Source organism: Rhamphochromis longiceps, linkage group LG3 (genome assembly GCF_057381845.1).
Source record: "Rhamphochromis longiceps isolate RC_006_pf linkage group LG3, R_longiceps_female_GT1.1, whole genome shotgun sequence".
NCBI classification, from domain to species: domain Eukaryota; kingdom Metazoa; phylum Chordata; class Actinopteri; order Cichliformes; family Cichlidae; genus Rhamphochromis; species Rhamphochromis longiceps.
The window spans coordinates 28,611,022-28,673,152 of NC_140559.1; the positions used below are offsets into that span (position 1 = coordinate 28,611,022).

The following is a 62,131-nucleotide window of genomic DNA, read 5'->3' on the forward strand; positions in this document are numbered from 1 at the left end:
TTTTTTGGACATCCTGATAATAATGACTTACAGTAGTCCAGCCTAGAAGTAATAAATGCATGAACTGGTTTTTCAGCGTCACTCTGAGACAGGATATTTCTAACTTTAGAGATGTTGCGCAAATGGAAGAACGCAGTCTTACACATTTGTTTAATATGTGCGTTGAAGGACATATCCTGGTCAAAAATGACTCCAAGGTTCCCACAGTGTTACTGGAGGTAACATAAAGGTAATGTAAAGGATCTCTTGTATACAATTGAAAATGAACTGGAAATTTTGAAGATGTGGTTTGATATCAATAAATTGTCCCTTAATTTCAAGGAGATTGAATTCACGCTTTTTGTGAGTAGAAAAGAATATGAATGAATATTTCTACATAATTTACTTCAACTTCTGCTAGCAACACTACTGAGGTGACTATAGGTCAGGAGGTGGAGCAGGTCATCTACTCCATCTTAGCCTTCAGCTCCTGTCAAGTTAAACCGATTTTAAAACAAATGAAAATAGCCACCGGTGTATAAGGACCTCGGCCCAATAGCCAGAAATCCACCCAGGCAAAGCAGCAGTTCGGCAATCTCTAAATTAAAGCAGGACATCACTTACACTGAACAGCTGACCTCAGCAGGAATATCCCTCCCACCCTGCTTCATATCTAGGGTTAGGGTCACACCCTAATAAGTAACGGCAAGTGATGGCTGGAGTCTACTACAAGCTTCTCCGCAGGAATAATGTACAGGACTCCAGCAAAATCAAGGCGATGGTATTTTCCGCTGTTTGGCATCTCAAATGCCTGGCTTGTTCACAAGAGGGACTGTGCCCTACTGAATGTGAAACCGCTCCCTGTCAAAAGGTTTTGTCTAGCAGTTTCCATCAAAGGTTGGTCGACCATCATCTTCTTCTCCACCTCAAATGTTGCCTCAGCAGAAACATTTCACCCCAAGACCTTCACATCCACAACAAGATGTGCGTTATGACAACTTGGGACACCTGCCACTTCACTCTGACAACCGAGGCCGGTGTAACCTCTGTCCAAAGGGAGTGTCAAGGTGAAATTGTCAGAAGTGCAAAGTGTTTCTGTGAAGAATGCCCACCAGCAGTGCTTTGTTGCATATCACCAGAAATAAAGGAAATCTAACGCCTCTAAATCTCAGTGGCAGTGGGTTCTGTAGCACTACAACTCTCTTTTATATGTTCAGTGTACTCTGCTGCGAAGTTGCAGAAGTTTATAACAGTTTTATTAAACTTTAAAAAAATATATTTTTTGTATTCTGAGTTTTGCCATGAATGAAAATCTCTACTGTTTGGTAGAGGACTATGTTTAAAAAACTATAGAGTTGGTTAAAAAAATATCTAAACTTTGTTGCTGTTGTTCTAAAGGAAAAAACAATGCAAAGAATTATTTCTTAAATTGCAGTTTTCTTGGTGTGAACCTCATAGGCTTAATGCTTGAAGTGGTTACTCTCTAAGGATGTAAGCTGTACGGAGTACTGCACATGTAGCTTTGAATGATTCTTAATGAGGTATTGCTCATAGACTGTTTGTTTTTTTTTTACCTTAGTATTTAATAAAAACTCAGTAAAATAAATAAATAAATAAACAAACAAACACACACAGAGTCAGTTCTAAAATTATTGATCAGTGAAAACATTAAACATAACTTTGAACTTAAGCTGCCAAATGGCTGTAATCGGTTTCAGCATGTAAATACAGTTGTGGCAAGAGACAGAAAACACGCTGCTGTTTGCACATATTCAGTCCAGTTTATTGAAGAACACCTCAGGCTGTCAGGTTGAAACAGTCGGTCGTGGTTTTGTAACATAAACACTGGACCTCCTCTCAGCGTCCCCGCTCTATCTGCTATTCCCAAACAGAGAGGCTCAAGTTTCTCTGTGACTGCAGCTGCCAGTTAAAGCTGACGTCACAGCCCAATTTAACAGCATTATGCTAGTAATTAGAATCAAACATGTTATAAAGGAGCGCCTTTGAGGACAAATATGCATCATGAGAACTGCTGATAATGAATGAAAAAATCTTTAGGAAAATTTATCTGAGGAGAATTTTTTTATTTTAGTCTGGCTCCAGTCCCATCTGCTATCATGAAGAAGGCGGGTGTTTAACCTATGCTGCAGCGAGACACCGGGTGGCGATATAGACTGGCTTCATTCTTTGGGAGCTATTAGGTCATCTACGGTTTTTTACAGTCACTGGTGCACATGAAGAGAATTTCATCTGAGTCGGTTGTAGAGGAAAGCCGGACTGTAGCCACCCTACAAAAAGAGCAAACTCTCACAAAAACATGATGACACTACACAACAAAGCATGCACTTATGGTGACTCTTGTGTTTAAATATGTTTTTGTACCTTATCGTACCATAAGTAGTGCAGAGACAACCCCCCCCGCCCAGTTCCTTAGAGAAGAGGGGGAGGGGGGGGCAGATCACACACGGAGGCACTGGTGAATGGGATTTACAAGACTTTATTTACAAAAGAGTGTAATAGCGATGGCTTGACCGTCAACTGTGAATCATGGTGTGACGTGACCTGTGAGAGATGTGTGATTTACTTGAAAGCAAGTAGAAAACATGAACTGTAAAAAATAACATAAGGCACTAGAATAACTATGGACACAGGGATTCTGTGAGGTGAGGGAAAAGGGAGTTTTCAGGCCAGGGAACGAAACCAGAAGTTTCTGAATAACCTGCAATGAGAGGAGACAAAGTTCATAAGGTGTTTCTGTGAAGAACGGTTGTGAATGAATCATGAACTATAACTGTACTTATTGGCACAGGAGGGGTTAGTGGCCCGGGTGAGAGGATGAGGGTTCCAGCTAGTGATCATCTACAGGTTGCAGTGTTGCCAACTCCTCAGTAAGGAAAATCGCTTTTGGCTGTCCGAAAAGTCGCTAAAAAAAACATCACGGCCTAATTTTCATAATTGATCATGCTAATGTAATTGTAAACTACGTTGTTGGAGAGAGAAATAACATCGTGGAAGTACATAGAGTAAAAGACGTCCTAAATGTAGTTTAGAACTACAACTTAAATTCCTTTCTAATGTCACAATTCCAAACCTTATCCGGGCCTAGACCGGCAAAGGTAACCCGAAATCGGCACTTTGGTGGCGTTACTTTGTGTGTGAGAGTGGGTGTTTAAACATAGTTTTAAACCTTGTGATCCACAAAACAGCATAAAACTAAATGAACTGACTGTGTTAGTCAGTGCGGGAGCAGCGGCTTTGCTCATGCGCGATTCATTTGCCTTTTGGACGCGTAGGGGTGAAAATTTCCTGCCCTGATAGCAGCTTGGGGAGGACTATCCGTCATAAGTAAGTCTCCAATAATACCAGAAAAGGTCGCTTGAAAAAAAAAGAAGAAAAAAAAAAAAGGGGGGGGGGGGGGGGGGGAGTGTCTGAAAACCAAGTAAGAAAAAGCTAAGTTTGCAGTAGTGATCGATCCTAAAATATGGATTCCTCCGATACCAATCATTTATGTTCTAGAATCGATTCTCGCATTAAAATATGGATATTTTAGTAATTTAGGGTAAATTTGTAGTTTATCATTAACAGGAACACAGTGGAAAGAAACTATAACATTCGGATTGTCTACATGCAAAGGAACTACTTCCTCTTCTGCCTTTCATAGTTATGTGCGAAATACGGCTGTATAAATGTCTTGCAGCCGCTGGTGTGCGCACTCACAACAATGGTTGAGCGTAGTTGGACGTATTTTACCTCCACAAACAGCAGACGTCCAAATTCATGGGCTGCATCCTCCTGAGGCCGCATTTGTAGACCGATTACGTCACAGCGACGCGCAGAAGGCTGTCCAAATTCGTAGGCTCCTCAGAATGCAGCCGACAAATGCGTCCTCCTTTTCCCCGAATTTGAAGGATGGGTCGGGTGTGTCCTTCGTGGCCTACCATATCCCAGAATTCATAGCGCGGCCCAGCCAAACTCCAGTTTCCAACAATAGCGGCCGCTACTAAGTTTTAAAATTACTCATACTAATCTTTCTGGTTCACAAAATAAACTTTTAACATATTTTCAGTACCTTTGTAAACATCAAATATCTGCTCGGTTTATCAAGATATCGCATATTTGCAAAAGTGCTTTGACGTTTTCGGAGGCTTCTGCTACCCAGAAGCCTAGCTCGATAGCTAGCCGGGAGCTCGAGGGTTACTGATGCGGCCGAGAATGGCACATCATTTTCAGATCACCGCGGACTTTCGCTGCTCGGGTTAAACGTAATATATAAGTCACTTAGACAACCTAAAAATGTTATTGTTGGGCTTTTTTTCAGTGTTTTGTTTGTTCGTGAGTAAATCGGTTTGGCTGAGATTAAAGTTATTTGATTAGATTAGATAAAATAAAACGTTATTAATCCCCCGACTGGGTTCCTCCTTGGTTTTTACACAGCTGACTAAACGTCAAACAGAAAACTGATTAAACAGAAGTATGAGACAGTCGAGAATTTACGCCAGTGTCCTGTTATATTTTAGATAGCAAGGAGCAGACGGCTGAGTTTATTAAACTCCACCGAGACAGCGATAACGCTAATCAGAAGGCTAGACCGTCCAATTTCACGGCCGTTTACTTCAGGCCTACCCAACCTTCTGAGGACCCGGCCCACGTAGACCGCGAAGGCCGGGTCCTCAGGAGGATGCAGCCCATGAATTTGGACACGGCCTCTGTAATTAGGCGCCATTCTTCTTATTTTACGGCGCTGTTGCTCAATCGGGGGACGCTCTCTGTTGAGGAGAAAAGCATGAATTTCTTTGTATACGGATTATCCATTGTTTAAATGTCCCGGGCAGTCGAAAAGGAGGCAGAGCTGTTGAGAAATGCTAGGAGCTAACTGGGCGCTAACCGCATCATTCAAATATATTGAATGTCGCAATGTTGGCAAAGAGAGGAAGTGACGTAAGATTTGCGCATGCGGGGTACCGATCGGGTTTCCGGTACGGATCGGGTAGTGACACTCACTCACTCACCCCCTCCCTCCTGGCTCACAGCTTCTTATTCTTCTTGGTTGGCAACCAATGTTAAGGCGCATTACCGCCCCCTGGCGCACATTTCAGTGGACATTTAGATGAGAAAATATATATTTAACACATTTAAGGAGAATACTAATAAAAAAAAATAAACATAATAAATGTTTATTAAGCAATTTTGATAGGAAATTGCTTAATTTTAGAAATGTTTTTGCTCTTTTTTGCTCTATAAAATAGTTGGGTTTTTTTTTTTTTTAGAATCATTCATCTTAGCAGTAGGATATACATGAAAAGAGAAACAAATTAAGTTTGAGTGAAAATGTACTTTTTTTTTTTAACTCTCTGGTCAACTGACTCAGTGAATCAAATGACTCAAAAATCCGATTCACTTTGGTGAGTGACTCATTAAAACTCGATTCAGTAAAAAGAATCAAATTTACCATCACTACTGTAGTGTAGTTCACACCTGAACATAGTCCTTGTTCTAAGCCAGGCTCTTCCTTCCTGGCTCTGCTCTTCTCATTGAATCAAAGTAAGAAACTCCACGAGGACAGACTGCAGTTTTCTCATCTTTGCTCAGATCCAAAATCCAAACAAATCAAATCCACTGCAGGCTGTAACTGTCAGATTAACAGAATCCAGACTGTCCTTTAAACTCTGAAAACCTTGACAAATGATCACAAGTCATTATGTTGTTATCATGTTTTGCTGGGCGACCTTTAGAGTGAATTGTTGTTGTTTTTTTCACAACAGTCCTCTCACATTCAAACTCTAAGCTTAATTCTATGAGTCAGGCCAAGCACAAGCCATGTTTGTACAGTCCTTGCCTTCCACTTTGACCCAACAGTTTTTGCATGAAATGTAACTAGTGTTACATTTCAGACAGACAGAGTCAGGAAATCATTGTTTTAAATCCCTGAATTACAAAAGGGATCAACATTCTTTCCCAGTTCAGCTACTAAAGTTTCAACAAATCTGTTCTTTATCAATTATAATAAATTATTTGTAGACGTTTTGTTATCTGCAGCAACAACCTGATGTTTTTATGCTGTAAATGTTCTCTTTGAATAGTAAAAAAAATCCATATGTGATTTATTTTGCCTGCATTTTGCGTTTCACCGTGCAGACAGTGATCCTGCAGAGACATTAGTTATGGATGACATCGTCACTAAAGAGAAGCTTACAGTAAAAGACGCTGCTCTTCTTTTAGATGATAAATCTGTTTTCAGACGACTGTTTCCAGCTGCTGCTCTCTAACTGGTCCACACAGCAGCTCAGACCTGACATATTCGAATTTCCCAGAGGAACCCACCCGAGGGATTAATAAAGTTCTATCTTATCTTATCTTATCTTATCTTATCTTATTCACTGTAAACACACTGGTTTATATTCTGTTTGTTCTCCTCATGATGTTACCCTCATACAACCACACTTTGATGAGTGTTCAAAGGAAACAGGAAACACTGTAAAGTCCTGTTGTGCTGCTCAGAGAGTCACGGTCATCAGGCTGGAGCAGCTGAGCCAATCCTGTGATAAGCAGCTGCTGGTTAACCAACCAGAGAAAGTGGAGTTAGATCCAGTTTACACATCTGCTCAGTGAGGTTTGTTTGAGTCCAGCTCAAATTATTCAGCTTCAGTTCAAGATTATTCATGAAGCACCAGAAAACAACAACCATCTGAAGGCTCTTTTATAAAAAAAAAACATTATAAACAGAAAATCCCTGAAAACTGCATGAAATGAGTCAACAGGTCAGAAAGTTTCTGATGAAAACAGATTTATTGTTACAGAAAGAAAACGAAACAAGATTCCTGCTCATAGAAATAAATATATTACATACAGTGTGCAATAATAAAGTAAAAAAGTGTGCAGTGCTTAAAGCTAAATATAATAAACATTAGAAGCTTCTGTGATATAAACATGAGTGTTTTATGTGTTTAAAGTGAAGCAGCAGGTAGTTTGATATTAGCTCAGCAGGAGGTCGAGAGCAGGAAGTAGCAGCTACAGCTCACAGTATAAAGACAAGTTTAGTCTGATAAACTAAACTACTTATGAAGACTTCAGCTGGTGTTCATGGAGGTCGATGAGCGAGTGAGGAGCTAAAGGCTCAACTTTAACTTTGGGACAGTTTTCTACTTCTTAAAAACTATTAAACTACGTAAACAAAGGAGGCAAAAGCGTGGCTGCAGGGCAGGTCCACTAGCTCGGCTAAAGAAACAGCCATTTAAGCCACCGCTTCCGAGTATTTTCCTCTCCAACGTCAGGTCCATAACCAACAAAATCGACGAACTGAGATTACAAATTGCAGTCAATAAGTGTGTACGGGACAGCAGCATAATATTACTCACAGAGACTTGGCTGCAGCCATCAATTCCGGACTCGGCTATTGAGCTAGCAGGCCGCACGGTTCACCGTCACGACAGGAACGGCCACTCCGGTAAGATCAAAGGAGGGGGTTTATGCATCTACACCAATGACAGCTGGTGCAAAAACACAAAGACTGTAGACAGCCACTGTTCCCCGGATTTGGAATACTTGACTGTGAAGTGCAGACCCGTCTACATACCTCGCGAGTTTACTGTTGTCATGGTAACGGCCGTGTATGTACCACCCGATGCTAATGCTAACTCTGCCATGGAGGAGCTGCACAAGACAATAAGCAACCAGCAGAACTCCCATCCAAACGCAGTGCACATTATAGCTGGGGACTTCAACCATGCTGATTTAAGGTCAGTATTCCCCAGATTTGAACAGCATATTAAATGTGCAACGAGGGGGAAAAACACATTGGATAAAGCCTACAGCAACATCCAAAAAGGCTACAGAGCAACCCCTCTACCACATCTAGGTTTGTCAGACCACATGTCCATGCTGTTGATCCCTGCATACACTCCCATTAGGAGAAGAGCCCCCCCAGTCACAAAAACTGTGAAAACCTGGCCAGAAGGTGCATCACATCAGCTGCAGGACTGTTTTGAAAACACGGACTGGAGCGTGTTCGAACATCAGGACCTTGAAGAGCACACAACATCAGTGCTCTCATATATTAACTTCTGTGTCAACAGTGTCACTGTGGACAAACGTCTCCGGGTGTATTCCAACCAGAAACCCTGGATGACTAAAGAGGTCCAGGTCCTGCTGAAGCAACGTGACGCCGCTTTTAGATCCGGTGATGGTATGCAGTACAGTTCAGCCAGATCTGAGTTGAAAAGAGGCATCAGAGAGGCCAAGGCAGCGTACAAGAGAAGGATCGAAGACCACTTCACCACCAACAACTCACGACAGGTATGGCAGGGAGTTCAGCACTTAACCAACTACAAACCTGGTAATACCACGTTGACTGAGGGTAACGCGGAGCTTGCAGAGGAGCTGAACCACTTCTTCGCACGCTTTGAGGTGAAGGGACCAGAGGCAGCAGCAGCAAAAACATCGGACAGCAGCAGCCCAAGCCTCATAGTGCAGGAATATGAGGTGAGGCGCACACTGAGGGCAGTGAACCCCAGGAAGGCCACCGGACCAGATGGGGTAACCGCAAAGGTCCTAAAAGAGTGTGCAGACCAGCTGGCTGGGGTCTTCACTAAGATCTTCAACACTTCACTGTCCCAGTCCTGCATCCCGCCGTGCCTAAAGTCAGCCACAATTGTCCCACTGCCAAAGCGTACTAACATTAGCAGCCTCAACGACTACCGACCAGTTGCTCTAACACCTGTTATAATGAAGTGCTTTGAGAAACTGGTCCGACGTCACATCATGTCCTGCCTGCCACCCACACTCGACCCGCTCCAGTTTGCATACAGAGCTAACAGATCAACTGAAGATGCCATTGCTACAACGCTCCACACCACCATCTCTCACCTGGAAGTGCAGGGCCGTTACGCCAGGCTGCTCTTTGTTGACTTTAGCTCTGCTTTCAATACGATACTCCCGGACAGACTAATAGATAAACTGCTGGAAATTGGACTTCCTTCCACCACCTGCCGCTGGATCAGAGACTTCCTCTCAGACCGTGTACAGAGAGTTAGAGTGGGGCCTCATCTTTCCTCAGCCCTCAGCCTCAACACCGGCTCTCCACAAGGCTGTGTACTGAGTCCCCTACTGTACACTCTGTACACACATGACTGTGTTAGTTCCCACCCAGACAACACAGTCATCAAGTTTGCAGATGATACCACTGTGGTGGGGCTCATCTCAGGGGGAGATGAGACTGCATACAGAGCTGAAGTTCAGAGGCTGTCAGATTGGTGTGCAGACAACAACCTGGACCTCAATACCACCAAAACAAAAGAACTGGTAGTTGACTTCAGAAGGAGGAAGTCCGAGCTGCAGCCTGTCAGCATCAACGGGGAGTGCGTGGAAAGGGTCTCCAGTTTCAAGTTTCTGGGTGTGCACATAGACACAGACCTCCAATGGAGCTCTAACACCTCTGCGGTCTTAAAGAAGGCCCAACAGCGTCTCCGCTTTCTGAGAATCCTCAGAAAAATGGACCTGAAGAAGGAGCTGCTGACCGTCTTCTACCGCTGCTCCATTGAAAGTGTGCTGACATATTGCATCGGTGTGTGGTTCTCCAGCTGCACCACAGCACACAGAAAGGCACTCCAGAGGGTCATCAACATGGCCCAAAAAATCATTGGACATCCTCTTCCCTCCCTGAAGGACCTGTACAGCACTCGCTGTCTCAAGAGGGCACGCAGCATCCTACGGGACTGCACACACCCAGGACACCGGGTGTTTAAGCTGCTGCCGTCTGGCAGGAGGTTCAGGCTGCTGAGGTCCCGAACAAATAGACTCAAGGACAGCTTTTACAACAGGGCAATAGCCCTGATCAATGTAAATAGCTGACCTGACTGGATACCTCCCTGGACTTTTTAGGGGGAGGTAACAATGTTTAAAACGATAACAATAATATTTATATTTATAACAAGGTGCAATAATAATTAATGTGCAATAATAACAGTGTGCAATACACATACACTTATTCTTCTTTTTTATACTAAGTTAATATACTGTGTTGTGTTGTTTGTTACGTTGTGATGTGTCATATCGTGTCGTGTTGTGTTATATGTAGTGCCGACGTAGGACAGTTTTTCCAATTTCATTGTACTACTGTACTATGTATGACTGTGCAATGACAATAAAGAGTTATCTTATCTTATCTATCTTATCTTATTATTATTGGTCATTCAAGATGGCGCCGTGGATGGCAGCCTTGGTACTGCGCTCTCTCGCACTTTTCTTGTTTCTGTTTATTATGTACATTCTGTAGTATTCATTCCACCTCATTTCATTTCTGTATTTTATGTATATAAGTTTAGATGAGTTATTTATAGTTGGTTTACACAGCTTTGTGTATGTATGTGTATGCATGTGTAGTGTATATATAGACGCACATAGTGTGTGTGTGTGTGTGTGTGTGCGTGTGTGTGTGTGTGTGTGTGTGTGTGTGATTTACATTGCTGTGCTTGAGAGCCACCATCTACCAGAACCAAATTCCTTGTATGTGTCTGCATACTTGGCCAATAAACACTATTCTGATTCTGATTCTGATTATTAAAACTATTATTATAACCTGAATGCTCAGTGTCACCTTGGAGAAGCTGGAAGAGAAGCAAGAGACTCAGATGAGGAAAAAAAGAAGCTCTAACACATTTCAAACAGGCTGCTGTTCAGCTCGAGGAGGCTGGTAGGAATCCTTATTCTGTTGTTGTTTATGTTTTCTGTAGATCAAAAAACCAACAACAGCAGCAACAAGAAGCACAGCGCAAATAGACAGACCGACTATCAGTCCAACAGATCCATCCTCCTTCCCTCCATCCTCTGTGTGTGTCTGACCTGCAGGTGAGAAACAGGTGTGAGGTGTCAGCTGTCAGGTAGGTGATGAGTGAAGAACAGAACAGAATCCATTTCCTCTTCAAACTGCTGTCAGACATTATCTACTGCACTCTGATCACATCACTCAGACCAGCTGCTTTCTACAAAGTCTCATCAACAACATCTTTAGAAACAAACATCAACAACCAGGAAGCAGCTTCACCTCTTTTCACCACTCACCTGGAGAAACATTTAACCTGATGGTGGTGATTGGCTTAGTCTTCAGATGAGCTCTCTTCCTGTGGTTTGCTCCTCTCACGAAGACACGACACTCATATGTTCCACTATCAGCAGTCGTCACATTCTTCAGAATCAAAGACACGTCTCCATCCTTCATCTGTCTGTCCTGCAGATCCACCCGGTTCTTAAAAGAAGGATGCTGGTTGTCTGGAACAAACTGCTCATCCCGGTACAGGAGGACATAATCTGGCTCCAGATCAGCTCTGCTCCACTCTAGAACAACAATGATGTTGTTGTTTGGAGCTCGACATGTCAGAGTGACGTTCTGTCCAGACTCAGCTGTGATCGTCTTCTGGTCTGAAAGAGGAAACAACACAGAGCAGAGAGGTTAAAGGTCAAAGTTTAAACTCTTGACTGGTACAGCAGCCAATCAGGAAGATGATCAGAGACTACTGTGCTCTGGTTGATGATGGTTGAACCTTAAACCTGAGCCACAGTTCCCTCACTGCTCTTTTCGAGCAGCAGACTCACTCTGTGTTTACTAATTAGAGCCAAAAATAATTCACTTTAATCACATTTATAAGAGTGTAGGCAGAGAGTTGCTTACCATAACTATACAAACTGATTAATTACATTTAAGACACGTCCTTAATGCTAATATGTGTCCACTATTTTCACCTGAGGGGAATTTTATCCACATTAGAGCTGCAAACTTCTGGGAATAACAAATCTATATCTATATATCTATATCTATATCAACAACTAGCATTCACAGTCTGCTGGAGCTGTGAGTGTGTGGAAAAAGATAAATGTACTTACAGTCATTATAAAATGACTGTAAGTGCCTTCAGAATCATGTGACAACCCCTTGGCTTTGCTGTTCCACTTGAACGACGTATTGTTGTTGCCGTTAGCAATTAGCCTATAGTTCATTCAAAAGGCGCGATGGGTGCTTCGACATACGAAAGACCCCCAGGAACGTATTAATTTTGTAAGTCGGGGTACTATAAAGGTGGACAGCTTCTTTGACTTATTGCTACTCCTGCATCAAGCACAGCTATAGGAACTTACATGTATTAAAGACGATTTGAAAATAAGTTATTACACTTTAAATAAGTAAATGTCACAAAAAAAAAATCACAATTTAACTTTATCTCATCAGTGAGTCTCATTGGCCCAACAGCACATACGCACAAACCTGTCTTTATTATCATCATTATCAAGATTATTGGTACTATTTTTGTTACCTCTTGGTCATTCTTTACAATTCTCACATAATATGTGTGTGAGATAAATACGGGAAAAGTTGCTATGTCAACATCCCATGAAATATTCCTGCTCACCAACAACTATTCAGTACTTCCCTCTGTCCCTCCTTCTATCAGCAGACCAAAAAGTGCTATAAGGGGGGAACATGGTGTAAATGAGCTTTTTAATTATTTTGAATTTAATAATCTAAATTGTATATATATAAGTGACAATGAAAGCAATTCAGTTCCCAGTAGTAGACACAGTGATACCTGCTGGTCTCACCTGCATATTCAGCCGGTGAAAAGCAGACGAGCAGAATCCAGCAGAATATCACAGATTTGCAAGTATCCATCTCAGGTTGTCCTGCAGATCCCAAATTCAGAGTGTTACATAGTTTAAAAGAGAAGCTGAGTCGACTGAAAATACACAAGATGTTTATGTTACCAAAGCTTCTGATATGATCCACAAACATAAACTAAGATTTACAAATGTGTATGTCTAACAGTGAATAGTGATTATTTACCCTCCAAAATGTTTATGTTCAGCAAATGTGTGAAGGAATTACCTGATATGACAGGATATCACATGTTAGATGAGAGCACAAAGTGCTAACAGTAGCATAAATGTGGGCATGTGACGTGATCTCTATGGGGCACCGTTTGTAAAGTGAAACATCCCGAAATTAACGGCAACATTTTTCCACATTTAACTGAAAGCCCTACAAAAACATTTTTTCGGGGCAGTTTTTACAACATTTCATATTTAAAACACAATTTTAAATGTTAAATCTAAATATTAAATGTTAAATCTAAATATTATATTTAAATCTAAATGCTAAATCTTAAATCTAAATGTCATATTTAAATTTAAATATTAAATGTAAATGTTACAGGAAACTAAATATTTAGCTAACATGAAGATTTATTGTACGGATCAACGGAAATACCAAAATAAAAGCTTTACTAAATCCCCCGGTGCAAAAGTGTGCTGGTAGTGGTCAGATTGTGTCTGCTCTCCCCTGATGGTCACTTCTCACCGTCATGAGCTGCTTCACTTCTGCACATCCAGCGATTTGGCTGAAAACATCGGAGGGTCCGTTCTCTTTCAAACACTCGTTTCGGTGTCTCACTATGGGAACGCTCTAGGTCAGCTAGGTCATACTAGCTCACCATAGCTACCCAACCGAGAGAAGAAAAAAGATCAGCGTCAGCTGTCCAGCCATTCCAAGCTAGCTACACCAAACTTCCTTAATATGGCAGACTGCAAACCGCTGCCCAGAATTTGCCCCTGCGGTTGCAAAATCTCAGGTTCAGATACACATGACGCTTGTGTGATGTGCCTCGGGCTGCAACACGCCCAAGTGGCTATTTCCACACTGGGTTCATGTGAACACACCCTAAAAAGCCTTTGCTGAAGGTTAGCCCGTCAGGCTAGCCTGTCAAAGAAGGACCCAAAGCTATCTCAAATCAGCCCACCAATGAGGCACCCTGAGTCAGCCACACCAGGCACCAGCTGTGGGGATGAGATGGATATTGTCCTCCCACTGGTGGACGATGCCGAGATCAGCTGCGAAGCTATGTTATCGGATTCCATTCAGGTTCATGACGAGCTACTCAGGGAAACCTCTGAGGGAGCGTCGGAACATCTCATCTCAGACGAGGATGACAACGTTTTCTTTGCCCCCTCTGTTTGGAATTCTGCGACACAAGGGCCCGACTGTGATAACCCCGGCACATAGTCCCGCGGCATAGAGTTATTTGATGTTGCAAAATGGGCAGCTGAAAAGCTGGCAATCCCATGGCCCACTGTGACAATGGAGAACTCCACATCACGATACGAGGGTAAAAGGCTCCCCAAAGCACAGCGCACTACTAAGCAGGTACTACCGCTTTTCCCTGAATGCGTGGACGAGGTCACATGCTGCTGGGCAAAGCAGCAGCATGTGACGGGGTTTCGTCACCCAACCCCGTGCAGGGAGCAGCGGCGTTTGACTGCGCTGGAATGAAAGAGAAGGGCATCTACCAAATTCCCACAGTGGAGAATCTGGTTGCATCTCATCTCCACCCAAACTAGAAACTTTCCATGTCATCTGGTCCATCCCTTCGCCCCTTCGCTCCTGCTAGCCTACTTGGCGGAGCTCCAGGACCAGACTGCTGCAAACTCGGATGCTAGCAAGCCGTGGGAAGAGCTGGCCGTCGTTACGGACCAGTGTCTCCACCTCACTAGAGCAGCAGTACAAGCGGCGGGCAGAGCTCTCAGCATCATTGTCCTACAGGAGAGGGCAAGATGGTTGAACTGGCATTCTGGATGAAAGCATTGACCCCGCTGGCCTTTTTGGGACCGTCTCTTTCATAGGAATAACTCTAAACTCCACCTTGTACAGAGTGACTCTCTCTGTGGACAGAATTTAAAAAATGCACACATGCCGGCATTTTTCAGGTGGGAAGATATCTCCCATTCAGAAGACTCCTGCAGATGCTGGGATTAATGGCGTCTTCACTAGCGGTCATTCCACTTGGCAGACTGCATATGAGGGAGTTTCAGCCATGGGTAGCATCACTGAGACTGAATCGAAAGCACCATATTCACCGCCATATCAGAGTCACAGCAGACTGTGCTGTGGCACTCCACTGTTGGAGAAACAGTTCACTCCACTGTTGGAGAAATCCCAGATTTCTCACTCAGGGGGTGTCACTGGGGGCTGTCACAGCCAGAAAGGTGGTGACCACGCACGCGAGTCTCACGGGCTGGGGTGCCACAGCGGCAACTGGGGGTGCTCACATAAACTGGCTAGAATTGCTAGTAGCATTTCTAGCACTGAGACACTTTCTTCCCATTAAAGAAACTGCCATGTTCTGATCAGAACAGACAACACCACTGTTGTGGCGTACATCAACAGACAGAGCGGGATACGGTCCCTTCCTTTGCACATGCTGGCTCGCAGACTGATCATGTGGAGCAGGCAGCATCACTCTGTTGTCATTGAGCGATATTCACATTCCAGGAGCTCTGAACTTGAGAGCAGACTTAATGTCCAAGGGGAACCGCAGTACGGGGACTGGACCCTGCACCCACATGTGGTGACCCAAATCTGGACCCGCTTTGGCCAGTCACAGGTCAACCTGTTTGCCTCAATGGAGAACGCTCAGTGTCCACTGTATTTCTCCCCGAGGGACCAGGAGGCTCTGCTAGAGGTAGATGCATTAGCTCACAATTGGCCACATGCTCTGCTTTATGCGTTTCCTCCACTGGCCTTAATTTCTCCCACTCTAACCAGAGTGACGAGGTCCCATTGGTTAGCGGAGATTATGCCCCTCTTGTGGAGCGAACTTTGGCTTCTCCCTATCTGACGAGACCTAGTCTCCCAGGCCAGGGTATGAATCTGAGTATGGCAGGACTCCCCTTCTGGTGGATGATGCCAAGGTCAGCTGTGAAGCTATGTTATCTATGCAGCTAAATCACTGGACATGCTTGTAGGCAAGAAGTGAAGCAGCTCATGGTGGTGACAAGTGACGGGGAGAGCAGACACAACCTGACCACGTTTAACATTTAGATTTAAAATTTAATATTTAGATTTCACATTTAAAATTGTGTTTTAAATATGAAAAGTTACAAATACTTTACTAAATGTTGTAAAAATGACTAAAAAAAACATTTTTTGTAGGTTTTTGAGCTAAATGTGGAAAACATTTTCAGTTAATTTCAGCATATCTCACTTTACAAACAGCGCCCCATAGATCTCTGCGTCTTGGGCAGTTAAAAATAGTACACATATTTTTAGACATGTGTGCTCACAGGAAGCAAAATGAGGATCAGACTTGTGAAACAGACAGTAAATTGTGTGTAAATTACTTAGAAATCAGTACAATGGTTTTGCTTGTGGTCAAATTGATTTGAATTTTGAAACACTGCATAGATTGAAACACATATTTATGAGTCAGAAGTTACACATCTGAGGTAAAGTCTGTAGTGAGTTCAGCACACCCAGAGTATCTTACCCCAACACTGTTGTTCAGAATAAGCAGTCACACAAAGCTCAGTTTGTTAAGTTTAACCAGGGTTTACTGAGTAAGTAAAGTTAAAATATATGTTGTGTATTTTATACAAAATCAGCAGCGTGAGAGAAAAAGCTAAACTACAGTATTGTTGATCTCCAATCTGATTAAGTTACCGTGGTGATTTACCCCAGCAGTACAGAGACCCTGAAGTTACCTGGATCAGATGAAATCCTGGTTGGTAGCACAGCCTCAGGACTCACTGATCCTCCTGCTGGATGGTGATCAGGTGGAGATTGTAAAAACATAACTGTTAACAGACGCATTTTAACGTTGTTCACATGTAAACAAACACTTTAATCAGACTGCCTTTGCAAAGTGAGAACTATGGGTCAATGAAATAATTTAATGCATGTTGTTCTTTTGTTTGTTTCTTTAAATGGGTATAATCTAGTTAAGACATGTGAACAGACAACCCACAAAAACACACACAGACACACACTAGTATTAGCAGAGCCTGTTCTTTAAGAAAGAAAAACTTGTGAGCTTCTAAATTCTTCTCATTTGTTGTCATGTTTGTTGTGTGCTGGTCTGATACAATTTCCTAAAACTACACAGGTCATTTACTTTACATTCAGAATGAAAGTGTGCACTCGTGTAATGAAAACAAAATTCATTAAATCATTATTGTCATCTCCAATCTTTTCCTTGTGCAGTAATACAAGGAACGATTCGCTGTCAGCTCAGTTTAATCTCAAGTGTTTGAAAGATTAGTGTCTGATGACACTTTGCTTACAGACAGGATTTTAATCACTATTTTAAAGGCTGTGGGCTGCAGCTATTGCTCGAACACTGTGTGCATGCAACAGGCCTCAGTGTCTGACAGCATTAGCATTGTTAGTTACCTTAAACAGGCTGAATCCACCGCTGCACTGTGAGGATAAGGGCTCTGTGTCGCTCCAGTGTCACTTCTTATTCTTTACAAGGATAAATAACAAGTGATGGGCAGGAACAAGACGCACACAGCAAAAAGGAACCAGAGACTTTATGACAGGTTTCTGCTGGAATGGCCAGTGACTCAGCAGAACCAGTAAAATGAAAGTAAACTGCAAAGACAGAAGGAGTAAAGAAATTTTCATTGCAAAGATAAAAAAAAATATGATCCCAAATTTGATTTTGAATCATTTCACTTATTTCCTTTTTAAAACGACATTAAAGAAGATTTAGTACATCACAAAAAAAAATCTGAATTAATTTTTTAATGGTGTTTTTTGTGAGTTATTGTTTCCATCCTCCATGCAAAAGTGCTTAGCAGGTTTTTTGAATATGTGGCCAGAGAGAGATCTCTGTTTTAGTGAGTCATAATTAATAAATGTGCAGATAAAACAACAAATCTGTTTGTACTCAAAGATGTAATTAGAAAGGACTGTAAAGACTTACAAAGGGTGTTACATTTCTTGTGAACTGGGCATCTTAACAGCTGCAGGGCTTGAGGAGAACACACCACACACACACACACACACACACACACACACACACACACACACACACATAGCCTCTGCTACAGGAATCCCCCTCTTGTGTCTTTCGGTCAAAAGACAAAACTGACGTAAGCATTCAAGTAAACATTAATGTCACCATGGAAACTGCATGCCACTCTTGCAAAACTCTGCAAGCTTCTCATGAAGCAAGAGAAAAAACACATGCACACAGACATGCACACACACACACGGCGGGTCTTGCTATCTTCGTGGGGACATCTCATTGACATAATGCATTCCCTAGCCACTTGCCCTAACTTTGACATTTAAAAATGAATGCCTAAACCTAACCACAGGACACGTACAGACATGCCTGAGCCTCCTTGGTAACAATACAAGTTAGTATTGATGTTTATAACATGTTTATGACAGAAGTCTGAGGTTGGGGGAGGATACATTCAATTCGATTCAATTCAATCATATATATCGCCAATTTCTAGTACCAGCTGACCCCAGATCAAACACATAATAATAATAACGTAACATGTAAAAATATGAGGCTTTTCATTTGAAAGCAGTGCTCCACATTTCACATTTTTTCAGTGTGAGGTTGTTTCAAACTGTAGACACAGATCTGTCTGTTTAAATGCTGAATAAGAAGAAACTGTGTGACAAACCTGGCTAAAGAAGGATCCACTATCAAATATGCAATCATTTTTCACATAGTTTTCAGCTGCCAATCAGAGGCAACAAATCACTCAAACATGTTTAAATAGCAAACTAAACAGAGAAAATTCACTCACTCAAACAATCATCAGGGTGGAGTCCACAGCTGTGCTGCAGCTGTAGTGCTCACACCTAAACATAGTCCATGTTCTCAGCCAAGCTCCTTCTTCCTGCCTTCCTCAGCTCCTCTTCCTGGCTCTGCTCTGCTCTTCCTGAATGAAAGTGAGAGGACAGACTGCAGGTTTCTCATCTTTGCTCAGAAACCCAGGAAACACAGCAAGCAGGCTTTAACTGTGAGATTTACAGAATCCATACAGTTCTTTAAACTCTGGCGACCTTTACAGTGAACGATGGTTTGTTTTTGTTTGTTTGTTTTTTCACCACAGTCCTCTCAAATTTAAACTTTAAGCTTAATTCCTTGAGTCAGTAAAGTCAGTCAGTAAAAGTCAGTAAAAATCAGTAAAAATCCATAAATAAAAAAGGGTTAAACAAAATTCAGCAACTAAATAAAGTTGAAGCAAATCTTATTACAAATCTGTAATAAATTAAATTAAATTAAAATTAAATTAAATCTGTGAGTACTGTAAAAATAAACTTCTATAATTAATGTGATTTATTTTTGTGTTGTTGATACTTGTGAGGTTATGTCAGTGACAGGACTGCACTGTCTGCACCGATGTCCTCTGTGTGTGTTTCAGACAGGGGAGACGTCACTTATGGATGACATCATCATCGAACACAAGATAACAGTCAAAGACTACAGAGGTACAGCTGTTGATCTTTTAGTACAAAGATGAAAAATCTGTTAATCAGAATTGAACTTTTCCTTTACTATGAACAGGAAAAGAAAGGAAAAGAAGTTAAAACAAACAAACTCAAGTTCAAAGTGAGAGAGTAGGAAAAAAAGTGCGCACACATCCTCATTCTAGTAAAATGTGAGCTTATCCACAGCCGGGTCAGTGGGGCAGCAGCCTAAAAACAGACCAGACCTCCCTCTCCCAGGCCGCCTCCTCCAGCCTTTCCAAGGGAACAGGAGTTTCCAGCCAGCTGAGACATATAATCTCTTCAGTGTTTCCTGGTTCTGCTCTGGGGACTCCTCTTCTTTCTTCATCAGGGTTCAGAGTGAGTGCAGCAGTATTTAGATTTCACTCCGAGCCAAGTTGTGGTTAAAACGTATCAGAAACAACGCTGGTCGTCTCTGCAGATGCTGTGTGATCTGATACTTGTCATGTACTGCTCATGCAGCAGCAGAAAATGTGTCCAAAGTTCAACATTTATGTGACCCAAAACAGAAAGTTGTGTTATAACTGTGATGCGTTCACTGACATGTCCTTATTCTTTCACTTTGCTGTATATAAAGAGAACAGAGAGGCTCTGCTCAGCCCAGCAGTCGTCCACCAGTCCAACAACAGGAATCCAGCTGCTGCTCTCTAACTGGTTCTCACATTTATATTTAAATTCTATATATTTATATTCTGTTTGTTCTCCTCACAAAGGAGATGAACATGAAATGAAATCTCATACAACCACTGAGGGCCAGAAAGTTCAAATGGAGAGATATTCTTCTTTCTTTAATAAAGAAGCAGAAGAAGAAGATGGTGCCATAAAAAATTAATTTATCTTTCATACTTAATAGAAAATTCTTCACCAGGCCTTTCAGAATAAAAACGTGAACAATGGTAAATGATGGTGTGTTTTTGTTTTTCACAACAATCCTCTCAAATTCAAAGTCTAAGCTTAATTCCTTGAGTCAGGCAGAAGCCATGTTTGTACAGTCTTTGGCTTTTCTGCTAGTGTAGAGAAATTAAACTAGTGTTTGACAGAAAGATTCAGGAAATCATTGTTGAAAATCCATGAATAAAAAAGGGTTAAACAAAATTCAGCTACTAGATAAAGTTGAAGAAAATCTTATTACAAATCTGTAATAAATTATTTGTAGACATTTTGGTGTTTGCAGCAACATGTTTGCTCTGTGACTGTTCTCTTTGAGTACTGTAAAAATAAACTTCTATAATTAAGTTGATTCTGTTCATCTGGACGTGGTGTTTTCAGTGGGAGAAACGTTTTGTCACTCATCCAAGTGACTTCTTCAGTCTCAGCTGACTGCAGGTTTCCCCAAATCTTATAAACAGTACATAAACAGTACATTTGCATAATGACTGAAACTAGAATCACTGAAGGAACAATGGGCAGGGAGGTCTTTTTCTTCATCATAATTGTGCAAATTCTCATGACCATTGATCAGTCATTGTGCGTGTGTGTCAAATCACTACCGATTGGCATGCAGACATGATGAAGTGGATCCAGTGAAGTTGAAAACCTTTTTATATCCCTGACATTCCGCTCCGAAAAGGAAGAAGATGACTCACATAAACCAGAATCTGTTGAAAATTTAACTTTTTAGAGAATTCAATCAGAAACAGGATCATATGGATAAGTTCAGAGTTACAACACAGATCACAGAGGAGTTTTGCAGAAGCATGATCCTGTTGCTTCTGCAGAAGGGAGAACCGGGTGCTGGTGGTGTAGTGGGGGATATTTTAATGGCACACTTTGGACCCCATACTGAGGATTGTTTAAACACCACAGCCTGCTTGAAGTATTCTAACTGACTGTGTGCATCACTTTATAACCACAGTGTCGGCTGAGGCTGATTCCTGCAGGATAAAGTGCCATGTAACTAATGTAATTTCTTGAACGTGACAACAATCCATCCATCCATCTAGCAAGGTATACCTAATAAAGTGGCCGCCGAATATATGCACTGTGTGTAAATGGGAAGATCAGTCACTTCATGATAGCAACCAGCAGATGGCAGCAGTGGAGCATTAGTTTTCCCAATGCATGACAGTTTTCATGTGACCTTTGACCTTTAATGTTACAGTAGAACAAACAGACTGTAAGTTTCCTTCTGAGACCCGAGCTTCTGGTAAGGATGTACTTTACATATCTGGAAGCTGGAAGTATGTCTCAGGTCCTAAAATGCATCTGGAGGACAGCTGATAGAGGATGCAGAGGTTAAACAGCTGTGGCCACAGCTGGAATATAGAAACCGCAGAGGACTCCTTTAACAGCTCGCCCTCTTTATTCAGTTTATTTCAGTTCTTTAAGATGATCAAACCTTCTGCCCTTCATTGTTTCTGTGTGTGATATCTTAAGAAGATGTGATGTCTGTCACATTATCACCATTTTGAAAAGCAGTGCCAACACCTAGAAAGCAGACAGATGTGTAACTACAGATCTTCCTTATTGAACTTTTGCATAAGGTTGATTTGATTTTCAATCTGCAGGAGAATTTGAAACCTTATTTTTTGCATAAAGTCAGCAAACTTTTTAAATGTTTTTATTATAAGATGATGCACAATGATTTTATGTTCCATGACCTTTGACATAAAAGTTATCTAGATGGTTTCTGAGTGCTTCTATTTGTTTGTCGTGCACATTTACTGTAAACATTCATGCTTTGTAGGAGGGTTTATATAAAATTGAAAGCATGTGACAGCGTGCTTTATGAGCATAGTTTGGACACAGGAGGACATTTTTGACCTCAAGAGTTGCAGACTTGGTTTAGTCTGATGCTTTATTATAAGAGGACATCATGGAGCATGTGAGGAATGATTAGAGAAGTGAAATCATGGACTGGTGTGACACTAAAACAAGCATCTCACAAATTTGAACCAGGACACCCTGATGAGAAGTGGCTACTGGACAAGAAGACATTGGTGTGCAAGAGATGAAAACAGGGTGTTGTTAGAACGCTACTACACAAGTAACCCCAGCAGAAGGAGGTACATGGACAGGATGAGGGACCTATGGAGTCTTCGATACCCAACATCCACATGGATGGTGAAACAACCAGTAGCTCAGTGTTCCAACATTCGAAAGAAGGAACTGCTCGCACAGCTAGAGATTGATGAGGTACAACACAAATGCTACGGCAAGGGGGAGCCAGGACGCCAGGTCAGGGGGGACATATCATCACCCCCACCCGAGATTGGGTACAAAGCCCCAAGTGCAGTAGAAGAAGGATCGTTGAGTGCGAGAGGAACTGAGCTTGAAACCTGGATCCAGTGTAGCTGGTTACCAAATCTACATGAAGTACCCTCAGAAGATCTACTAGATGATGTGAATGCAGCACGGACGTTACCTACCACCACCAATAAACACAGCTGAGGTTTTTACAGTAAAAAATAACTTTTCCCCAGTAGGTTTTTATGTTTTGTTTTGTTTTTTTAGATCAGTTGTGTTAATAAAGAATGTTAATAAAAAATAGTTTGCTAAAAAAATAATGATAACAAAGAAGGTAAAGCACAGTTTGAAAGCTGTAAAAGTAAAGTTAAAGAGAAATGTCAGACCAGTGGGAACCATGTACAGTCTATAACAACAGAAGCAGATCAGGTTAGTATTGTGTAACAGAGTGTGAAACTTAAGTTAGACTAGTGTTTGTAAATGAACCGCCTCATGTTGTGTAGCTTTCTGCATTGTATGTTTATTTATCATATAAGCTAAACAGTTCACCTTTTTTATTTAAGTGAAATGTTTAATTATGAGTGTTAAAGAAAACAATAAAGTTTTTTTTTATATAAAGTAGGCAGCAAGTATATTTCATGTATTTTAACCATGTATATGATACATAATAATGGATTGGATTTATATAGCGCTTTTCAAGGCACCCAAAGCGCTTTACAATGCCATTATTCATTCACTCTCACATTCACACACTGGTGGAGGCAAGCTACAGCTGCCCTATGCAGATGTTACATTCTGTAATATGTGTAAAGAAATGACTTTGATTTTGCTACCCTGAGAAGATTTCTCTAGATCAGCTGTTGCCTCGACTCCTCCCTCTGCTGGTGACAGCTGAGTTATGAACAGAAAAATCTTGTCTTCACAACTTAATTGCACCAAACTGTTTGTGTGTGAGTACATCTAAAAACTAACATCTGCTTTGCCACATGACAGCAGAGGTTTGGTGACAGGAGACCTGCATCCTCTCTGTGAGCAGCCAACAGCACTCAGCTGTCATATGAAATTAATAAGATTTTGATATCAAACTCACCTGCACAGGTAAACCCCACGAAGGACAAAGACTCAAAAGTCCAAGGTTCCCTAGAGTGAAAAAGAAAGCAGCACAGGTCATACAGATGTCAGAGTGCGCTTTGAGAGATGTTGCTTTGGCACAGATCCAGTTTCTGCCATAGGTGGTGCAGGTTGTTGCTGTCCTGTCAGAGCAAGAAGGTTCTAGGTTCAAATCCTGCTGGGCTTCTTTTTTTCTGTGTGGAGTTTGCACTCAGCTACTCTGGAGTGGAAGATTCTAGGTTGGTCGTGTATGTGAGGGAGATGAAGTGCCCAGAATAAGCTGCTTTATGAATGTGCGGTTAATTAAAAGCACTTTGAGGGGTTTGTAGCACAGCATGAATGTAAGTACATGACCTGCCTATTGATGTGTGTAGTTTGTGCTCACAGGTACAATGTAACAAAATCTACATCCCACCTTATACTAATAGCACCACACTGATACATTGTAGACACAGTATAAAACATGGACGCCTGCATTCTCTCTGAAGGCCACCAGATGGCGATAGTTGGGGGAAAAAAACTCACTTTAAAAGCAGAAGCAAAGATGATTTCACACAAACTCACTTTTGACTGATTCCAGCTCAGATTATTCAGTTTCATTTCAGATTTACTCATGAAGCAACAGGAAGCAACATTCAGGTTAAGAAAATTTATTTACAGAACAAAAACAGACTGTACAGGTGAGAAAGGGCCTTGATGCATGTTCAATCATCCAGGTAAGTAAATCTCCAAAAGTTGACTCTGTTCACCTGGACGTGGTGTTTTCAGTGGGAGAAACGTTTCGTCACTCATCCAAGTGACTGCAGGTTTCCCCAACCTTATAAACAGGACATTTACAAGCTACGTCCAGACGAACAGAACCAACGTTTTGGAATACAGGTTAGAAAATATTTTTTATAAAAGAGAATTCATGTATACAAAAACCAACTCATTTTTTCATCAATAATAACGTAAAACAATAAAATCTGTACCAGGAATAATTTTAAAAGTGTATAAATAAACAGAAATAAATAAAAGCTCCGTGTAATTTAATATATACAAATATATATTATAGATGTCTCGTCTATTTAAACTACAGAAACAGTCTGAGGCTTCAGCTCAGCAGGAGCAGAGGTCACGAGCTAACAGCTACACATACAGTAGAAACAGGACACGTCTGAAATTCAAGAAAACTAAAGAAAAAGAAGGAAAAGTACGACATTAGTTCAATCTTCTTTTGGAATGAATCCATCTTTAAAACTGTTCAACACAACGTGATGAAATCGTTCACAAAGATGCTGAACAACAAATCCAGGATGTCCTCGTCTGTCTCTGCTCTGAGAAGCTGGAACAGCAGCAGGAGACTCAGATCAGCTGGAAGCCCTCTGAGAGAGTTCAAGGAGGCGAATCCTGACTCTGTTTCTCTGTTGGACTGTTTGTCGATGTTTTGCACCAAACAAAAATAACATTTAATAACTTGTGAAAATCTTATTTTCACATTTCAAACAGGCTGCTGTTCAGCTGGAGGCTGGTATGAACCCTGACTCTGTGGTTTAAGTTTCCTGTAGATTAAAACACCACCAACAACAACAACAACAGCAGCAACAATAACGCCAACAGGAAGACCAACTTTCAGTCCAAAAGATTCATCCTCCTTCCCTCCTGCTTCCTTCTCTTCTGCCTCCTTCCCTCCATCCTCTGTGTGTCCTCCTGGCTGACCTGCAGGTGAGAAACAGGTGTGAGGTGTCAGCTGTCAGGTAGGTGATGAGTGAAGAACAGAACAGAATCCATTTCCTCTTCAAACTGCTGTCAGACATTATCTACTGCACTCTGATCACATCACTCAGACCAGCTGCTTTCTACAAAGTCTCATCAACAACATCTTTAGAAACAAACATCAACAACCAGGAAGCAGCTTCACCTCTGATCACACACACACTCAACTCTACTCACTCACCTGGAGGAACAACAACACTCAGGTGGATGATGCTGATGGGAGGAATCTTTGACAGGGCTCTCTTCCTGCGCACAGTTCCTCTGTTGAACACACGACATTCGTATTTTCCACTATCAGCACTCGTTGCATTATTCAGAATCAAAGACACGTCTCCATCCTTCATCTGTCTGTCCTGCAGATCCACCCGGTTCTTAAAAGATGGATGCTGGTGATCTGGAAGGAACTGTCCACCCTTGTAAACAGCAACATGTTCTGGCTCCAGATCAGCTCTGCTCCACTGTACAAGTGTGAAGTTGTTGTTTGGAGCTCGACATGTCATCGTGGCGTTCTGTCCAGACTGACCCGTGATGGTTTTCTGGTCTGAAAGATGTAACAACAGAGCAGAGAGGAAACAGTCACTTCTACAGCAGCCAATCGGAGTGGGGAACAGACACAACTGCTCTCTGGTTTATGCTGGTTGAATCACACAAACGTGACCATAGACCTGTTAAAATCTGTTAAGGAATCACAGAATTCAGACGAACAACAAAGCGATAAATTCTTGATAAAGAACAAAGTCTAAACATATCTCAGTGCAAACAGAACAACTTGTGTTTAGCTCCCAGTGTTAGAAATCAAACAAAAACACAATTTGAAAGGATTTTTTTGTTTTTAAAAAAAAGATGTTTTGCAAACACCTTTGAACAGCTGCATATTTGTTGTTTTTGTTCTTATGCTCAGAAATATGCAATGTTTTTCAGGTTATTATTTCAAGTTGTTTTTCTGGTGACCACAGAACGAAATTATGATAATAAGTTTATGTCTGTATAGGCTGTCAGTCAGAGTGGTCGCCACATGATCGGAAAGTCGGGGGTTCAAGTCCACTGAACGGCTACCCTGAAGTATGTCTGAGCAAGGTACCGTTCCTACACACTGCTCCCCGGGCGCCTGCTCAGTGGCTGCTCAGTGCTTCACTGAGTGAACAGGTCAAATGCAGAAAGAGTAATTTCCCCACAGGGATCGTTAAAGTAAAATATACACATAATCTTAATATTGTGGACTTTAGCTCATCAAACATCTACATCAAGGTTTCTCTGTGTCCAGGTGATTGTAGAGCCAGGCTCTGAGCACGCAGATCACATGGATGACACGGGTGCATCCTTACTGCTGTAAGACTTTGTGGGTTTGTAGACATGAAGCCATGTTGTAGGTCCACCTCTGTTCACATAATCATCATCTTTGTGAACACGACATGAACTTCCTGGACATGTATTGTTGTAGGGTCTACCTTAGAGTATAAAGCACCTTGAGGTGACTGTTGTTGTGATTTCGCGCTATATAAATAAAATTGAATTGAACTTGTGTTGACCAGGCCAACATTCAATTCAACCAACATTCGTTAGTTTTTGCTCCTGATTTCACCATCAGCTCTTCATCTGCTACACTGCTCCCTCTGAGAAATCAGTGTCAGATAGATGCAGGTGACAGGGCTGACTAAATGATGCAATGAGCTCCCAGTTCAGACATCAGGCCCACGACTCCGTGCCAACCTGGGCGCGCTGTAGTATGTACCATACTGTACACTGCCCCCTATCGGTCATCGGCTCGCTCTGCAGGAACACAGGGAACGCGCTTCCGCTGCAATCTTTGTGAGCTCGCTACACGGTTTCTCTCCGTGAGAAGAGAAGCTGTTTGTGTTATCGTTCGTGGACGGTGGAAAACAGCTTTGCTAGGAGCTTTAAACAATGATGCCCTTTACTCGAAATCGACGTGGGCTTAACTTTGGATATTGGAGCCTGTTTTTAATCGTGACGTCGACAAAAACGAAGCTTATCAGCAGCTTTCACCGTCTTCATGTTTGCTGACGTGTGGGATCAGGCACAAAGGAGCTGCTAGTATGTTTTTAGAGCCTCTGCATGTCGGGGTAAGTAAAACACAGACACGCAGAGGCATAAGAAGGTCGTGTTTCACGTCTGGTTGTAGCGCTGAAACATGGCTGCTGCTCTGGTTGAGCGTTGTGCCATAGCAGAGTGAAGCTGACCCCCCACCCACTTGAAACGTAAAGGCAAATAGGCGGAGCGGTTAGTGCTACGTTTGTGCAGATTTGTGCAGGTAAAATTAGCGTTTGTGCTGCTACGGTTTCCGAGATATTAAACTTTATTTTATAGGTCATTCAAAGGTCACCATCCCCCCAGACTGCTCCAAAACGGGCCAAAATGGTCTACTTTTTTAGTGCTACGTTTGTGCTGGTTTGTGCAGGTAAAATTAGCGTTTGTGCTGCTTCTGTTTTAAAGATATTAATGAAAATGTAAAGGTCAACCAGCCCCCCCCACATTACCCAAATCCAACAAAAGTGGTATCAAACGTTTGTGCTACGTTTGTGCTGGTTTGTGCTGCAAAGATTTTCGTTTGTGCTGCTATCATTTTAAAGATATTAATAACAATTTCTAGAGGTCATCAGAGGTCAACCAGCCCCCCCACATTAATTAAATCAAACAAAATGGGTGTCAATCAACTGTGCTACGTTTGTGCTGGTTTGTGCTGCTAAAATTTTCGTTTGTGCTGCTTCTGTTTTAAAGATATTAATGAAAATGTAAAGGTCAAAAGGTCAACCAGCCCCCCCACATTGCCCAAATCCAACAAAAGTGGTATCAAACGTTTGTGCTACGTTTGTGCTGGTTTGTGCTGCAGAAATTTTTGTTTGTGCCGTTATTATTTTAAAGATATTAACAAAAATTTCTAGAGGTCAACCAGCCCCCCCATATTAATGGAATCAAACAAAATGGATGTCAAACGTTTGTGCTGGTTTGTGCTGCAAAAATGTTTGTTTGTGCTGCTAACATTTTAAAATGTTTAATAAAATAACGTCTTGATGCGTGCTTAATCATCCAGGTAAGTAAATCCCAAAAGGTTGATTCTGTTCATCTGGACATTTTCAGTTGGAGAAACGTTTCGTCACTCATCCAAGTGACTTCTTCAGTCTCAGCTGACTGCAGGTTTCCCCAACCTTATAAACACCCGTGAGTGAAGTTGCCCCCCCTACCTTCTTCAAATCGAACAAAATTGATGTCAAACATTTGTCCTGCAAATTATTTTGTTTGTGCAGGTTATGTTTCCCTAATTTTATAAACAGTACATGTACAGTGAGAGAGAGATGTTACATCTGTCTTCACTTGCATCCCAGTCATAGAAGCGTTGGAGGTCGTTCATAAGAGATTACAGGATCATCCCAACCTCAGCAACAGGACCACTCTCAGCACTGATCAGTTGTGTTTGCTTTTGGAACTGTGTCTTAATTCCACTTATTTTGCATAAGGGTCAGTACAGGCAGAAATCTAGGTGTGCCATGGGTTCCCACAGGCCCCTGGTCAAAGTCACCAAACCAGTTCGTAAGCAGGTACAGGTGTGGCCAGAAGGGTCCTCAGAGGCACTGCTTTTCCACCACAGGCCGCCACACACGACAACACCACAGACTTTCAGGAATATACAGAAACTGTCACTGCCTACATCCCAAAATGCATCGATGATGTCACAGAGACCAGGACTATCACTGTCTGGGCCAATCAGAAACCATGGCTCACAGGTCAGGTTTAAATGCTCCTAAAGTTGAAAAATGCAAGCCTTCAGAGCCGGGAATTAGGTGAGTCTAAGAACAGCAAGGGCAAACCTGTCACGTGGCATCAGCTACAGCAAAGCTTCAGCGACAGCAGAGATACTTGGAGGCAGTGGCAAGGAATACAAACCATCACAGACTACAAGCCCACTCTACAGACCGTGGTGACACAATCCCCAGACAGTGTGTGGAGATCCCTCCACCATCATTACTGAACCCAAGAAGTCATCTATCTCCTGCTTTAAGGACTACCGTCCTGTCAAACTCACCTCCATCATTATTAAGTTAAGTGCTTTGAACGGTTAGTCATGCATCAAATCAAATTATTGCTTTCCCCCAACCTGGATCCATTTCAGTTCGCATACCGGTCAAAACGCTCAACCGATGATGGAATTTCAACTGCCCCTCACTCAGCCCTCACACATCTGAACACTAGAGACTCATATGTCAGAGTGCTGTTCATAGACTTCAGTTCAGCATTCAACACCATCATTCCCCAGCAACTCATTCACAAACTGGATCTGCTGGGGATCAGCACCTTGCTGTATAACGGGCTGCTAGATTTCTTGACAGGAAGACAGCAGACAGTACGGGTCAACAGCAACACCTCCAGCCCAAGAACACGGAATACGGGGGCTCCCCAAGGATGTGTGTTGAGCTCCCTTCTCTTCACTCTGCTGACCCACGACGAGATCTAATACAGGGGTGAAGTTAACCATCTGCCAGAGTGGTACAGCAACAACAACCTGTCCCTGAATGTGGAGAAGACCAACAGTGACTCTACTTCCTCTGCAAACTGAGAAGCACAAGAGATTCAACCCCCATTATGAGCACCTTTTACAGAGGCACAGTTGAGAGTATCCTCACCAGCTGCATCACTGGTGTGGTATGACTCCTGCATTGGGTTCTGCAGGAAAAAATGACAACGGGTAGTGAGAGCAGCCGAGAGCATTGTGGGGACCTCTCTTGCCTCCCTCCCCAGGAGATCTACTGCACCTGCCTCATCTGGAAGGTCGTCTCCATTACAGGTGACTCCACTCATCCCTTCAACAGCGTCTTCAGTTTGCTGCCATCAGGAAGCACAAACCAGCACAAACGTAGCACTAAAAAAGTAGACCATTTTGGCCCGTTTTGGAGCAGTCTGGGGGGATGGTGACCTTTGAATGACCTATAAAATAAAGTTTAATATCTCGGAAACCGTAGCAGCACAAACGCTAATTTTACCTGCACAAATCTGCACAAACGTAGCACTAACCGCTCCGCCTATTTGCCTTTACGTTTCAAGTGGGTGGGGGGTCAGCTTCACTCTGCTTTGTGCCATTTATCACCGACGGAGCGTTCCCCAGCGTCGGGAGCGCGCACTGGTCAGGATCCAGGTTACTCCGCTTTCTTTACAACCAGCTAGTCAAGTAGTGATGTTTTAATTTGGTGACAAAGTTACAGTTGGATGTCGTTACATTGCCATAAAGTGAAACCTCCTAGAAAAAGAAGTTATAGTTTTAGGAAGTCTTACATCCTTGTTGTTGGTTCAGAGGTTGTTTCAGCAAATTGCTGCGGAAATGTTAAAGTTTGAGTGCATTCTCAAGTGAGGGATGACTTCTTATTGGAACAGGCGGAACGAAGCCCAAATATCAACAGGACCTATTTTCTTTTGTCCATGACCTTCGCTGTCATCCAGTTTCTGGATGGGGAAAACTCAGATAAACTTCACTACAGTGATGTTCTCAGCAGGTACTTGATGCGAGACAAAAAATGACTGTTCCTTAACCAGGCTCTGATGGTTAAATAATCCACACACAGTGCGCGCAAACAGTGCTCCAGTTGTGCGTCTCCTCGAGTTTTAGTACTTCTTTAGTGGCTTGGTTGTTCTCCTGAGATAACGCGGTCAAGTGAGCTGTGATTTGTGCGCCGGGGTGAAGCCAGCCGACCTGTTACCCGCCGCGAACATTAAGACTCGCGGTAGCGCTTCTCCTCCTTCGCTGATCGCTAGCATAGCGCGCGTTACGGAAGTGCGACACCGTGTCGAAACGCCTGTTTCGAGCTTTTTTATCCTTAACTTTCTCCCGTAGCAGAGCACTGCACATGCTAATAGCATTATATTAGTACCAACTTCAGGTTTCCCGGATTAAAAACCCCTGTTATGACGTGAAAGTAATCCGGGACCAGTCCGCTTTTGCCCGCTACTCTGATTTGTACCGCTATGCTAACTTGACGTGTCGCTTTGCTGTCGCTAGCTCGGCAGGTAGCCGTGCTTTGAGCCAAGTGAATGTTTTCTGTTATGTGAGGTTTTAGCCGAAAAACGATGTTCAGCAAGTCTCGGTGGCTCTAACAGTGATCACTTAAACTGCACACAAATACTAAGACTAAGCAAAACACACAGAAAACTCACACCACACAGAGCCGCTTCTACTTCGCAACTAGCGAGCTAACTTGCGCTCGAAGCCCGGTAACCGGCGAGCTTCGCTAATCACGCTTACGTCCCGGTTGCGTGTGTTTAATATGCCAATAACGGCAAATCAATTCATCAGCAATCTAAGAGTTACATACTCACCTGTTGACGCAAACGCGAAATAACAGACGAGAAGAATCCCGAAGAGCGACGTACGAACACCGCTACCCATCTTGTCGCCGTGAAGACGTTCGCTCGGGACGGTAACGGTGCCAAATACGGTTGTGCCCCGAACTGGTTTCCTGGTTTCCGCATTAAAATGATTGGCCGTATTTACATTGTTGTAAATGACTTGTTGGTGTATATGTGAAACGTGTCAAATAACGCAGGATTTGAGATACTTTGCAAAACAGTTAATTTCTAAATTTTATATAACCCGTCATAAATCATGTTCACTGAACTCTACTTACCAATATAAGTAAAGACAATACACATAAAAATAAATAGAAACATTGGAAATGACTTCTGTTTAAATGATCAGTTTTGTAAAAACTCCAATAATCCATAAATGCATTGATCGGCTCTACTTTCTAAAAGACTGTATGTTTGTTATATTTATTAATAACTGTTCATTTGTTTGTTTGTTTTTTTTAAACATTGCAGTCAGATCCTTAAATGTGTTTATATATGTTGATAAAACAGAATTAATATTCCAGTCAGTTATTTTATATCTAATATTTTGTCTTCATTGTGTTTTCAGTCACATCATAATTGAGTTGTTGAAGACTTTCAGAAAGGACAGAATGAGACTGACAGGTGAAAATCGATGATGACAGCTTAAGGATTCACTGTCGTTAACATAAGTGCACTGACACTTAATAATAAAAACAAAACTGTAAAATTAGAGTCCAGATGAGAGTTACAGCTGACATAAGTGGCATTATAACTTTTATTTATTATTTTTATAGTTTACATGTTGTGTATATTTAAAGTACCTAAATACATTTTTAAGAGGGCCACATGGTGACATCCAGGCTTTGCATCCACCACCTGGTATTTCTTTAGTATCTGCTCGGCCGGGTTTCCAAGCAATCTGAGCAGGTACTAAACTGTGATGTCACCGATTGGCTGGTCGGTGACGTCGCTTGATGAGTCGTAACAAGTCTGACAGGGTGACAGGCAGGTGATGCTGAAGAGGTTCATCAAATGGACACTGGTGTAACATCCGTGATGTCGATCAGACGTCCATCTTGGAAATATTCTTTAAAAAAAACTATCTGTGTGTTTTTGTAGCAACTTTAAGTAACAGGGCGTTCATACCACGTGTTAGAAGAGAGTAACCGTTACAGTGTGTTAATAGTTGTATATATTTCTAATGTATCTGACCTCGACTCTCTTTGTACCAACAGGAAGGAGGAAGAGGGCGACTTTACTTGGTGTCAGAGACAGAAATGAGAAAAAGCTGAAATGAGTGAGAAGGACGATGAAGGAAACATCTGTGCTGTGTCTGCTCTGTAAGTAGAATCTCCTGCACTACAGAGCAGGTTTATTATACCCAGGGTATATTTCTGTTATTCAGATTAGTTGACGCTAACATTGGTAATCAGGATATTCTGTCATATGAAGCTGATATGAGTTGATAAAACTCACTCAGTTAACCCGGGGTTTCCCTCCCTGCACCTCCACATGTGCTGTTTTCACACAGTTATGGATAAATGTATCAACATCAAAGAGACTGTCTGCTGCTGATGAAGAGTGTGTGTGTGTTTGTGTGAGCAATATACAGTAATGTAGTACTAGCAAACCTAGTACTGTACCAGTACTCTGTTGCTTTAGTCGAGTTTTATTGTCAACCAAACAATACACACTCAGGTAACAGTGGGACAAAACATCGTCCTCCTTCAAAGGTGAAAAACACTGTAAAATGACATGAAAATATAACAAATTCAAATATACATGTTTACAACTATACAGAAGATAAACTGAGAATAAGTTCAACAGTATTGTGCTTGAATAGAGAGAGTAAGGATGAGGGCTGTTCGATATAACCATATATATCAGATGACGATATAAAAACGTCTATCGTTTCAGTTTACGCTATCGTTTGTTTCGTGGTGTCGCAAAATAAACTGTTTACGTCAATATTTTTTCATGGTTTTGACGGTCGCTGTAGTGGCTATATTCATTTCTTTCTCTTATATTCAATATAACCACACTACGGACGCACAAGCGCCTGTTTTTATGCGTCGTCGTTAGCAACAACAACTGTAAAACCATCGTGTGTCCGCTTGTTTATGTTCCACATAAACCTTTCACAATAAAGCTCAAGATCCTGTTGAGACCTTTCAAAATAAACTGAATCACGTGAAAGAGTATGCAGTGTTTACGGATGAGAAGCAAAACAGCTACAACTTATGTCTAAAAATGTATCGTTTCATCGGTTAAAACACTCGACTCCAGGTACACGACGTGCAGCTGGAAACACTTCAAGCAAGTCGAGCTGCCCGAGATTCACAGAATTTACAGAAAATGTTACATTTTTGTGATTTATATCGTTATCGGACGATAGATGTTTTATATCAGGATATGAGATTTTGGTCATATCGCACAGCCCTAGTAAGGATAGAAAAGAATGATAATACATAAATACAATAGTACACAGAATAAATGCACTGCTCCAAAAACAAAGGGAAAACTTACACAACACAATGTAACTCCAAGCCAATCACACTTCTGTGAAATCAAACTGTCCACTTAGGAAGCAACACTGATTGACAATCAATGCCACACACTGTTGGATTAGACAACAGGTGGGAATTATTAGCAAGACATCCCAATAAAGGAGTGTTTCTGCAGGTGGTGACCACAGACCTTCTCTGTGCTGATGCTTTCTGGCTCATGTTTTGGTCACTTTTCAATGCTGGCTGTGATTTCACTCTAGTGATAGATTGAGACAAAGTCTACAATCCACACAAGTGGCTCAGGTAGTGCAGCTCATCCAGGATCACATCAATGTGAGCTGTGGCAGGAAGGTTTGCTGTGTGTCAGTGTAGTGTCCAGAGCATGGAGGCGCTACCAGGAGACAGGCCGGTACATCAGAAGGCCGTAGGAGGGCAACAACCCAGCAGCAGGACCGCTGCCTTCACCTTTGTGGAAGGAGGAACAGGAAGAGCACTGCTAGAGCAAAATGACCTCCAGCAGGCCACAAATGTACACGTGTCTGCTCAAATGGTTACAAACAGACTCCAAGAGGGTGGCATGAGGGCCCGACGTCCACAGGTGGAGGTTGTGTTTACAGCCCAGCACCGTGCAGGACGTTTGGCATTTGCCAGAGAACACCGAGATGGCAAGTTTGCCCCTGGCAATGAAAGCAGAATCACACTGAGCACATGTGACAGATGTGACAGAGTCTGGACACAGCGTGGAGAACCTTCTGCTGCCTCCAACATCCTCCAGCATGATGGTTTGGCAGTGGGTCAGTTATGGTATGGGGTGGCATTTCTTTTGGGGGGCTGCACAGCCCTCCATGTGTTCATCAGAGGTAGCCTAACTGCCATTAGGTACTAAGATGAAATCCTCAGACCCCCCCTGTGAGATCATATGTTGGTGCGGGCAGCTCTGGTTTCCTCCTAATGCAAGACAATGCTGAACCTCATGTGGCTGCAGTGTGTCAGCATTTCCTGCAGGACGAAGGCATTGATGCTGTGGACTGGTCCAGCTGTTCCCCAGACCTGATTCAACCCAGCACATCTGGGACGTCATGTCTCGCTCCGTCCACCAACTGCACCACAGACTGTCCAGGAGTTGGCAGATGCTTCAGTCCACGTCTGAGAGGAGGTCCATCAGGAGACCATCCACCACCTCATCAGGAGCATGTCCAGGTGTTGTAGGTCATACAGACACGTGGAGGCCACACACACTGTCGAGCTTCACTTTGACTTGTTGTAAGGACATTACTGTAGAGTGTTTTTCCTCTTTGAGTGTGACTCCAAATCCAGACCTCCATGGGTTGCTACATTGGATTTTCACTCATTCAGCTATCTAAAGTATTTAATGAGAATATTTCATTCATTCAGATCTGGGATTCTTATTTTTGAGTTCCCTTTATTTTGAGCAGTGTGCAACACAGAGTCAACAGTGCAAGTGTTGGAAATGTCAGTCGTCTCAGGAAGGAGTGTGTGCTATATTACTCTTTAGGACATTAGTCCTTCGCTACACCAACGAGTCCTCAGCAGCTGTTTATTTATTGATGGTACAACTTATTTTATTACAACACTGGTAGAATAAACAGTTTTTACTGAATAAAGTTACAAGTTTAAGAGTCAGTAACTCACTTTAAATATTGTTTGTATTTGATATTGATTGAGCCTCGTCTTCATATTTGCTGCAGCCATGATTGTGACCCTTCTGTTATAATCCTGACTTCAATAATATGAAAATTATTTAAACATTATATTTAGAACAATGTAAATGTGTGAAATGAAGAATACATTGAAATGATATAAATAATGTAACGTCAAAGATGAATTATTGCTATAGAAGATTTAATACTTAACTGGTCGCTTCATGAAGGCTGAATATGAAATATTTGCTCTGTAGGACATAACATAGCATCTATAACACTTTCTAACAAACAAACATATTCTAATAATAAACTAAACAAAGGAATTCACTTTCACTCGTTCATCAGTAAAGTCAGAGGTTGAGCTGGAGCTCGTGTCCCGTCACAGCCGTCACTCACACCAGATGTGAGAGTAGTGCGTTTGTTCGGTGCAGCATAACAAACTGGCTAATTAAAGTCTATATTTACACTTTTTATTTGAATACTTTATTTAATTCTATATGAGTAACAATAACAAAGTGAGCTGCACTGAAAACAGGTGAGCGTCTCAGTGTTCACAGTAATATTCACAGGAAATCTTAACACTTGTTAGACTTTTTAAGCCATGAGGAGGTTTTGCTAAACTCAGAATCTCCTCTAAGCTGCACTCTGACAACAGTCCAGCTCCATCAATGATCCCATTGTAGTTCTTATTAGTTACATGCTGTTTATAGTGAGTGGGCTTCTTTGCATGCTGCTCAGTGTCTTTGTCCCTTTGATGGGGTGTTGTTGTCACCCTGCTGGGTCCATAGGAGCCTCTACCAGGAGGCTGAGGGGCAGCGTTGGAGGTCATCAGTGTTTTTAGCCTGAAGTTAGCAGAGAGGCTAAACTTGACTCTTTGTTGCATTATAGAGACAGAAGTTTAAATAGTGTTTAACAGGACAATCGAGGCTAAAATGGTTTAAAAGATGAACTCATTAAAAAACACTAACAAATCTTCATGTTTCAAATACTGAGAAGCTTCAACAACAAATATGTGTTCAAGCCAGCATGTTTGCTCCTGTAACTGATTGTTTTTCCATCTTGTTCTCTGAATATTTACCAAAGGCTCCATAACTAATGTCATTCATTTTGTTTCTTATCATTGAAACTGTTGTAGAAAATCCACTTTGTTAAGAAAACAGAGAAGCGACGTCTTTATATGAGACTTCAGAAAAATGTTGTACAGGACAAACTGAACAACATCAGAGCGACATCACGACTTCCTGTAACTTTTCTCTGTCCAGCTAAACATGAGTACCTTCCATTTTCTCCTGCAGAGGATTCTGGGTAAAGTCAATCGTGCACTGACGTCCTGTGTGTGTGTTTTATTGTGCAGATGCAGCTGCAGTCGGCTCAGCAGTGAGAACTGAAGACGTCAGTCAAAGAGAAGGAAAAACAGTCAGAGCTGAGAGGTACAGCTGCTCTTCTTTTAGTACAAACACCATAAATCTGTTGCTCACAATCAAACTTTTCCTTTACTTTTAAGGTTGTGTCACTTTTCAAACCATCGTTACGAGTGCTTCCCAGAGACGATGAGTGAAAGAGCAAAGAGTAAAATATGAATCAAACTACGGCCACACAGACTCAAAGTGTCATGTGGTGAATAACTTCCAACAGCTGGATGAATAAGATGAGTTAAAGTTTATATATTAGTCTTTAACAAGGATTTAAAAGACGACACTGATGAGGCGAGCCAGATTTCTTCAGGCAGGTCGTCCCAGGATCGAGGAGTCCTCACAGCAAACATTCAGTCGTCTTTAAGTGTGAGCTGGGAACAGTGAACGGGTTTGTGGCTGCAGCATCTCAGGATGTACACACTGACTGGGACACAAGCACCAGTTCCACTAAATATTCTGGTGCCAGTAACCTGTTAAGATGGAGCAATTTGATGTTATTTAATCAGTTTATTTTTCATCCTGCAGTTAAAATGTATCAAAACAAGATTGTGTGTCTCTGCAGATGCTGTGTGATCTGACACACCTGCACAAAATGTGTCAAAGTTCAATAAGTTACATTATTGTAACTGTGATGCGTTCACTGACATGTCCTGATGCTTTGCTGTATCTAAAGAGAACAGAGAGGCTCTGCTTTGTGCTTATATTCTCCTCCTGTGTGTTTGTGTGTGCAGAGTTTCTACCAGAGCCAAATGTCATCTACTCCTCACTGAAGTCGTCCACCAGTCCAACCACTGGGATCCAGCTGCTGCTCTCTAACTGGTCCACACAGCAGCTCAGACCTGACACATTCACTGTAAACACACTGGTTTATATTCTGTTTGTTCTCCTCATGAAGGAAACCTCAGAAGATCTGAAATGTGAGTGTGTGTCTGCCCCTCATTGGTTGTTTCTGTCTGATGGAAACATGAATTCTTGTGGCTAACAAACACACCTGTCTGAGATAACAAAGAACAAACATGAGTCGACTTCAGCCACAAAGTAAAACCTGCAGGAACGTTTGGTCAGTTTTTGTCTCAGGAGTCATAAAGAGAACATCTGTAACATGTGTCCTCATTCAGCCTGAGAATCCTGGAGACTCAGACGATCATTTTAACCTCTGCTTTATAACTAAAGTGCTCAGCAGCAAGTTTTCATGAAGTCAGACTGAAGTGAAAGAAGGACTCAGACAAAATCTCTTTAATGTGTTTATTTAAAGTTCATAGAGGAATGAATCACTGTTTATGTGATGTTTGATGTTACAGCTGTCTGTGTCACTGTGAGATATGAATGAATTTACATTTCTCTATTTTAACAGGTTCAAATGTGGTTTGTTTTATGATGGAGATACTTTACTTCATTAATAAACGTCCTTCATCTGCAATGTGTCTTTTTGAGTGAAATTGTTTTCAGCAGACACGTGTTAATGTTAGCGCGCCCTCCAGGGGAGTTGGACTGTGCTTCTGTTTCTGTTTCTCTGTGCATACTCAGTACTTATTCTTCACTGACCCACAGATTTGAAATCAGGTTGTTGTTCACATACAAACATTTGTTTTTTTTCTCCAAGTTTTATTCTTTAATAAGAAACTTAACGTGAGTTTTCAATTTGATCCAGCCAAGATGAAGTGGTCTGTGCTGCCATCTACCCACATTAAAGTGCAACAACAGGCTGCCCACCTCTGAGTCTGCAGCACTGAAAACTTAATGTCTACACTTCACACACATCACACAGGATCAGGAGTGCTCAGCTCTTTACAAGAAAATCTCTGTCACACACTGAACACCACAAAAATATACAAACAAGTTCACAAGTTTTATTTCATTACAATCATATACACTCACTGGCCACATTATTAGGTACACCTTCCTAGTACTGAATTTGGTCTTTTTTTTCTTCTTTTTTTTTATTACTTTCAGAGCTGCTATAATTCTTCACAGCAGATTCAACAAAGTGCTGCAAACATTCCTCTGATGTTTTGTACTGAACTTCAGCACCAATGAACCCACAGAAAAAGTAATTGTACAGTCATCATCCTCTCAGAGTGCAGACGGCTTTGACTCTCAGTTACTCTCTCACACCTCAGTGCTCTGTGGATGAGGTCAGCGCTCAGCCTACAAATATGTACAGTACAGACTTTAAATACAGAAGTCCTGTTTCTCATCCATCAGTCATAACATCATCGTATAATCCACACTGATGTCTATATCACAGCCAATGTGGGCCACAAAAACAAAAGATGAAATTCTGAGGCCACATCTGGAGCTCACGGGGTGGAAGCAGCTTCCTGATACCTGAGAAACTTTCCTCATGTCTCTGTCTGCTTTTAGATGAAGTCCATCTACACTTACAAAGACTGTGAAACACTGAAACACAGAAGAACATTTAAACTGAGTTTGACCCGCATGTTTAATGTCAAACAGACTTTCTGAGTTACTGATTCCCACATACAGTGGGGCAAAAAAGTATTTAGTCAGCCACAGATTGTGCAAGTTCCCCCACTTAAAATGATGACAGAGGTCAGTAATTTGCACCAGAGGTACACACTTCAGGAACCAACCAAACCAAAGTTTCTTTGCTTTACATAAATCTCCAACCAAAACTTATCAGATGGTGTGGAGCTGTTACCATCTGGGTAATGAAATGTCACTCAAACAGCTTCTGATATTAAACTAAAATAGTCCACACAGCAGCTCCGACCTGAACACATTCAGTGTGAAACACACTGGTTTATACTCTGTTTGTTCTCCTCGTGATGTTACCCTCATACAACTATCTATCTATACGTATAAATATGTCATTTTTATAGTTAAACGTTTTTAACTAGTTTAATGTATTCGCTCTCTCTCTTGTTCCATGGTGCTTTGCTTCAGACCATTTCCTTCTTTGCTTCTTCATCAGGAGGATGAAGAGGAGGATCTTTCTTGTGTTTTTTAGAGATCACAACTGCAAAAACAAGAATGATCACAGCAAGTAATAAAACAGAAGCCATCAGTCGACCATGATGACTTCTACCAACTCCATCCTCCTTCCCTCCATCCTCTGTGTGTCCTCCTGGCTGACCTGCAGGTGAGAAACAGGTGTGAGGTGTCAGCTGTCAGGTAGGTGATGAGTGAAGAACAGAACAGAATCAAACTGCTGTCAGACATTATCTACTGCACTCTGATCACATCACTCAGACCAGCTGCTTTCTACAAAGTCTCATCAACAACATCTTTAGAAACAAACATCAACAACCAGGAAGCAGCTTCACCTCTGATCACACACACACTCAACTCTACTCACTCACCTGGAGGATCAACATGAAGGTTGATGGTGCTGCTGATGGATGTCCATGAGAGTGTTTTTCTCACAAAGACATGACACTCGTATGTTCCAGTGTCACTGACCGTCACATCCCTCAGAATCACAGACACGTCTCCATCCTTCATCTGTCTGTCCTGCAGATCCACCCGGTTCTTAAAAGATGGATGCTGGTACTCTGGAATAGACAGATTGTCCCGGTACAAAAGAACATATTCTGACTCCAGATCAGCTCTGCTCCATTGTACTACTCTGTTGTTGTTGTTTGGAGCTCGACATGTCAGAATGACGTCGTGTCCAGACTCAGCTGTGACGTTTTTGTGGTCTGAAAAGGAAACACAGAGCAGAGAGGTTACAGATGAAAGTTTGATCTGTTCACTTCTACACCAGCCAATCAGCAAAGAGTTGTACACACTGGGTTCAGCACATTAGGCTAAATGTTCATCACACACACACAATATGAACCTGCATCTGTGAAACAAACTGTGTCCTGATTGTTCTCACATTAAGAAATGAATCAAACAAACATGTTGAGGTAGTCCGACTCGAATGTCAAGGAAGGTTGTAGGGAAGGTTGTAGGGAAGGTTGTAGGGAAGGTTGTAGCGAAGCAGACTACACAGAAATTTCAGGTTTGCAGAGGTGAGCAATTTATTTACAATGAACTCCGTTTAATGTGTAACGTAATGTGTAACGTAACTTAACAAAACTTTCCCCAAAAGTAACTCGATTAACAAAACCCATCAGTTCATGGACCTGGTAACACAGCTCACTTCTCCTCTGAATCTGGCTTTAAATAGGGCCATCAATTTCCCTCCAATTAGCCCAGCCTGTACCTCTCACTTAAACTGAGGGATCTAAAACTCTACACAGATGATTAAAAAGATACAAAACCTCCTCACACTTCTAATTGACACATTTACGTAACTAAATGGCTCCGTTTACATAAACAAGATTCAACAAACCCCTTCAGAACTTGAAACAAACAAAATGAAGCATTTCTATGGAAAAAGAAACCCCTCCGCTTGATGTCACATCAGCAGGACTTAAAACAACAAAATGCTAGGCAGGCGTTTCCCACCTGCACACCAGTTGGTGGCGATAATGCACCATTTGCACCAACCGGCAATAAACCCTATACAGAAGAAGGCGGCGTTTCCCACACGAAGACTGGAAAGAAACAACAAAGTATGAACAAATGACTTAATCTGTGATGAAATAAAATATAAAGAAACATGTAACTGGGTATTTGTCTCAATTTGCAGAATGTTTGTTTTGCCGGCAACAGACAAACCCGGGATAGTGAGTGCAGCAATGTTACTCAACAAATGGCAAATCAAAGCAAATAAATAGAAACAGAGAAATGTGCAAAAAAAAAAAAAAAAAAGGTCAACTCACATGGGACAAAGGGAGAGCATTGCAACTGCTCATCCACTTTGTTACAGCACCTAATAAAATATATGACATATTTGTGAAATTTCATGTGTTATTAGCCTTTATCTGTGTGCCCAAACTTACTAAAATGCTCTCAAGGTGATGATGAGCTGTCATGTCAGGCATATGAAACAAACATACACATACCTGCATATACTGTGCCTTGAAAAGGTTTTCATACCCCTTGAACTTTTACACATTTTGTCGCCTTACAACCACAAACTCAAATGTTTTCACTGAGTTTTTCTGTGACAGACCAACACAAAGTAGCACAAACTTGTAAAGTGGTACAAAAATGATACATGGTCTTTAAAAAATAAACAAATAAAAACTCTGAGAAGAACTTTTAATCAATGAATCAATAATAAACCTTTACAGCAGTTTGTCCATGTTTATCTGACACCACTTTAAAGTTAATACAGTAATAAAATCTCTTCTCTTCACAGCTTCATTATACAAACTGTTATGTAAACGTGTGTGAGTCTAAACACTAACATCCACTTTCTAACACGACAGAAGAGGTTTGGTGACAGCTGAGACCTGCGTCCTCTGTGAGCAGCTGAAACTAAAGCAGCTCCAACATCTAACAGCGGGTAAGAAATAGATCGATAGGATTTAAAATAAAACTCACCTGCACAGGTAAAGCCCACGAGGGAGACAGACAGTAAAGTCCAGCAGAGCCACGGAGATGTTACAGCAAACATGTTTCATTAGGCACATTCAAAGTGCACGAGTGAATTAATGTGGGAGAGTGGAGCCGGCTGTTTTTGTTTTTTTTTTTCCTTTTTTCATGCTTCACGTCCGCGTTTGTTATTGGATAAGCCTGCTGTCAATTATTCACTGTTTCGCTAACACTGGCTGTGCCTCCCCGGTAGACGAGTGAGTCCTCCCAAAGGCGGAGTCACTCCCAGAGGTTTCGGTGTCAAACTAACTTTAGTGAAGTGAGCCGGAAACGCAGCTAGAGGTTCCACACATATCCACTGTACAGTTGTGACTCACGGCTTCAGGTTTCCTTAAAGTGCCCGCTACAGCATTGTTTGATAGACATGAAGAAAATCTTTCTTTCATGTGAATTTAAGATTAGCAAGTAAACAACAGTTAGCTAATAAACTTCATGACATCACACTTTAATAACATAATGACAATCTAATATGTCAACAGTGAAATTTATCTCACTGCTATTTATTTATTTAAATCAAATTTTACAGCAGTGAAATTTAACTCTGTTTGAAATGCTGATCTTCAGGAAACATTAAAGGTGCTTTTATTTCTGTTTTCTATATTCAAATGTTGTTCTTTTAATATACTGGCACCACTACATTTATCTGAAAGCTGACTTATAAGAGTAAACTTTCAAGCTGTGATTAATTGAATGAAGACTGGACCGATATATGAAATATTCCCTTATTGTGAATCATTCCATATCATAACTGTTTGAACTCAGATTGAAAATAGACTTAAAAAGGCTGATTGTTGTAAATGAGTCTGACGGGTCACATTTACACAGCACGACTGTTGAAACTGAAAATCCTCATTCTCTCACCAGCAATCATTTCGGCACTCAGCAGCTTCTTGTTTGAAAATTATTTTAAAAGTTAAATTTGCAGAGATTCTTCTTGAACGTCACCTATAAAACACTCAGGATCCCTGTAGTTATATTTTTGTTTAATTTGACATTTATACTTGTATTTCTTTTTGTTTTTAATTTCATAAATGAAGCTGCATGTGAGGCACGACCCCTAGTGCCAACAGTGAACGCATCACTCTTTCACTCTCTCTCTAACAGCAGCTCTAGTTCACTCTGAATAGGGTGATGACATCATTGCTGTAACGAGTTTGTCGATCTGAAGCTTTTGTATTTGCTTCAGGGAAGCTTATCACTGTGGTCAGCATGTGTTACATGAACGGAGTGCTCAGTCACAGCTTGTATGAGTCGTACATGCTGTCTGACATTTGAAGACTTTTCCTAAAGTGACCAAAATGACAGATTTACACATTTATATCGTTCTACAGATGTTCCAGATGTTTACACATTGAAGCTGTTCCTGGTCACTTTTACCTGAATCTGTTCAGATGTTACATCTCAAATCAATGAGACAATGTTAGTTTTAGGGAAAACTGAGGTGACAGAGGTCAACTGAGAACCTGAGGTTGTCATGGGAACGGTCTTTGAAAATCATGGGAAAGTCTCTAAACAGTGAAACAGCAGAGGTCACACAGAGGTCACACAGAGGTCAGAGCATGTTTGGAGAGGTGGTGCTTTAGCACAGACCCAGTTTCTGTCCCCTCAGAGCAAAAAGGTTGCTGATTCAAATCCTGCTGGGCTCTTTGTGTGGAGTTTACACTCAGCTCCTCCAGAGTGGATTTCCTCCATCTCTGCTGTGTACATCCCACCCTGTACTAATGCCAGTACTAATCAGCTGCTGTATTCTCTCTAAAGGCCACCAGATGGCGATAGATGTGGTTGTAAGAAGACACTTTACTGCTGAGTTCATGGACTCAGTCACTTGTTTTCAGTCATATTGAATAAAAGATTATTTTGAAAATACTTGTATGTTTAAAAATGGAGGAATACCTGAGTGTTATTGTTGAAGTCAGAGTCTCCTTCACCAAAGAAGTGCGACCATGGAGACCAAGGTTTGGAAAGGCAAATTGAGTCAGATGGTTCATGGAGGGTAAAAGTACCTCCTCTCACTTCTGCAGACACAGTCAAGTCCAAATTTGTTGCCTTTTTTCTGTGCTTCACGATTTTTGTGATTCTTAGTTTAAAAGTGACTTTTTCTTTTACTTTTACTTTTTCTTGTAACCGGAAGGTTGCCGGTTCGATTCCCCTGCTCTCGCTATCCTGGTCGTTGTGTCCTTGGGCAAGACACTACCCTACCACCTACTGGTGTTGGCCAGAGGGGCCAACAGTCTTATTGCACATGTGGGTTTGATCAGCTGCAAAAGTCTTTGTTGAGGAATCTGACAGCAGTGGGGAGGAAAGACCTGCGAAGTCTCTCCGTCCCACACCGTGGGTGCCGCAGCCACTGAAGGAGCTGCTCAGTGCTGTCAGAGTCTCTTGCATGGGGTGGGAGATGTTGTCCAACAGGGATGACAGCTTAGCCGCCATTCTCCTGTCACTCACCACCTCCACTGGGTCCAGAGGGCATCCTAGAACAGAGCTGGCCCTTCAGATCAGCCTGTTCAGTCTCTTCCTGTCCCCAGCAGAGATGCTGCCGCCCCAGCAGACCACACCATAAAAGATAGCTGAGGCCACCACAGAGTAACTGAAGGTTTTCAGGAGTGGGCCCTCCACTCCAAAAGACCTGAGTCTCCGGAGCAGGTACAGCCTGCTCTGCCCTTTCCTGTAGAGAGCGTCTGAGTTATGAGTCCAGTCCAGTTTGTTGTTCAGATGAACACCAAGGTACCTGTAGCTGTCCACAGCCTCAATGTCCATACCTTGGATGTTTAGTGGTTGCAGTGGAGGATGCTCGAGCCTCTGCCATTGCTGCACGTATTACCAGAGCCTGTTCTTTAAGAAAGAAACACTTGTGAACTTCTAAATCCTTCTTGCTTGTTGTCTCATTTGTTGTGTGCTGGTCTGTTACATTTTCTAAAACTACACTACACACAACTTTACATTCAGATTGAAAGTGTGCACACATGTAATGAAAACAAATTCCATTAAATCATTATTGTCATCTCCAATCTTTTCCTTGTGCAGTAATACAAGGAACGATTTGCTGTCAGCTCATTTTAATCTGATGTGTTTGAAAGTTTAGTGATGACATCCTGTCTGATGGCACTTTGTTTACAGGCAGCGTTTTAATCACTATTTTAAAGACACTGTGTATGAATGTAACAGCTCAGTGCTGTCTGACAGCATTAGCATTGTTAGTTACCTTAAACAGGCTGAATCCACCGCTGCACTGTGAGGATAAAGACTCTGTGTCGCTCTACTGTCACGTCTTATTCTTCATATGTCACAGCTGAAGATTTTACAAGTGTGAATAACACGCCACGTGCAGAAACAACAGCCTGTACTCTGCAGCGCAACAAGAAACCAGAGCCTAAAGTAACTCTGGTGACGCGCTTTCTCTCTAACCAATCAGAGAGCTCCTTACATCACTGCATAGCTCACATTCCTCCGTCAGGTTGTTTCTACTGGAACGTCCTCAGCAGAACCAATAAAAGGAAAGTAAACTGCAAAGTAAATTTTTATTGATAACATAAAAATATGATCCCTAATTTGATTTTGAAGTTTACTTATTTTTAAAACTACATTAAAAAACATTTTGAAAATCCTGAAAAATATCAGAATTTTACTTTTTTGAATGGGGTTTTTAGTGAGTTATTGTTTTCCACCTTTTTCATTTGAAAGCAGTGCTCCACATTTCACATTTTTTGGATGTGAGTTGTTTCAAACTGTAGACACAAATCTGTCTGTTGAATTGAATCGTTCAATACTCGAGAATCACTTTACTGACTAATGAATCATGATTCACAAGCCCAACGGACTCACTGACTCATCCCTGTTGCTGTTAGCAGCAATGTATCTAGCTTATAATTAAAATTGTGGAGAAAAAACACAACATCCAGTATCTTAACAAAAAATTTCTGCTCTGAACTGGAAGAAAAAACCCTGAGTAGAAGCTCACATCAAGAAAATAGCTCCTCCGTTCACAGTAGCATCGCTCTGCTAACATGCTAACAACACATTTGAGCTACTCACCCCCTCCCTCCTGTGCTGAATCGTGGTGGTTTGCGATTAGGGTTGCCAACCGTCCCTTAAAATACGGAATCGACCTGTATTTCGAAACAAAAGTACACGTCCCGTATTGAGCTAATAAGGGACGCACTTTGTTCCGTAATACAGTGAGAATCAAAAGTAGTCTATAAATGTTTATGGAATTAACGCTTTGTTTGAAAACATAATTCCCAGCCCCTCTCCTGCTTTGTGACCAATGAGCTGACAGCACACTTATGACAATTCGAGTATGACAATTCAGATTACCGCTCATCTCATTGGTCGAGGAAAGGTCGCTTGCGGAGAAAATACCGGAAGACAACAGATGACCACAACAAGAAGCATGGCCAACAGGGAAACAAACGCCGACACTGCGGTGCAAGTCTCGGACGACAGTACACCTAAAGCTGGACAGACACTGTGCGATTTTCAAACTGCACGATTGACTCGCAGGGGTTAGAAGTTGGTAGGTCACGATGCAGGGTCTCACACTATACCGCCCGATGCTCTGATGCGACCTGAGTGCTCACACTGTGCCTCCATAACATGAAGGTTATAACAGAAAATCTGTCGCTCGCTCTCTCTGTCTTTCACTCACACAGACACACCACTACCATCAACTTTGCTAAATTGCTAATGAAAAACACTGATCAGGCAGCTGTGATTGAACAGCAATGTAAATCCAACTATTTTCAGGTTGTTGTGGTCGTGATCATTTTGTGATGCCACATCGAAAAGGCTCGGATGAGCTTTCCAAAGTTCTACAAGTTGTGCCTCCATTGCTTGTGTCCAGATCACACGCTGCACTGCCGTGCTGCTCCGTCTTTTTCACCGACGTTTACGTGTTTGCGCATGAGCAGTGTGAGCGGCTGCGGTGACACGTCACGAGCGATTGATGATCGGGAGCTGGTCGTGAGGTGTTAATCGCTTCTCGTTACCCCACGTATACTACACGATGCACGATGAAGGCCAAAATCGGGCCGATCACCAAATCAGTCGCACGACTCAAAAATCGTCTCAAAATGGGCCAAAGATCGCACAGTGTGAGCCCAGCATTAGAGCAGCAATGTTTGTTCGCTCAGAGAAAGGGAAGAATGGGAAAAGGAAAACACCTGGCTGGAAAAAGTTAATATGGGCATGTGCAGTGAAAATCAGCGCTATGTGGCCAGAAGTGTGATAATATAACTTATTTTGTGTAATAAACAACTGCAAGGATAGATGATTACAACAAATAGATCACTAATACATAAAAGTAATACATAGATGAATAATGATGATGAGTTAAGATGCTTAATCATGGGAACAAGCGGGTTTACAAACAGGAGCAGCTGATTAGCTTTAGAAAAGCTGAAATAATACCTCAACTGAAGCCAATTGTACTAAATGCACTAAATGTGCACTGTTACAAGAATATTTTTCTTTCTATTGCTTTCTATTAATTTATATAATTTTAAGTTAAGCAGGACAGAGTTCTTTTAAAGAAAGATTTACTTATATTCTCAAAAGTTAAGCATGACAGGCTTCTGTTTAAGAAAGAGACCTGTTTTATTGTGTTAATGTTGTCATTTTGAGCTAAAAATAAATGGCTAAATGATCATTTGTTTCACATGTGTTCATATCACAAAGAATAGAATATGCATCTACTTAAATCAACTTCAAGTCAAATGGTTAAAAAAATAATTTCACACACAAAAAAAGAGCTAGAAAATTCACCACACTGGGAAGGGTGAAGACAACTGGGTCGCCCGGCCCTGGCCACGAGGTGTCCCTTATTTATTTTTCAGGGAGTTGGCAACCCTATTTGCGATACATGTGGCAAAAAAGTGAGGTGTTGTGGCCATACTTGCCAACCTTGAGACCTCAGAATTAGGGAGACATTCAAAAGGACTGTTGGGGGTGATAAATACATTTTACAGTTTTTATTTATCGGCTAAAATACGTTAAATGTCACCATTATTATTGGCCGGCCCGGAAACAGCGGGACCCGGCCTTTGCGGTCTAAAGAAAGCCGGGTGCTGCAACACATTCTCACTCCCAAAGCATACCATTTTATGCTAGGTGACAAATCGTCAACATATTACGTTTTCTTTTTTTTCTTTTTTTAAATTCTTTATTTAAAGTAAACAAACTTACATATAAAATGTACATACACTTACAATTACATATACAAAACCGTGATCACACACCACTCATTAATGAAAAAGGAGAACAAGGAGGACAATCGAGCATCTGAGTCCACAAACCACTTTTAAAACTTACAGTTTCAATTCGTTCCAGGGGAAAACTTTCCCAAGTTTCAGGTCCATTGTTCGTCTTCTCCGCAGATCTGTAATGATATGTTTACTCACAACATCACTACCTATCATCTTTTGTTCTAACACTCCTTTGGTACGGGTTTCCCAAATATGTGTGTTTATTACACACATTACTAACCAAAAGAGTCTCCTTTTGTCTTCACCCATTTTTTCTTTAAACAAACCATATTTAACTGCTTTAATATTAACATCCACATCATAGCCAATCTCTGTCATCTTCTGCCTGATCTCAGTTGTCCTATAACAATCCAATAGAAGATGTTCTAGGGTCTCATCTTCATCACAGTCTGTCATAGGACATTTCATGGTGGTAACAAAACAACTCCACTGTACCACCGCCCTCACAGGGAGGCGCCCGAGCTAGATGAGCCATACCACGTCTCTCATGCTTTCAGATAATAATTTATCTTGTATATTTTTAACTATTGAAAGATTTTCATCTTTATTTGCATACTTATATTGAATTACACCTTCATTTTTGGTTTCATTAATTTTTTTATAGATATTTTTCATATTATCTTGGAGAATATTTAAACTATAATGTTCCCATTGACTTGATAAATCACCAAACATAAGTCTGTGGTATGGAACACCCGCTCTGGCCCTGCCTCTTTTCTTTTGCCACAATTCCTCTTTCCCTCGAACCCACGGGGCACCCCGAGAAATTGCGCTTTGAGTAATTTTAATAAAAGGGATTCGCAAGACAATCTCTAAGTCTGGGGCTCCCAAACCCCCGTGCTTCCTACTCTTGTACATAAATTATCTCTTAGTCACTTCTCGATTGGATCCCCAGATAAATTTAATGCACATCTTACTTATTTTCATTACGGTTGTTCTCGGAGGAGGAAGTATTGCAGCAAGGAAAAGAAGTTTTGAAATTGTGTGTGTTATTACAATGTTAATACGTGTTTTATAATTTGTATCTTTATTTTCCCATTTCATAATTTCCATTTTGATTTCATTTTCTTTCTTATTCCAATTTAGTAAAAGAGAGTCAGTATTATCAATCCATATACCCAAAATTTTAATCTCACTACATAGAGAGATCATCATTTTAGGTTGTCTGGACTGATGTCCAAGCCACACCCCTTCAGTTTTGTCTTGGTTCAGCTTGGCACCTAATGCCTGTTCGTAGTGGTGTAATATCTCCATAACTGAAGACAGCTCGTTTTGGTTTCTGATTATCACCGTCACGTCATCTGCATACGCCAAAGATGCGATTATATGGGATTTGTCAAGGACGTATCCCTTAATCCGTTTATCATCATTTATCCTTTTCAATAAGGGGTTAATTGCAAGGACATATAACGCAGCACTCAATTGAATAATAGAAATAAATTGGTCCGGGAAATTATAAGCTTTCATTACTTTCCATAAATAAGAGTGGGAAACAGAATCAAAAGCCCTCCTTTGATCTAAGCCTAGGATGCAGAGTTCTGAATCCTTTCCATTATAAATAATTTCTCTTAACATACTTAAATTATCCCACATCAGTCGTCCCTTAATTGCGCATGTTTGTTCTTTTTCAATGATAATATCTAATACACCCTCTAGTCTGGACATAATTATTTTAGCAAAGATTTTATAATCTACATTCATTATTGTCAGTTGCCTATAATTGTTAATGTCTTCTCTATCACCTTTCTTATATAATAAACACATAACTCCTTCATAAAACGATTTACCCATTGTTTCTCTTTCTATTCCTTCATTAAAATACTGAGTTAATAATTCAGACAGTTCTTTACTCACAATTTTGTAAAATTCAGAGGGGAGTCCATCCAGACCAGGTGTTTTATCGGTACTAAGTTGGTTAATTACTGACTCCACTTCGTCTCTTTTAATTTTTCCAATCAAAGTTTCATAAATGACAGAATCTAATGGTTCAACCTCACTCAAAAAATTGTTAATAACGTCGCTGTTTGTAGCTATGGATGAAAACATCTCCGCACAATAGTCTCTAATTACTTGTCTTTTCCCCTCTTCTTTAAAAACAGACTTTCCATGTTTATCCTTAATTGAGACAATAAAATCATTTCGACATTTCTTTTGATTATCATATAATCGCTATTCCCATGAAAGTCAGTACGTCTCAACATATTAAATAAAAATTCTCTATTGACTCGATCAATGTCCTCTTTAAGAGACATCATTTGATTTTCCTCCTCCTCTTCTTTCTCCTTCTTATTTCTTAAATATATATATCACATCTTCATTATATTTCACATTCTTTGCATGGTTTAATTCTCTCGCTTTAAATTAAAAAAAATGACACATAGTTTAAGGAGCTCCCAGAGTTCCGAGAAAGAAGTAGTAAAAATCTTAAGATGTAATATTTTCTTAATTTCAGATTTAACTTCGGACACAAGCAACTCGTCTGCTAACAAGGATGTATTCAATTTCCAATAGTTCAAAAATTCATGGGGACAAAACGATACTGTTGCCATAACCACCATATGATCTGAAAAGTCTGTTAAAAGAGTGTCATATTTCAGACCTTGAACATTATGTGATATGTAGAATCTATCAATCCTTGTTTTAGTTAATGAATCGAATATAGTGTAGTGGACGGTATGTGGATGCAAGTGCCTGTATAAATCACGGAGTGCTGCTTCCTTACAAACTTTAACCAACAATTTGCTTTCTCGCAATTCTCTAAATTCAACCTTGTATATTCTGTCAGTTGCTTCAGTAACAATGTTAAAATCTCCACACAGAATTATATTAAAACCAATCTCTAATAAATACTTAAGTTTTTTCAATGATTGTATCTTTTTCGTTCGTTCGGGTGCATTATAAACATTAATAATACGCAACCTTTGCCCGTAATAACAGCAATCAACAAGGAGGAGTCGTCCCGGTATTATGTCTCTTCTTTTGATTATATTCACCGTATCTTTTTTAAAGAAAATACCCACTCCGTCAGAGCTGTCTTCCCCTATCGATATTATTGAATGGGCAGTGTTCCACATTTTATTTAATTCACATACATCTACGTGTGTCTTTAATCTCATCTCTTGAAGGCACAAAATATCATAATCAAGTCTTTTTAAGAAATCAACCTTCCTTTTCCTGCTCTTATCTGATTGGAGACCTCTGACATTAAATGTTATTATTTTGATGTTACTCATAGGTTGACTAAAGGAGAGACCATCTCAGAAATATTACCAATATTACCAGACCAACTATTATCCTTCCGCTTATCTCTTCCAGAGCTAGAAGCAGAAACGCTCCTTTTTCTGCTTCCTCTCGTATCCTCGTTGACGAGCTCGTCGAGGGCCGGGTGACTTCCACTAAAGAAGGTCTTCCGTTTTACTTTCGTTTCCCCGGGCAGCGAAGCAAGAGCCAGAGATGCCGCCTCTGTGAGAGGGAAGGATCCATGGTCCTCGCTATCTCCATCGTCATCAGGTGTCTGCTCGCTGTCGATTTCTTCGTCGTCACTATCGCTTTTATTCTCACCATCCGATGTCTCTATGATTAGGTTACCATCTAGCTCTTCATCACTCTCGTCACTTTTTTTACTTGACTGAGACAGTGGAGATGGTAACTCATTTTGAACAGGGCTAGACTGGTTATCCTGATCATCCACTTGTGGGTTATCCAATCCAAGCGAAACTGGGAGTGACAGTGAGGCAGCTGTCGGAGGAGGGGGGGGGGGGGGGGGGGGGGAGGAGAGGGAGGGGGCTCTCTCACCTGGTCATTCACGGGGGGATCCATAACTTGAGAAGGATCCTCCAAGGAAGAGAAATCCATGGTGTCAGAAAGTCGGGGTTGTTGGGAAGATTTAAGTATATTCACGAAGGACTTGGGGCATTTAAAGAAATTGTGCCCTTTTGCACCACAGAGGGAGCACTCACTTTCGTTTTGGCAAATTTTAGCCTTGTGGCCCAACTCACCACATTTCCAACATTTGACAGTGGGGCATTCTCTCGCCTGGTGGTCTGGACCTTGGCAGATGAAGCACCTCACCGTTTGGCCAGGATAAATAATCCTGCCATTATAGGGGCCCAACGAGATGGAATTAGGGATGGAGATTATATGTCCAGCTTCATCTCTACGCATCCGAACTTTGTATTTTCGGACTCCATACCAGAATCCGAATTTATCCACTGGCTTGACTGGGGGTTGAAGAATCTCGCAGTACCTTTTAAGATATAACTCGATATCTTGGTCTGGAATCCTTCCAGTCCAGAATTTAACAACAAGAGTCACTACCTCGACCTGGACAGAAGACTCCACTTGCCAGTCTTTCCATTTCGGATGCGATGCGTTGGAAAGAGAGATCTCTAAGAAGCGACGTAAAGGCGCCTCTTGGGTGAAACACAGCTCAAAATCCCGTTTACTGGGCAGAGCAATGAAAGAGTATATGTCCTGCACATTCAGCCATGATGTTTGCAATAACAGCTCTTCAGCAACATAATCACGGGTTGGGGGGTCCCCGTTTCCGATGTACTTAAGTCTCACCCATAGACTGCTGAAGTTTGAAGCAAACGATAATGGGGCATACGGGGCATGATTACATAACCAACTACTCCTCCGGTTTTTCCGCGTCCACTCATTTTGGCAGCTTAAGTGATACTGAACCTTAACCACACAGCAGGAGACAGAGAGCATTTTGCTTTGGTTTTATTTTGACTTTATATTAAGACCCTCTATTTTGGTCTTGTGAATAAAACAAACACTCTGCTTAAGCACTCACAGTATTTTTTTGAAGGTGGATTTCAGTCCGTGACTATGTAAGATGACATGAATGAACGCACATTTCAAAATAAATCAATATGCATAATCTACATTTCCCAGTAGACAACTTGCTAAAAACACATTAACATCAAGAAGAATGTTTGCTTAGAGAGAAGTGTGTGGCTCTTAAAAGAGCCTTTGTTTTGGTGAAGCCGAGCGCTTTGCGTTTACTTGGCCTTGGCGGGCTTCTCGGTCTTCTTGGGCAGCAGCACAGCCTGGATGTTGGGCAGCACACCACCCTGAGCGATGGTGACTCCCCCCAGGAGCTTGTTGAGCTCCTCGTCGTTGCGCACAGCCAGCTGCAGGTGGCGCGGGATGATACGAGTCTTCTTGTTGTCGCGGGCTGCGTTGCCAGCCAGCTCCAGGATCTCAGTGGTCAGGTACTCGAGCACAGCCGCCAAGTAAACGGGGGCGCCGGCTCCCACACGCTCCGCATAGTTGCCTTTGCGCAGCAGTCTGTGGACACGATGAGCGGGTCTTAGCCTTAGCTCTGGCTTTGCCTCCAGTCTCTCTTTTTTTTTAAAAAACAAAAAAACAAAAACTGTTTATTACAATTTGAATTTCCCAGCATGCCTAGGGGCTGATACAGACGGGGATCAAACTGTCTGAGCTGTGCTTTAAATAAAGTTTTACGTTTTGTGTGTTTGAATCAAAACTTTCTGTGAAGAAGCCCAAACACAAACCCGAGGAAATCAAACACCTCACTGCTGACAGCTACTTCCTGTCCGACCTCTGACCTGTTGTATTTACTGCTTGCAGGATTCAAGAAACACTTAATCAGCATCCAGTAAGCGGCAGGAAGCAGCTGATTACATCTGAATGGACTAACAAAATAAAAGTCTGGCTGTGAATAATGTTAGCAGAGACGGGTCTTCCAGCAGAATCTGCATGAATATTGAAGATACTTATATTGTCTAGATGGAGGAATAATCACACGTGGGGCATCGGCTTTCACCGGAACATCACACCAAAAGGTGACTTTGTTTATTGAACTCTCGCGTGCACTCTGCAGCATAACAGGAAGCATCCTTTCAAAATAAAATCACAACAGATGACAATGAAGGCATACCTATTAACTAGCTCAACACCCCCACTTGCACTCACGTTGTCAGCTTTACATGCATTCCAAAAGAAACAGTTTTTTTCTTTACTATTTGTTTACACTCCAAACATTCTCAAACTTCAATAACTTCCCCTTTGTTGCTGGCTTTGTCATAACATCGGCCACCATCAGACCTGTCGAACAATATTCCAATATCAAATTTCCAGCATTAACTGTTGATCTCACAAAATGATATTTGATATCGATATGCTTACACCTCTGTTAGTTAACAGGATTCTTTGCCAATGCAATAGTCCCTTGATTGTCCTCAAAAATCTTTGGTGGTCCCTTTTGATGCTCATACATGCTTTGCAACAGTTGTGTCAAGTACAAACATTCTTGTGTTGTTGCTGCCAAAGCTATGTACTCTGCTTCACAAGTTGACAAGGCAACAGTTGGCTGCTTCTTTGTTCGCCATGACACCAAAGTACCTCCTTCATTCAGGCTTACGCAGTAACCTGTAGTACTCCTCCTGTCAGTCACATCAGCAGCCCAGTCTGAGTCACTGTGACCTTGTACTCTCAAATCTTTGTCACTTTTCCTGTAGCACAATGTCTTGTCTTTTGATTGTTTCAGGTACCTTAGAACATGTTTCACAGTAGTCCAATGTTCCACAGCTGGTTCTTTGAAGTGCTGTGACAGCTTACTTACAACAAAACTCAAATCTGGTTGTGTGCAAGAGGTCAAGTAAATAAGGCTACCTACTGCCTCTCTGTACATTCTGACATTGTTCATTTTCTCAGCATCATCATTGTAGTTCCACTTTTGTTCACAAGGAGTTGATCTTGGTTTACAGTCTTGCATTTGAAATCTTTCCAGTATGTTTTCTACATATCTCTCTTGTGACATTTTTACAGTCTTTGGTTTGCTCAAAATCAATACCAAGAAAATGTTTGAGATTCCCCATATCTTTCATTTTGAACCTTGCAGTTAGCATTCCCTTCACAGTTTTCAGAACCCTTTCATCACTGGCTGCAATAATAATATCATCAACCCATATGATCATGATCACTTTTTCTTTTCCTGTTTTCCTTGTGTAAACACAATGATCTACAGGACTCTGCATGAAACCGTTCTCTATCAAATAGTCATGTAATGTCCTGTTCCAGTTTCGGCCTGACTGTTTAAGCCCATAAAGTGACTTTTCCAGCTTGTAGACCAGTTTCTCATCTGTTTTTCCTTTTACTTCATAGCCTTCTGGCTGCTCAACATAAACTTCAAAATCTATTGGTGCATGCAAGTATGCGGTTTTTACATCCATCTGATGCAAAATCAGGTTTTCTTGTATTGCACACTGCATCAATACTCTTATGCTTGTCAGGTTAGCAGTCGGAGAAAAAGTTTCATCATAGTCTATCCCAAAACACTGGTTGTAACCTTTAGCTACGTACCGTGCTTTATATTTTTCTGATCCATCACCACTGGGTTTTTTTTTTTTCTTCACATTTACCCATCTACCCCCCACTGCTTTCTTTCCCTCAGGTAAGATTGTTAGGGTAAAGGTGTTGTTCTCTTTTAAGGATTGCATTTCTTCATCCATAGCTGCTTTCCACTCTTTACAGTTGGGTGACTTTACAGCTTCACTGAATGTCACGGGTGAGTTACTTATCAGTCTGTAACAGTAGTCTATGTTAGTCAGCACTTGATCATCAATGTCTTCTCCTGACTCATAATCATTTAGATAATCTGGTCTCTTTCTTGTTCTAGAAGGATACCTTCTGGAGTTTTCAGTCTCATCACTAAGTGGCATCTGACTGTTCACTTCTGGTTGGTTGTCAGTATCTGGTTCCTGTGAACTGGTACTGGGGCTTTCCCTGTCCATGTTTGGTCTCTCCCTCACCTGTATGTCCTCATCCTCAGATGTCGTATCAGTTTGTGTTTGCTTTTCCTCATTGTGTTTGGTTACAAACTTAACCAGCCTAAACTTTTGCACTTTAGCGCTGTCTGGGAAATAAACCTTGTATGCTGGGCTGTTTTTGTCGTAGCCTACAAAAATCCCTTTTGTACACCTAGAATCCAGCTTACCCTTGTCTTGCTTGTAAGCATAACACTCACACCCAAACTTTCGCATTCTGGATAGATTGGGCTTCCGCCCAGTCAGCAAAAAGTAAGGTGTCTGTCCTGTCCGGTTGTTAAAGCACCTGTTTCTCACAATAGCCGTTGTTTGAACTGCATACGTCCATAATTCTTTTGGTATGGCACTCTCAATAAGCATGCACCTCCCCATATCAAAAAGTGTTCTCCAGCCACGTTCTGCTGTACCACTCCGGTGAGGGGAATATGGGGCTGAAGTTTCATGTCTTATTCCATGTTTGTTTAACAATACCTGGTAACTCTTTGCCATGAACTCTGTGCCATGAACTCTGTGCCGTTGTCTGACCTGATACACTTTACCTTCCCGTGTGGGGCTGTATCGGCCAAAAAGATTTCAGTTGCTTGCATTGTTTCACTTTTGTTTTTGAGAAAATATACAAATACTGCACCGGAAAAGTCATCGGTAAACAATAATGCATATCTGTGTCCATCTCGTGATTCTGGATCTATCGGCCCTGCTAGATCCGTATGTACCAGCTCGAGAGGTTTCTCAGCTCTCCTGTCAGGGTTTCTATTCCTAGTCTGGACAAATTTTCCCTGAATACACACCTCACAGTTCAAACTTTCTTTGTCAGTTTTCCCTTTGATTTTCATACCTTCAACCACATTTTGTAACTTCAGAATGTCACTATGATTGCAATGTCCCAAAATTTCGTGCCATGTCTGCACATCAAAACAATTATTACACTTATCATCGTACTCACTTACAGTCTCAAGGTAATAAAGTCTGTTGTGCTCATGGATGTAGAACTTTGTACCGTCTCTGTGTTGAAGGACGTTCCTTCCTTTCTTAAAGATGATAGTGGCTCCGTTCGTGGTGGCCGCTCTCACAGAGAAGATATTCTGTGGAAATGAGGGAATGCATAGAGCGTCTTTCAGTGTTGTTTTACACTGTCTCCCTCTGCTGTCAATCAAGCACACCTCTGCATCTCCTCTGCCTTCAGCCACTCCTTTACACCTGGTGCCATCAGCTAATTCCACACAGTGTGTTCCCGGCTGGAAGTCGTCATTAAATTTCTTGAACGCTGTTTTATCATTCAGGATGTGTGATGTTGCGCCAGTATCCACCATCAGGCCTTTGGTCCTGATGTCCTGTCGCTGTTGAGGTTCCTCGTAGTCATCGCTCATCCGGAAGACATAGGTGTCGTCGCTCTCTGCGTTGCCGCCCTCCTCCGAGGCTATGCGTGCTTCATCATTCCGTTGTCGTCTCCTGCAAGTCGACTCTCGATGGGTGTTGCTCCTACAGTGACCGCACCATTGTTTGTAGCAGCATGCTCTGGCCTTGTGTCCCCGCTGGCCACACTTAAAACAGACTATGTCTGACATGTCTCTCCTGTGGTCATTAGCAGCTGCTGCTGGTCTCGCGCTGGGTTCCACTCTCGCCTTCATGATGTTATCCTCTTGTTCCACTAAGCGCATTTTCTCAGTGTCCTCATAGCTGCGGAGTTTTGTTTTAAATTCTGCAAACTTGATTTCTGATTCACTTTGCGTAATGTGAACAGAAAAAGGTTTAAATGTTTCTGGTAAACCTTTTAACACCATCGCTACAAGCAGACCATCACTAAGTGTCTCTCCAGCATTTCTCAGGGCTGTAATAAATGTCTCTGCGCGTATGATGTACTCCGTGACGCTCTCACTGCTTGCTTTCTTCAGAGAAGTCAGTTCAGTATAAAGGCTGATAATTCCTGATTTACCTTTTCCCGCATAATAATCTCTTAATTTTCAGTGCCTCGCGTCCATCATCGGCAGCTTCTCTCATCACGAGCGATAAACTCTTATCATCCAGGAACTGTATTAACTCTGCAAAGGCCTGGGCATTCTTATCGTCGTCCTCATCACTTTTCAATATTGTGTCTTTTAGACCTTGTAATCTAAGATGTCCCAAAAATTTTGTCTCCCAAAGTTCATAATTCTCCTCATCTCCGTCAAAAACCAACCTTGCCCATCGGCCACTGGGTTCACCAGCACGCTTACTCATGGTGCTAACTTAGCATGCTAGTCCTCACCGAACACGCTGTACTTTGCGACTTTTCTGGTGGTAAACTTTCCCCTGGCGTAGCTTCAATGTTTTCCTGGGCCCATAACCTGTTAGCAGAGACGGGTCTCCCAGCGGAATCTGCATGAATATTGAAGATACTTATATTGTCTAGACGGAGGAATAATCACACGTGGTGCATTGGCTTTCACCGGAACATCACACCAAAAGGTGACTTTGTTTATTGAACTCTCGCGTGCACTCTGCAGCATAACAGGAAGCATCCTTTCAAAATAAAATCACAACAGATGACAATGAGGGCATACCTATTAACTAGCCACATTAATGCCACTCCGCCTAAGTCCGAACCTCCGCCTGATGTAGAGAGGGCGGGGCAGAAACCTGCTTCCTGCCTGAGAGAGGCGGAGCTTCAGTGGCTCTTCTTGGACGAGCCGAAGCCAGAGAAGCCCATCACTGCCGCCATCTCTTCGTCCTCCTCGAAGTCCACGTCCTCCTCCGCCCGTCGCTTCCGCTCCTTCTGCTTCTCCTTCTTGTACACCTTCGCCTTCTCCTCCTCCTCCCGCAGCTCCTTCACGCGCTCCTCGAAGTTGTACTCCTTCTGCTTCTCCTCCAACTTCTTCTTGTTCACCTCGAATCTCTTCTTCACCTGATCAAGAGACGAGCGCTCCACCCGCATCGACATGCCCAGGTTCCTCTGATGTTTTTTGCCGTTGATGTGATCCAGGAAGTTGATGGAGTCTTTGACCACACAGTCGCACACGTTACAGTAATACCCGCCCATCTCGGCCTGCGGTGTGGTCTTGGTGATGATGATGGTCTTCCCCAGCTTGGACTCCAAGTCCACCTTGTAGTCCCGGTGATGCAGGAGGTCCCGCTTGACCGGCGGCGCAGTTTTTCCATCTCGCCGCTCGTACTCCCTCTCCTCCACCAGACGTTTCTGGGCGAGGTTCTCGTACTCGTCTTTGTCCCATTTCCGACGGAAGTCGTTTTTACTCGACCCGCTGCCTGACGCCATCTTGTTTACTTTTGACCGGAAAAAATCTCCGGTCTTGCTTTTTTTCTTTTTTCAACTTTATTTAAAGTAAACAAGTTTACATATAAAATGCACATACACATACAATTACATATACAAAACCTTGAGCACATACAAAAGGGAGAAACAAGGAGGAAAATCTAGCATCTGAGTCCACACAACGCTCACAAGACTTACAGTTTTAATTCGTTCCAGGGGAAAACTTTCCCAAGTTTCAGGTCCATTGTTCGTCTTCTCCGAAGGTCTGTAATGATATGTTTACTCACCACATCACTACTTATCATCTTTTGTTCTAACACTCCTTTGGCACGAGTTTTCCAAATATGTGTGTTTATTACACACATTACTAACCAAAAGAGTCTCCTTTTGTCGTCACACATTTTTTCTTTAAACAAACCATATTTAACTGCTTTAATATTAACATCCACATCATAGCCAAATTCTGTCATTTTCTGCCTGATCTCAGTTGTCCTATAACAATCCAATAGGAGATGTTCTAGGGTCTCATCTTCATCACAACCTGTCATAGGACATTTCATGGTGGTAACAAAACAACTCCATTTTACCACCGCTCTCACAGGGAGGCGCCCGAGCGAGATGAGCCATACCACGTCTCTCATGCTTTCAGATAATAATTTGTCTTGTATATTTTTAACTATTGAAAGGTTTTCATCTTCATTTGCATACTTATATTGAATTACACCTTCATTTTTGGTTTCATTAATTTTTTTATAGATATTTTTCGTATTATCTTGGAGAAAATTTAAACTATATTGTTCCCATTGACTTGATAAGTCACCGAACATAAGTCTGTGGTATGGAACACCCGCTCTGGCCCTGCCCCTTTTCTTTTGCCACAATTGCTCCTTCCCTCGAACCCACGGGGCACCCCGAGAAATTGCGCTTTGAGTAATTTTTATAAAAGGAATTCGCAAAACAATCTCTAAGTCTGGGGCTCCCAAGCCCCCGTGCTTCCTACTCTTGTACATAAATTTCCTCTTAGTCACTTCTCGATTGGATCCCCAGATAAATTTAATGCACATCTTACTTATTTTCATTACAGTTGTTCTCGGGGGAGGAAAAATTGCGGCAAGGAAAAGAAGTTTCGAAATTATGTGTGTTTTTACAATATTAATACGTGTTTTATAATTTGTATCTTTATTTTCCCATTTCATAATTTCCATTTTAATTTCATTTTCTTTCTTATTCCAATTTAGTAAAAGAGAGTCAGTATTATCAATCCATATACCCAGAATTTTAATCTCCCTACATAGAGAGATCATCATTTTAGGTTGTCTGGTCGGATGTCCAAGCCACACCCCTTCAGTTTTGTCTTGGTTCAGTTTGGCACCTGATGCCTGTTCGTAATGGTGTAATATCTCCATAACTGAAGACAGTTCGTTTTGGTTTCTAATTATCACCGTTACGTCATCTGCATACGCCAAAGCTGCGATTTTAAGGGATTTATCAAGGACGTATCCCTTGATCCGTTTATCATCATTTATCCTTTTCAATAAGGGATTAATTGCAAGGACATATAACGCAGCACTCAAAGGACATCCTTGTTTAACCCCGCACTCAGCACTAAAAGGGGATGAGAGCTTTCCATTTACCTTAACTTGCACTAGGGACTTTTTATAAATCAATTGGATAATAGAAATAAATTGGTCCGGAAAATTATAAGCTTTCATTACTTTCCATAAATAAGAGTGGGAAACAGAATCAAAAGCCCTCCTTTGATCTAATCCCAAAATGCAGAGTTCTGAGTCTTTTCCATTATAAATAATTTCTCTTAACATACTTAAGTTATCCCACATCAATCGTCCCTTAATTGCGCATGTTTGTTCTTTTTCAATGATAATATCTAATACATCCTCTAGTCTAGACATAATTATTTTAGCAAAAATCTTATAATCTACATTCATTATTGTCAGTTGCCTATAATTGTTAATATCTTCTCTATCACCTTTCTTATATAATAAACACATAACTCCTTCATAAAACGATTTACCCATTGTTTCTCTTTCTATTCCTTCATTAAAATACTGAGTTAACAATTCAGACAGTTCTTTACTCACAGTTTTGTAAAATTCAGAGGGGAGTCCATCCA

The 62,131-nt window shown here is 41.6% G+C and overlaps 3 protein-coding genes, 1 long non-coding RNA gene and 1 pseudogene across 4 annotated transcripts; 1 reads left to right on the top strand and 4 right to left on the bottom strand.

The window, feature by feature from the left end:
- Nucleotides 1-11,023: 11,023 nt before the first annotated feature.
- Nucleotides 11,024-12,918, bottom strand: LOC146673839 (hepatitis A virus cellular receptor 2 homolog). Its single transcript, XM_085401028.1, has 3 exons — nt 12,851-12,918; nt 12,568-12,701; nt 11,024-11,391 (listed from the first exon to the last, which is right to left on the bottom strand). Exons 2-3 carry the CDS (start codon nt 12,635-12,637, stop codon nt 11,024-11,026), a joined length of 438 nt encoding a protein of 145 aa, XP_085257154.1. The 5' UTR covers nt 12,638-12,701; nt 12,851-12,918.
- An 11,289-nt stretch (nt 12,919-24,207) lies between these two features.
- On the bottom strand, nt 24,208-31,715 carry LOC146673840 (coxsackievirus and adenovirus receptor-like). The gene is made up of 3 exons (XM_085392218.1): nt 31,646-31,715; nt 25,503-25,862; nt 24,208-25,264 (listed from the first exon to the last, which is right to left on the bottom strand). Exons 1-3 carry the CDS (start codon nt 31,713-31,715, stop codon nt 25,047-25,049), a joined length of 648 nt encoding a protein of 215 aa, XP_085248344.1. The 3' UTR covers nt 24,208-25,046.
- Nucleotides 27,153-38,711, top strand: LOC146673841 (uncharacterized). Its single transcript, XR_014908894.1, has 4 exons — nt 27,153-27,405; nt 32,893-32,997; nt 37,183-37,258; nt 37,975-38,711. It is a non-coding gene; the product is annotated as an uncharacterized LOC146673841 (long non-coding RNA).
- Nucleotides 38,712-38,822: 111 nt separating this feature from the next.
- Nucleotides 38,823-44,579, bottom strand: LOC146673842 (uncharacterized). The gene is made up of 3 exons (XM_085392210.1): nt 42,644-44,579; nt 40,567-40,905; nt 38,823-40,340 (listed from the first exon to the last, which is right to left on the bottom strand). The coding sequence occupies exons 1-3, from the start codon at nt 42,714-42,716 to the stop codon at nt 40,147-40,149; spliced, it is 606 nt and encodes a 201-aa protein (XP_085248336.1). The 5' UTR covers nt 42,717-44,579; the 3' UTR covers nt 38,823-40,146.
- Nucleotides 44,580-58,780: 14,201 nt separating this feature from the next.
- On the bottom strand, nt 58,781-60,035 carry LOC146673843 (zinc finger matrin-type protein 2 pseudogene; annotated as a pseudogene).
- Nucleotides 60,036-62,131: the final 2,096 nt, after the last annotated feature.

Bases quoted from the DNA above. Each gene is read 5' to 3' on its own strand.
- LOC146673839 (XM_085401028.1), bottom strand. From the start codon at position 12,637: ATGGATACTTGCAAATCTGTGATATTCTGCTGGATTCTGCTCGTCTGC. The intron at 11,392-12,567 runs GTGAGACCAGCA...TTCCTCTTTCAG, and splicing joins TTCACCGGCTGAATATGCAG to ACCAGAAGACGATCACAGCT.
- LOC146673840 (XM_085392218.1), bottom strand. From the start codon at position 31,715: ATGGGTAGCGGTGTTCGTACGTCGCTCTTCGGGATTCTTCTCGTCTGT. The intron at 25,863-31,645 runs GTGAGTATGTAA...TACATCTTTCAG, and splicing joins TTTCGCGTTTGCGTCAACAG to ACCAGAAAACCATCACGGGT. The intron at 25,265-25,502 runs GTGAGTGAGTAG...TCTCACCTGCAG, and splicing joins GAGTGTTGTTGTTCCTCCAG to GTCAGCCAGGAGGACACACA.
- LOC146673842 (XM_085392210.1), bottom strand. From the start codon at position 42,716: ATGTTTGCTGTAACATCTCCGTGGCTCTGCTGGACTTTACTGTCTGTC. The intron at 40,906-42,643 runs GTGAGTTTTATT...TTTCCTTTTCAG, and splicing joins CGTGGGCTTTACCTGTGCAG to ACCACAAAAACGTCACAGCT. The intron at 40,341-40,566 runs GTGAGTGAGTAG...TCTCACCTGCAG, and splicing joins CCTTCATGTTGATCCTCCAG to GTCAGCCAGGAGGACACACA.